This window comes from Indicator indicator, chromosome 3 (genome assembly GCF_027791375.1).
Source record: "Indicator indicator isolate 239-I01 chromosome 3, UM_Iind_1.1, whole genome shotgun sequence".
Classification (NCBI taxonomy): domain Eukaryota; kingdom Metazoa; phylum Chordata; class Aves; order Piciformes; family Indicatoridae; genus Indicator; species Indicator indicator.
In genome coordinates, this window is record NC_072012.1 from 48,745,765 (window position 1) to 48,809,561 (window position 63,797).

The 63,797-nt window shown below is 46.5% G+C and overlaps 2 protein-coding genes across 2 annotated transcripts; both read left to right on the forward strand.

The window, feature by feature from the left end:
• Positions 1-7,140: 7,140 nt before the first annotated feature.
• NUP107 (nucleoporin 107) lies at positions 7,141-52,169 on the forward strand. The gene is made up of 28 exons (XM_054400003.1): positions 7,141-7,148; positions 8,072-8,157; positions 8,667-8,756; positions 9,671-9,783; positions 20,204-20,339; positions 21,121-21,224; positions 23,286-23,413; positions 24,049-24,097; positions 25,807-25,878; positions 26,820-26,908; positions 29,003-29,081; positions 29,987-30,100; positions 31,734-31,824; positions 32,700-32,776; positions 35,270-35,329; positions 37,142-37,287; positions 37,393-37,441; positions 39,236-39,305; positions 40,251-40,369; positions 43,052-43,090; positions 43,948-44,098; positions 45,662-45,768; positions 46,437-46,539; positions 47,554-47,714; positions 47,865-47,990; positions 49,083-49,196; positions 49,980-50,147; positions 51,898-52,169. Exons 1-28 carry the CDS (start codon positions 7,141-7,143, stop codon positions 51,997-51,999), a joined length of 2,751 nt encoding a protein of 916 aa, XP_054255978.1. The 3' UTR covers positions 52,000-52,169.
• A 1,389-nt stretch (positions 52,170-53,558) lies between these two features.
• SLC35E3 (solute carrier family 35 member E3) lies at positions 53,559-58,555 on the forward strand. The gene is made up of 5 exons (XM_054399866.1): positions 53,559-53,948; positions 54,115-54,225; positions 56,134-56,292; positions 57,518-57,600; positions 58,369-58,555. The coding sequence occupies exons 1-5, from the start codon at positions 53,559-53,561 to the stop codon at positions 58,553-58,555; spliced, it is 930 nt and encodes a 309-aa protein (XP_054255841.1).
• The last annotated feature ends 5,242 nt before the right edge of the window (positions 58,556-63,797 follow it).

Below are 63,797 nucleotides of genomic sequence, written 5' to 3' on the forward strand. Positions count from 1 at the left end.
CTTGATGGAGGTAATACATTCTCTCATTCTGCAGTCAGATGTAGACTGAAACTCCTTTTCATTTATCACTGGAAACCAAAATGTGTGGTTGATGATCCCCATAAATACCTTTTTGGCATCCTGATTGGTCTTCAGGGTGGATGAGACTGGGCACTGGATGCTCTAGGATTTTTTTTCATTAGCTACTTTCCTCCTTGATGAGCTAATCAGTATTTTTCTTCCCTTCATTTTCAATCTCCACTTATTTAGGTCTTCTAATACTTGTATGTCCCAGTTGTCCTTCGGTTGGTCATCTGCTTAATGTGTTTCTTTTCCAGGCAGCTGTACAAATGCCATTTTGTGGGAGGGAGAGGAAATTCTTTGATAGTATCAGAGAGGGGACCCTGGTCTCAGTGTCCAGCCAAAGAGTGCTGATTATGGGGAACATCAGACTTTGTCCTGAAAGCTCTCTACTGAAGCATTCTTGATTGCTCTGTGGAATAGTGAATGTACAGTTACTCAGCATTAGAGGCAATCAGTTTGAGCAAACCCCAGTGAAGTAAAAATCTTCAGGAACTCTAGGCTTTAGCACCTAAAGACTGTGTTCAAAATTGAAATACATTCTCCCTCCAGCCACCTAAGTTTAGAATTTCAGCCAGGTCTGTAAAGCCAAGGCATCATAACCCAGGTAATACCTAAACCCCAGTGTTTTTCTCCTTGAAAACTTAGGCAAGCCTCAAGGGAGCAGTGCCCTGGTTGTTAAAGGGAAGATGCTGAAGAAATGATGGACGTGATGCTAAAGGAAAAGCACGTGGAAGAGTTTTCTTCTTGTCTTAAGTAACAGCAGCAGAAGAAGCTGTGCCTGCTGAGGAAGTGAACATCCAGTTCCCCACAGGAATTGGAACTATGTAAGCAGTTACCAGTTCTAGAAAAGAATCCTCTCTGCTGAAATGTTTTGAAGGAACTTTTCCCTTTTCTCCAGGACTAACTGCTTTGCGTACCAACGCTTTCAGAAGTGCACACTGAGCCACTTGTACAGAAGCTATAGAACACTTCTCATAAAGCTTTGGATGGAAACATGCATCATGCCTGGGTTTGAACAACCAATGCAGTTTTCCTAATTCTCAGTGTTAATACACAGCTATTACTGCTTGTAAAGTTAGTTTGTGCTTCCCAGTGCACACACAAAAAGGTTGTGACTGCTTTATTTCTACCCTGACCTGAAATTGGTACATGGCAGTATTTAAATGTCTGAGCTCTCAATGATAAAAGTAATGTTTGTGTCCTGAAATATAGAAGTATTTAATGGAATTGCACTCTTCCTAGGAGGACTCTTTCCTCCCAGTATGACTTTCAATTAATACCTTGTTCCTGATGTCCTTTTTCATTCTCAAATTGATCCTGTAAAACAAATGTCTGCTTGCCTAACTTAAAAGAATATTTTGAGATACTGCAGGATGCTTTCAGATGACCAAATGAGATGTCCAAACTGTGAGCTCAAACTACTTTTGCTCTTCTGCATAAGAAAACATAACTTCTGGGGGAAAAAAACCCACAAAACTATTGTACAGTTAGTTATTAAGTTTGTTTCATATAATATGTACTGATAACTGCAATGGTAGACATGAGAGGTGGGAGGAGTTTGGAATTTGGATTAAACTGCATTTTTCTTCTATTGTAAATAGATTTGCTGTTTCTGCATAGGTGAATACTAAAGATGAGGATTTTCTTCTTTCAGAATGCTGTAAACAAACTATGGATGAATCAAATGTGATGATTTTTTTTTTCCCAAAAAAGTTTTCTCATCTTAGCCAGTTTGGGGAATAAGTTAGAGGGGCTAAAAATTACCACAATTATGTGCTAGTTGTAGATACACTTCAGTTTAGACATATAGAAAGTTATTTCTAGATGTGAATGATGAGAAGTAGTCTTTATACAGCAGGCTGTAGCCTGTCATTGTACTGTGAAGATGCATCCACTAAGGCTTTTTGTCCAGTTTTAAACTGCTGCCCCAACAGCAATAGGCTATACTTCAATTCACAGCTTTTATTTTGCCTCTGTATGGGGGAGGAGAATAAAAGCAGAGAATAAGTTGCTCAAATATGTAACAAAAGGCAGGTGTTGGTAGTTCTTTAAGGTAGCATTAGAGAAGCAGAGCTCTTCATCAAATTAGGCTCTTCTTTCTGAGTCTCAAGCATCTTATGCTTTTCTTTTGAAGGTTTACCAACAACATGAAGGTTCTTAAAACCTAATTTATCTTCTCTGGAATGATACTTAACTTTTGTCACAAGCTTTACATTCGTGGTCTGAAACTATAAGCAAAGTTGTTTCCTAGTCTTGATTTAGTTCTTGGGTGTTGCAGTGTCTGGGCTTCAAACAACAGTTAAATGTGGATTTTGCCTTGGGTTTTTTCCTTTTTTTTCCCCCTTCTTTTTTTCCTATGTTGTTTTTTTCCCTTCTTAGTTTTTTGTTTTGTTTTTTTTCTTGGTGTTGGTTGGTTTTGCCTCCCTCCCTCTTTTTTTTTTTTTCCTTGGTGTTTCAAGAGGTTATTTTTTAGGTTTGGGATTTCTTTTTTTTTTAAATATCCTCCAAAACAGTTTTGTTTTGGAGTTTTTGAATCAGCAAGCAGCTGATGTTCTCTAGTGAACATGCAGGAATGTCTTTGTAATTCCACTGTACTTACTTCAGCCTCAAGCAACATTAGTTCTGCTGAACAGCAAGCTTCAAGAGCTTCATCATCTTAGGAAGCTTCACTGCCACCAAGATTTTTTTTTTCTTTGAGGTTTTTCTGGGGTGAACTAAACTACCACATACTCCATTCAAAAGGCATTCTAATTTGGAATCAGTACCTGTAATGTCTTTTGTCTACCATAAACTTGGAGGGAGGGAGCCTCTCTGTAGTCTTGAATAGTGAGTGAACAAGTTATAGTTCCATCTTTTGTTGATGTACTTCACCTTTTCATGCTGTGTGGCATTTTTACCTTATACTTCTAAATCTAACAGGGAGGAGTCAATAACTTCATTCCCCCACTAAGCACCAAAACATTTATGTGAAATCCCAGCTCTCCTAACCTGGGTGTACTGCTTGTAACATGCCCAATAACAACAAAAGACCCTTGGCACTGCTGTCCAGATTTTCAGACAAATAAAATGAGTTATAAATGTGGCTCTTTTTCTTTTTTTTAATAAAAAAGGTTAGCTGAGGAGTAGGCATGGGAATCTTACTTGTTTAGGGTAACAGTGCAGCAAGCATTCATTTGAGAGTCAGTATGGGTATTTTAATACTAAGCATACAGAAACACTTCAGTTTTTCAGTTCAGGAATTCTTGAGATTGGCTTAAGAAATAAGTTTCTTTATCACAGAATTGTCAGGAAGGGACCTCAAGGATCACCTAGTTCCAACCCCCTGACCTGGGCAGGGACACCTTGCACTATATCAGGCTGCCCTGAGCTACATCCAGCCTGGCCTTAAAAACTTCCACGGATGAGGCTTCTGCCACCTTCCTGGGCAACCTGTTCCAGTGTCTCACCACCCTTATGGTGAAGAACTTTTCTAACATCTAATCTAAATCTCCCCTCCTCCAGTGTGGATCCATTCCCCCCCAGTCCTATCATTCCCTGACACCCTAAAAAGTCTCTCCCCAGCTTTCTTGTAGCTCCCTTCAGATACTGGAAGGCCACAAGAAAGTCTCCTTGGAGCATTTTCTTCTCCAAACTGAACAATCCCAACTCTCTCAACCTGTTCTCATAGGAGAGGAGCTCCAGCTCTCTGCTCATCCTCGTGGCCCTTCTCTGGACATTAAACAAGTGAAAATTACACATTTCGAGGAATGCATTTCACCTAAGAAAAGATGATCTGAAGCAGGAGCTTTCCTCCTTGCTGTACAAAAAGGCCAGGTATAAGCAGGGGTTCCGCGATTTTCTTCATAGTGAATGCAGTTGTGCTGCTGTCACACATTGCCTAAGAACTTTGCTGTGCTCTTCCTTTTGATAGTTCTGAATTTAAGACACTAATTTTCTGTGTGCAGGTGCCAGGATGATTAAGGGACTGGAGCATGTGCCCAGTGAGGAGAGACTGAGAGCCATGGGGTGTTTAAGTCTGGAGAAGAGAAGACTGAGAGGGGATTTAATCAATGTTTATAAGTATCTGAGTGTCAAGAGGGAGGGGACAGGCTCTGCTCCATTGCACCCTGTGATAGGACAACAGCACAAGGAGGTTGCACCTCAACATGAGGAGGATCTTTTTCACTCTGAGGGTCACACCAGTGGAACAGGCTGCCCAGGGAGGTTGTGGAGTCTCCTTCTCTGGAGACTTTCCAGCCCCATCTAGATGTGTTCCTGTGTGACCTGTGCTGGATTCTCTCGTCCTGCTCTGGCAGGGGGCACACTTGATGATCTTCAAAGGGCCCTTCCAAACCCTAACATCCTGTAATCCTATGATCATGTATGCAGCTTAGCAATCCACTAGAGTAATTGATTGGATTTGATTTGTGAGCTGTTTATATTAAATATAAACATCTTGTAAAGCATAACTGGAGTTTTGAGTTAGTTGACTTGATTGATCTGGTATATCCTGAACTTAGTTCATCCTATAAACCCTGCTAACTTCACAGAAAGCTAGTAGGGAGCAGAGGAATCTCAGGCATTGGTGATAGATAAGCCATGTTTCTGTGATAGTCATGCTAGCTCCTGAGTTGTTTTCACTTGTCCTGCCTCTAAGCATGGGGTGTTAGTATCCCTTGTGATATTCTGACAACATGGCTGCAGTTGGATCAATGTTGATGCAGTTGGAACAATGTTGATGCAGATACCTGGATTTTTCATTTTTAGCTACAAATTTAATTTCAGAGTCCTTCATATCAGTGAAAAAACCCTGCATTCCCTTCTCCTTTTTGGAAGTGGAAGATGCTTTCTGGGTTTATTTTTTCCTTTTCCCCCTCCTGCCCCAAATTCCCTTCTCCTTAGCATCCCGTTTCATATTTACCTAGTTAACAACCTCCTGTCCTGACAACACATCTCCAGGTTTTTGCCTTGTTCCACCACCTTGCCCCCTTACTGCAGACAACTTGAAGCCTCTAAGGTGCATCCCCAGCCTCCACTTAAAGAAGCCATACGCACTAAGACAAGTTCTTTCTTTCTTTCCTTTACAGGGTTGTTTTGTTTTTACAACATGCATGCATGCATGTGCCCTCTTGATTTCAGCCTTAATTCTTTTGCTTTGTTCTTACCTGTCATTGCTTTGAATAAACTTGAGGCAGCAGGCAAAGGAAGCATTTTCTCTGTCACTATTCCATCATTTGTTTATGCTCCTCTGCTCTGAGGAACACCTCACCTGAGAATGCAAGAGTGAAACAAGATGCTAATGTGTGCATCACTGCATTTCCTCACTGCCCCACAGGGGAAATAATGTTACTACACCTTTGGGAGGATGTGTTGAGAGGTCAATGCTATTAAATATGTAGTGCTGAACTAGGATATAGCAGTTCCTTTAACATTCTTTTTATTGAAGATTGTTACTTTCAATTCTGCTTTCATGATAGTCTACAAGATATGATAACTGTTTGGTTTGGTTTTGTTGTTTTCAGATCCAGAGTTACATTTCCTGAATTGATTACTCCCAAGGGGCCACCTGCTTGCTTCTGTTCTTGCATACCCAACCTTCATCAGGCTTCTCAGCTGCCTTCTTGTGAAGACTTCTGAGGTTATGCTCTCTGGCAGTTTCAATAAGATATCAGGCTTGGGTGCCATGGTAATTTATCAACATAGAATCATAGAATTGTTAGGGTTGGAAGGGACCTCAAGGATCATCTAGTTCCAAATCCCCTGCCATGGACAGGGACTCCTCACACTACATTAGCTTGCCCAGAGCTCCATCCCGCCTGGCTGCAAAAACCTCCAGGGATGAGGCTTCTACCACCTCCCTGGGCAACCTGTGCCAGTGTCTCACCACCCTCATGGGGAAGAATATCTCAACTTCTTAATTTCTTAAGCAAGCTATGGGACTTCAGATGATAACCTGCAGTTATGTTGCCTTTTGCAGCTGTTTTCAGATGTGTCCTTTTGCATGAGGAATTTAAATGCCTAATTTGATCAAAATACACCCTTGTAGCTGTAGCCTCAAATACAGCAGAGCACTTGCAAGTGATTTAGGACTGGGGGGTGTGGAGCAAAAGCAGAAGTGGGTAGATGCAGATTGGATGTTAGGAAGAAATTCCACCAGGGAGGTGGTGGAAGCCTCATCCCTGGAGGTTTTGAAGGCCAGGCTGGATGTGGCTCTGGGCAACCTGATGTAGTGTGAGGTGTCCCTGCCCATGGCAGGGGGGTTGGAACTGGATGATCCTTGAAGTCTCTTCCAGCCCTGACAATTCTGTGATTCCTTGACTGCAGTGAAAATGCCATTTGGCCAGTTTTCCTTATGCTAGAGCACAAGTAGTTATTTTTACTGGTAAGAGAGTAGCAATAGTCAAAAGGTTTGTAACATACACTGTGGGGAGGAAGGGATGAGACATTTCCGTAACTTCGTTAGGACTGAGTGATCCTACGCGCCTGGTACTGTGTTACCTCCTCCAAGTTGGTGGTAGCAGTCTGAGTTACGTTGGGAGAAAAAGAGGAAGAGAAACCGACTCAAGGTTGTAAAGTGGTGAAAATAAGCTCCAGCTTAGCGTGTGTACAAACTCACTGCCCGTCAGGTTAGTCCTCTGTACAAGGCGACTAACTAGATAGCACTGGAAACTTCGGAACTAGGAAGCTTTACTAAGGCTTATCCCGTACCAAGGGATCCCACCGCCCCGGGCACTGACAGAGGACCTCAGCCATCGGCCGGTGGCAGCTGCCGCCGGAGCACAGCGGGACAGCGTTGGCCCGGTCTGCGCGGCGGCCTGACAGGCCTTGGCTGCCCTCAACCGAGCCCAGTGCGGCCCTTCCCGCCCGGCCTGCCCCGAGGCCGCTTGCGGGCGGCGCCTAGCGGGCGGGGGCCATCCCTGCCCAGCCCAGCCCAGCCCAGCCCAGGGCGGTACCAGCAGCGGCGCATGCGCGGCTTGCCGCTCCGCCGCCTCCCCACCCCCGCGGGCGGAAGTTGGTTCTTCTGCTTCCGGGGGGCTCGGCCGGCTCCAGCGGCGGCGGGAACGCTTGAGCCCCGGCTGTGCTGGGCCGGACGCCGCCATGGACAGGTGGGCGGCGCGGCGAGGGCAGCTTGGGGCCGGCGGATCGTTCGGGAAGGGAGTGGGGGGCCCCGCGATACGGTGTGATGTGTGACACATCCCCGTGGAGCGGCCGCGGAGGAGCGGGGAGCGGTGTGCTGACAGTGTGGGGTGGGAAACAGCAGGGCTGGACCGATCGCGGACGGGTATGGAAGGCTTTCCTGATGTCCAAAACGTCTAGATCTCTTTGATTTCTTCTGGAATGTATTTGCAGAATTGTTGGTTGCCCAGGAATAGTTGAGCCAGGCTTTCTCAGGGTGCTCTACAGACAGGTCTTCCTGGACAGTCCCGGCTGCGGCCTTCGCAGTCCACCTGCAGCTTCTCATTTGCATTTTTAGTAGTTTTCAACCGCTTTTTTTTACTAGTAATCTGAGTGATTTTATGTATCTGAAGGAAAAAAAAAAGTGAAATTAGTGAAATGATGTCATTCTTTCAATTTATTTTTTCAGTTGAAATCTTAATTTTATGCTGTTGTATCTTTAAATAGCTCTTTTTTTTAATAAGTAAACACCTCTTGTGGTGTTGGCGTAACAAAGTGTGGGATTGCAGGCAAATGCATTTTCTTGAGCTGTTGAGAGTAGAATCATAGAATAGTTTGGGTTGGAAGAGGCCTTCAAAGGTCATCTAGTCCAGTCCCCCTGATCCATTAGATCAGGTTTCCCAGAGCCCTGTCAAGCCTGACATTGGATATCTCCAGGGATGTGGCCTCAACTACCTGCCTGGGCAATACTAGGGTTCTGTTGAGGAAACTGGATAGCAGTACTAGAACTGAGGATGATTCGACTCGTGTTTAAGTTATTAGTTGTGCATTTACTTGGAGCAGGAAAGACAAAGTCTCTGTTTATCTGCTTGGATTTCCTTGCTTACTTGGTGCCTGTGTTGCTGTTCCCCAGAAATGGTTTTACAGACTTGTCATCCCCCTGTGATGCAGACATGGCTAGACCTGCATGGAAGCCAAGCTCTCAGAAAAAAGTTTCTAGTATCCTTTTTCTTTCAAGACTTCAGTCGTTGCTTGCTGTGTTCACGAGGTGCATGTATTTATCATGGCTTTGATTTTGAGCATGCCAAGAATGGTTTTCAAATATACTGTGAATTACTCTGTAACTTAGTTTTATACCTGTTTAAAGTGCAGATCACAGGATCACAAGATGTTAGGGGTTGAAAGGAACCTCTGGAGGTCTTCAGATCATGTAGCATAAAGCAGCTCCTTATGGGGCAAAAGTATTCTCTTTGATCTAACCAGTTACGAGGAGTGAGAAGCCCCTGACTTGTTGTGCTTATATTTCTGTGCTTTACTTTGCACTATCCCTTTTAGCTCTACAGCCTTATGAACGAGACTTGATGAATGCTTGACTTTTACAGACAAAATGTGTAATCCTCATAACATTTGAGTTACAGCAAAATGTTTTTCCTTTCTAAGCATTCACAGTCATTTGGAATAGAGCCAAAGTTATGTTCAGGAGAATGTTTCTTAACTTACTTAATCAGTTCTTGCATCCCTGGATGACACCTCTGGAAACATGACACCCAGAGGCCGGTTGCTGTCCCAAACTCCTGGTTCACTGCTTCGCCAGCCAGGTAAGACTGCTTGCTTTCTAAGAATTATATGATTAGATTTCATCATTAATTAAATTTCATAAGGAGGAAGGCAGGGACACACCATAGTGGGCCCTGTGGAAGGCTGCATGTTGATGAGGGAATTGGAGTGTCTTACATCTGAGGAGAGGCTGAGAAGGGCCAGGATTGTTTAGCCTGGGAAAGAAGGCTTAAGTGGATTTTAAAGTAGAAATGGGTAGATTCAGATTGAATGTTAGGAAAAAATTCTTCACCATGAGGGTGGTGGTGAGACACTGGCACAGGTTGCCCAGGGAGATGGTAGAAACCTCATCTCTGGAGGTTTTTAAGGCCAGGCTGGATGTGGCTGTGAGCAACCTGCTGTAGTGTGAGGTGTCCCTGCCCATGGCATGGGGATTGGAAGTGGATGATCCTTGAGGTCCCTTCCAACCCTGACAATTCTGTGATTCTATGATCTTGTCAATGTACGTAAATACCTGATGGGACGGAGTAAAAAGACAACCAGGCTCTTCTTGGTAATACCCAGTGAAAAAACAAGAGACACTAGGCACAACGTTATACATATATATATATATATATATATATATATATATGTATCTATGTTCTGTTTAAATGTCAGAAAAAGCTTTTTTACTGTAAGGGTGATTAAACAGTAGAACTCACTGCCCAGATGTTCTGTAGGGTCTCTGTCCTTAGAGGTCCTTAACAACCTTTCCTAGCTGACACTGCTTTGGAGGGGGTGAGGGTAGAGCAGAAAGAAGCAAGTTATGTCTCCATTAGGTTGGTTTGTCTCCTTGTGTGATGGAGCAGAATTTCATAAATACTTTGGTCTCCATTACAGGATTTCCATTGGAGCTCCTTGCTAGAGAAGAGTGGCCTTAAATACTTCTTTTCAGAAAAGTCTCTCTCTCTTTCAGCTACTGCACTAACTCGAAGCTCCATGAAGCCATCAGATATGTCTGCCATCCTGGGAACAGGAGGAAAATCTGTAATTCTATCAAATTCTGGACTTTTCAGCAATATGTCAATGGTAAGATGCTGTTGTTAGACCACCTTTTCCCTCTTCTGTTCCTATAAAACTTACAAGAAATTACATGAACCTCTCTATTCTGCCCTGGTGAGACCACACCTGGAATACTGCATCCAGTTTTGGGCTCCCCAGTTGAAGAGAGACAGAGACCTGCTGGAGAGAGTCCAAGGGAGAGCCAGGAGGATGCTTAGGGGACTTGAGCATCTCCCTGTGAAGAGAGACTGAGAGCCCTGGGGCTGTTTAGTCTGCAGAAGAGAAGGCTGAGAGGGGATCTGATCAATGTCTCTCAATAGCTGAGGGCTGGGGGTCAAGTGGAGGGGGCCAGGCTCTTTTGGGTTGTGCACAGCAATAAGCCAAGGACCAATGGAGACAAACTTGGACATAGAAGATTTCAGCTCAACATGAGGAGAAACTTCTTTACAGTGTGGGTGCCAGAGCACTGGAAGAGGCTGGCCAGGGAGTTTGTGGAGTCTCCTTCTCTGGAGACTTTCAAGGCCCATCTGGATGTGTTGCTGTGTGACCTGTGCTGGATTCTCTGGTCCTGCTCTGGCAGGGGGGTTGGACTGGAAGATCTCCAGAGGTCCCTTCCAACCTCTGATACACTGTGATACATGCTTACAGTGTTTCAATGCTCTTTGCATCAAGGATAAACTCTGGGTGGTAGAAGCTTGCTGGTACCAGTATTACTGCTTGCTACTAGTAGTATTTATTAGTTTTGTTCTTTGGGATGACGCATTAAGAAAATAATAGAAGGTTTTAAGGACCTGGTAACTACACCATGTGAGTTAAGCCAACCCTTGTCTCATCAGCTTGTGAGTGCAAAAATCCTGACTTTGCTTGGTTTCACATTCTTCAAAGACAGTTGCTCTATGTCAGCAAGTTAAATCTTCAGAATTCTTCTTATTTTAGCACTCTTCCAGGAGTAGGCTTCACTTGGATGTTTGGACTTCAAAGAACAAGCACTTCTGATGGCTTTTCAGATGACGTTAATGAACTTCTACTGTAATGCCTTTGGAAAAACACTCATTAGAAAAGCTATCAGTAGGGACATCTGAAGTGTTTTATCTCTGTTTATTTTAAAATTAACTCAAAGCAATTGTCTTCTATGTGCATTTTAATTTCTTCTCCATTCTAGTTGTTTCTCTAGTTTGTTACAGCCAGTTTTTTTTTTTCCCTTTGAATTATCGAGTTCTGGGGCGTGGTTGATCAACAGCTCTTAGCAGTGGCATTTTTCTTCTGATTCCTTCTCCATTGTATTTGTTTCTCTAGCTTGTGACAGCCTGTTTTTTAGCCTTAAATTATCAAGTTTTGGAGCCCTGTTGATTAACAGCTCTTAGCAGTGGCACTTCTCCCCTGATTCAGAGCCTCTTATTCTGAACTAGTGTTCTATGAGTTGAGTGCATTTTAGGTTAGCATTTACTGAATCCAGTTTAGGTTAGCAGGGGGAGGCTTGGAACTGGAAAAAGCTTTCACAGGAAGACATTGGAAAAAAGGACTTAAAATTGTGTCTTATGGAAATTTACTTGCTGATAGATAAGAACACTCCTCAGCCATTTTTGTATTTCCCACAGAGACCTGATAGGATTTTACTGGAACTGAGTTTCTTGTCATTTTTATGCTGCAGTCAGAGTGCATTCTGTGTTCTGGTCAGATAGAGGACAATAATCACAGAACTACAGAATGGTGGGAATTGGAAGGTGTCCTGGTTTGAGGCAAGAGAGATCCTCTGTTGCCCCGAGAGGGACAAAAGAATGACACTCACACAGACAGATTGGAGAGTGATGGAAAGTTTAAATGGAAAAGCAACTGGTGAAACTACAGAAAAACTACAAAGCATAGTGGCAAAGATATCCCAAGGCATAGAGAGTCCCTTACACAACACCCAAAGGCCTCCCAGTTCTTCCCTTCTCCCCACTTGAGGGTATACCCAAAACCCCCAGGGCTCTTTCTTCACCCCCCACTGCTAGGCTGGTCTCAGGCTGGCCAGGTCTGAGACTGCCCCCCCCCCCCACTTTCTCCTCCTGGCATTAGGCCTAGACAGGCGTAGGAGGCCTTGGATACTCCCCCACCATTACCTGATAGAGAGCATCTCCCACGGGGGCAGAGAGGGAGGAAAGAGGAGGAGAGTGACTTTGCAGGTGGATTGATAGGGGGCAGGATTTCTGGGTGGAAATAGACTGATTCCTGTGTTCACCTTACGGGGTTGGACGCTCGGGACACCAGAGGTGTAACTGATGTGGCAGTAACAGGAGGCACCCAGCCTGAACTGCCACAGAAGGGACCTCTGCAGATCATCTAGTCCAGATCAGGTCACACAGGAATGTGCTGAGGTGGTTTTTGAAAGTCTCCCAAACAGGAGACTCCACAAACTCTTTGGGAAGCTTCTCCCAGTGCTCTCTCACTGTCAAAGAAGCTTCCCCTCATGTTCAGATGGAACTTCCTGTGTTCCCGTTTGTGCCTCTTGCCCCTTGTCCTGTCACTGGGCTCCACTGAAAAGAGTCTGGCCCCACCCTCTTGACACCTGCCCTTTAGATATTGATAATCATTGATAAGATCCACTTTCAGTCTTCTCTAGGCTAAAGAGCCACAAATTGCTCAGCCTTTCTGTGTAAGAGAGATGCCCCAGTTGCAGTTATCCAGCTCCTACTTCTTGTTGTAGCCCTTCACTGGACTCTCTCCAGTAGTACCTTGTTTCTCTCAAACTGGGGAGCCTAGCATAATACTCCAGAAGTGGCTTAACTAGGGCAGAGGAGGAGGGATAATGTCCCTCAACCTGCTGGCAACACTCTTCTTAATCCACCCCAGGACACCCTTTGCCTTCTTGGCCACACTGCTAGGTCATGGTTAACTTCTTGTCTTCCAGGACTCTTCAGCTCTTTCTCTGCAAAGCTCCATTCCAGCAGGGCAGCCCCTAGCCTATGTTGGTGTGTGTGGTGTTATTCCTCCCCTGGTGCAGACCTTTGCCTTTGTTGAATGTCATTAGGTTCCTCTCTCCCCAGCTCCCCAGCCTGTCCAGGCCTTGCTGAATGGCAGCACAGCCTTCTGATCTGTCAGACACTCCTCCCAGAGCAGTACCATCAGCTTCTTAACAGCTTTCAGTGCCGACACTGCAAGGTGGAGGCTGAATCACAGTCCTGCCGCTGTGGGTCACCAGCGGATGAGATGCCTCATTTAGAGTGGTGTCTGCTATGGGAGCAGGGCTGGGAAACTATGAGTTCAGAGGAGCCAAGACATGGGGAGGTAGGGGGGTGGGTGGGTAGGTAGGTGGATGGGTAGGTAGGTAGGTGGATGGGTGGGTAGGTGGATGGGTGGGTAGGTAGGTGGATGGGTAGGTAGGTAGGTGGATGGGTAGGTAGGTGGATGGGTGGGTAGGTGGGCGGGCGGGTGGGTAGGTAGGCGGATGGGTAGGTAGGCGGATGGGTAGGTAGGCGGATGGGTAGGTAGGCGGGTGGGTGGGTAGGCAGGCGGATGGGTGGGTAGGCGGATGGGTGGGTAGGTAGGCGGATGGGTGGGTAGGTAGGTGGATGGGTAGGTAGGCGGGTGGGTGGGTGGGTGGGTAGGCGGATGGGTAGGTAGGTAGGTAGGCGGATGGGTAGGTAGGTAGGTGGGTGGGTAGGTAGGCGGATGGGTGGGTGGGTAGGCGGATGGGTAGGTAGGCGGATGGGTGGGTGGGTAGGTAGGCGGGTGGGTGGGTAGGCGGATGGGTGGGTAGGTAGGCGGATGGGTGGGTAGGTAGGTGGATGGGTAGGTAGGCGGGTGGGTGGGTGGGTGGGTAGGCGGATGGGTAGGTAGGTAGGTAGGCGGATGGGTAGGTAGGTAGGTGGGTGGGTAGGTAGGCGGATGGGTGGGTGGGTAGGCGGATGGGTAGGTAGGCGGATGGGTGGGTGGGTAGGTAGGTGGGTGGGTGGGTAGGCGGATGGGTGGGTAGGTAGGCGGATGGGTAGGTAGGCGGATGGGTGGGTAGGTAGGCGGATGGGTGGGTAGGCGGATGGGTGGGTAGGTAGGCGGATGGGTGGGTAGGTAGGTGGATGGGTAGGTAGGCGGATGGGTGGGTAGGTAGGCGGATGGGTGGGTAGGTGGATGGGTAGGTAGGCGGATGGGTGGGTAGGTAGGCGGATGGGTGGGTAGGTAGGTGGATGGGTAGGTAGGCGGATGGGTGGGTGGGTAGGTAGGCGGGTGGGTGGGTAGGCGGATGGGTAGGTAGGTAGGTAGGCGGATGGGTAGGTAGGTAGGTGGGTGGGTAGGTAGGCGGATGGGTGGGTGGGTAGGCGGATGGGTAGGTAGGCGGATGGGTGGGTGGGTAGGTAGGCGGGTGGGTGGGTAGGCGGATGGGTAGGTAGGCGGATGGGTGGGTGGGTAGGCGGATGGGTAGGTAGGTAGGTAGGCGGATGGGTGGGTAGGCGGATGGGTGGGTGGGTAGGTAGGCGGATGGGTAGGTAGGCGGGTGGGTGGGTAGGCGGATGGGTAGGTAGGTAGGCGGATGGGTAGGTAGGCGGATGGGTGGGTAGGTAGGCGGATGGGTGGGTGGGTAGGCGGGTGGGTAGGCAGGCAGATGGGTGGGTAGGTAGGCGGATGGGTGGGTAGGTAGGTGGATGGGTAGGTAGGCGGATGGGTGGGTAGGCGGATGGGTGGGTAGGCGGATGGGTGGGTAGGTAGGCGGATGGGTAGGTAGGCAGATGGGTGGGTAGGCGGATGGGTAGGTAGGTAGGCGGATGGGTAGGTAGGCGGATGGGTGGGTAGGTAGGCGGATGGGTGGGTAGGTAGGCGGATGGGTGGGTAGGTAGGCGGATGGGTGGGTGGGTAGGTAGGCGGGTGGGTGGGTAGGCGGATGGGTAGGTAGGTAGGTAGGCGGATGGGTAGGTAGGTAGGTGGGTGGGTAGGTAGGCGGATGGGTGGGTGGGTAGGCGGATGGGTAGGTAGGCGGATGGGTGGGTGGGTAGGTAGGCGGGTGGGTGGGTAGGCGGATGGGTAGGTAGGCGGATGGGTAGGTAGGTAGGTAGGCGGATGGGTAGGTAGGTAGGTAGGCGGATGGGTGGGTAGGCGGATGGGTAGGTAGGCGGGTGGGTAGGTAGGTAGGCGGATGGGTAGGTAGGCGGATGGGTGGGTAGGTAGGCGGATGGGTGGGTGGGTAGGCGGGTGGGTAGGCAGGCAGATGGGTGGGTAGGTAGGCGGATGGGTGGGTAGGTAGGTGGATGGGTAGGTAGGCGGATGGGTGGGTAGGCGGATGGGTGGGTAGGTAGGCGGATGGGTAGGTAGGCAGATGGGTGGGTAGGTAGGTGGATGGGTAGGTAGGCGGATGGGTGGGTAGGTAGGCGGGTGGGTAGGTAGGCGGATGGGTGGGTAGGTAGGTGGGTGGGTAGGTAGGCGGATGGGTAGGTAGGCGGATGGGTGGGTGGGTAGGCGGATGGGTAGGTAGGCGGATGGGTGGGTGGGTAGGCGGATGGGTAGGTAGGTAGGTAGGCGGATGGGTGGGTAGGCGGATGGGTAGGTAGGCGGGTGGTTGGGTAGGCGGATGGGTAGGTAGGTAGGCGGATGGGTAGGTAGGCGGATGGGTGGGTAGGTAGGCGGATGGGTGGGTGGGTAGGCGGGTGGGTAGGCAGGCAGATGGGTGGGTAGGTAGGCGGATGGGTGGGTAGGTAGGTGGATGGGTAGGTAGGCGGATGGGTGGGTAGGCGGATGGGTGGGTAGGTAGGCGGATGGGTAGGTAGGCGGATGGGTGGGTAGGTAGGCGGATGGGTAGGTAGGCGGATGGGTGGGTAGGTAGGCGGGTGGGTAGGTAGGCGGATGGGTGGGTAGGCGTGGGATGGGTGGGTAGGTAGGCGGGATGGGTGGGTAGGTAGGCGGATGGGTGGGTAGGTAGGTGGATGGGTAGGTAGGCGGATGGGTGGGTGGGTAGGCGGATGGGTGGGTAGGCGGATGGGTGGGTAGGTAGGCGGATGGGTAGGTAGGCGGATGGGTGGGTAGGTAGGCGGATGGGTAGGTAGGCGGGTGGGTAGGTAGGCGGATGGGTGGTGGGTAGGCGGATGGGTGGGTAGGTAGGCGGTGGGTAGGTAGGCGGATGGGTGGGTAGGTAGCGGATGGGTGGGTAGGTAGGGGATGGGTAGGTAGGCGGATGGGTGGGTGGGTAGGTAGGCGGATGGGTGGGTAGGTAGGCGGATGGGTGGGTAGGTAGGCGGATGGGTAGGTAGGCGGATGGGTGGGTAGGTAGGCGGATGGGTGGGTAGGTGGGTAGGTAGGCGGATGGGTGGTAGGTAGGCGGATGGGTAGGTAGGCGGATGGGTGGGTAGGTAGGCGGATGGGTGGGTAGGTAGGCGGATGGGTGGGTAGGTAGGCGGATGGGTAGGTAGGCGGATGGGTGGGTAGGTAGGCGGATGGGTAGGTAGGCGGATGGGTGGGTAGGTAGGCGGATGGGTAGGTAGGCGGATGGGTGGGTAGGTAGGCGGATGGGTGGGTAGGTAGGGGATGGGTAGGTAGGCGGATGGGTGGGTAGGTAGGCGGATGGGTGGGTAGGTAGGCGGATGGGTGGTAGGCGGATGGGTGGGTAGGTAGGCGGATGGGTGGGTAGGTAGGTGGATGGGTAGGTAGGCGGAGGTGGGTGGGTGGGTGGGTAGGCGGATGGGTAGGTAGGGTAGGTAGGCGGATGGGTAGGTAGGTAGGTGGGTGGGTAGGTAGGCGGATGGGTGGGTGGGTAGGCGGATGGGTAGGTAGGCGGATGGGTGGGTGGGTAGGTAGGCGGGTGGGTGGGTAGGCGGATGGGTGGGTAGGTAGGCGGATGGGTGGGTAGGTAGGTGGATGGGTAGGTAGGCGGATGGGTGGGTGGGTAGGCGGATGGGTAGGGTAGGTAGGCGGATGGGTAGGTAGGCGGATGGGTGGGTAGGTAGGCGGATGGGTGGGTAGGTAGGCGGATGGGTGGGTAGGTAGGCGGGTGGGTAGGTAGGCGGATGGGTGGGTAGGTAGGCGGATGGGTGGGTAGGTAGGTGGATGGGTAGGTAGGCGGATGGGTGGTAGGGTAGGTAGGCGGGTGGGTGGGTAGGCGGATGGGTAGGTAGGTAGGTAGGCGGATGGGTAGGTAGGTAGGTGGGTGGGTAGGTAGGCGGATGGGTGGGTGGTAGGCGGATGGGTAGGTAGGCGGATGGGTGGGTGGGTAGGTAGGCGGGTGGGTGGGTAGGCGGATGGGTGGGTAGGTAGGCGGATGGGTAGGTAGGCGGATGGGTGGGTAGGTAGGCGGATGGGTGGGTAGGTAGGTGGGATGGGTAGGTAGGCGGATGGGTGGGTGGGTAGGTAGGCGGGTGGGTGGGTAGGCGGATGGGTGGTAGGTAGGCGGATGGGTAGGTAGGCGGATGGGTGGGTAGGTAGGCGGGTGGGTGGGTAGGCGGATGGGTGGGTAGGTAGGCGGATGGGTGGGTGGGTAGGTAGGCGGGTGGGTAGGTAGGCGGATGGGTGGGTGGGTAGGTAGGCGGATGGGTGGGTAGGTAGGCGGATGGGTGGGTAGGTAGGCGGATGGGTAGGTAGGCGGATGGGTGGGTGGGTAGGTAGGCGGATGGGTGGGTAGGCGGATGGGTGGGTAGGTAGGCGGATGGGTAGGTAGGCGGATGGGTGGGTAGGTAGGCGGAGGGTGGGTAGGTAGGCGGATGGGTAGGTAGGCGGATGGGTGGGTGGGTAGGTAGGCGGATGGGTGGGGTAGGCGGGTGGGTAGGTAGGCGGATGGGTAGGTAGGCGGATGGGTGGGTAGGTAGGCGGATGGGTGGGTAGGGGTGGGTGGGTAGGTAGGCAGATGGGTGGGTAGGTAGGCGGATGGGTGGGTAGGTAGGTGGATGGGTAGGTAGGCGGATGGGTGGGTGGGTAGGTAGGCGGATGGGTGGGTAGGCGGATGGGTGGGTAGGTAGGCGGATGGGTAGGTAGGCAGATGGGTGGGTAGGTAGGCGGATGGGTAGGTAGGCGGATGGGTGGGTAGGTAGGCGGGTGGGTAGGTAGGCGGATGGGTGGGTAGGTAGGTGGGTGGGTAGGTAGGCGGATGGGTAGGTAGGCGGATGGGTGGGTGGGTAGGCGGATGGGTAGGTAGGCGGATGGGTGGGTGGGTAGGCGGATGGGTGGGTGGGTAGGTAGGCGGATGGGTGGGTAGGCGGATGGGTAGGTAGGTAGGTGGATGGGTAGGTAGGCGGATGGGTGGGTAGGCGGATGGGTGGGTGGGTAGGTAGGCGGGTGGGTGGGTAGGCGGATGGGTAGGTGGGTAGGTAGGCGGATGGGTGGGTAGGTAGGTGGATGGGTAGGTAGGCGGATGGGTGGGTGGGTAGGCGGATGGGTGGGTGGGTAGGCGGGTGGGTGGGTAGGCGGATGGGTGGGTAGGCGGATGGGTGGATGGGTGGGTAGGCGGATGGGTAGGTAGGTAGGCGGATGGGTAGGTAGGCGGATGGGTGGGTAGGTAGGCGGGTGGATGGGTAGGTAGGTGGATGGGTAGGTAGGTAGTATTGCATAGCCTTATAACTGTTCCTTGCAACTCAGCCACTTGACCTAACGTCATCAACTTGTGCACACCTTTCTCAGGTGTGGGCTGGGCTCCTGCTGGGTCTCTCTGTGCTTCCTCAGGTGTCTGCCTCAGTCTAGCACTAGGCCCCAGAACTGACCATTGCCACTGCTGAATGTTCCTTGTTGACTTGAGCTGACAGCATAGAGAGATCAAGCAAGAGAAATCCTGTGGGTAGAAACTGGGACATAAAAGGAAGAATGACAGGGGATCTTATAAATGCATGTGTCTAAAGGGTGGAGATGGGGCTGGGCTCTTCTCAGTGATGGCCAATGATAGGTCAAGGAGTAACAAGTACAAACTAGAATATAGTAGGTTTCACTTGAACTTGAGTAGAAACTCCATTTCTTTGAGGGTGACAGAGCACTGGGACAGGCTGCCCAGAGTGTGCAGTTTCCTCCTCTGGACTTTCAAAACCTGCTGTGCCACCTGATCAGGAGGAACCTGTGTTAGCAGAGGGGGTTGGACTAGATGATCTTCAGAGGTCCCTTCCAACCCCTACTATTCTCTGATTCCATATCCACAGTTTTCTGTTATGCTTACCAGAGTGCTACAGCAATGTCATCTACTTCCCTGTTTGCACTTGTTTGGGTGGGACTGTTTGAAGAGTCTGGAAAAAAGAATAAACTAGTGGCACATCTCTAGGTCTTCATGTAGCATTGATTGTTGCTGAGAAAACAATTGCTGTCATGGAAACAGTGCAGTATACATACTGTCTGTCTGGCCATTTTTGCTGCTCAGATATGTTCTCAAGTAGTTGCTCTGAAATCCCCCCCACAATGTACAGGTGTGTCTTTATTTCCTCTCCAACAAATTCTGGTGTTTGCTGTCATTGGAACCATGTGTTGCTTCCTGCAATGGAATGGTTTTGAGCAGTTCACCAAGAGCACTGAAAGACTGGTCAGTGGTTCTGAGTCAAACTTTAACTAATTTGCTTAACTCTCTGCAGGGGCTTTACAACTTAGGTAGTGTTATTCCATTTCTTTTTGGTCTGAAAGACAAAAATATTAAGTAAACATTCATAGAATCATAGAATTGTTTTGTTGAAAAGACCTTCAAGACCATTGAGTCCAACCAACACCACTGTGGCCATTGATCCATGTCCTGAAGTGCCATGGCCATGTATTTCTAGAACACTTCCAGGGATGGTGACTCCATCACCTCCCTGGGCAGCCTGTTCCAATACCTGACCACACTTTCTGGCAAGAAATCCGTCCTAATATCCAACCTAAACCTCCCCTGGCACAATTTCAGGCCATTTCCTCCGGTTCTGTCACCTGATATTAGGGAGAAGAGACCAACACCCACCCCACTCCAACCTCCTTTCAGGGAGTTGTAGGGAACCAGAAGGTGTCCCCTCAGTCTCCTTTTGTCCAGACTAAACAATCCCAGGTGATGGAATATAAAACTTTAAAGTGCTTTCTTTGTTTCAAGATGAAAATTCCTATATGTTTTTTAAAAGGTTTTAAACTTTTGTTAGATTTGTTTCTATTTTTAGTTATTTCCTGAAATAAAAATCACAGGCTCACAGGATGTTAGGGGTTGGAAGGGACCTCTGGAGATCTTCAGGTCCACCCCCCCTGCCAGAGCAGGACCAGAGAATCCAGCACAGGGCACACAGGAACACATCCAGACAGGGCTGGAAAGGCTCCAATTAATCATTTCTTTTTCCTTTTTTTTTTTTTTTAACTTCAAATTAAAATTTATCTTTTAGGAACTGTTTCTTAAAGGCATTGTTGTGCCTGATCTAAAGGCAATTATTTCACTATAATTTTTTTTTTTTTACTTTTTAAGGATTGCTCTGTCTATACGCAAAAGGGGAAAAACCCATGGAGCTAGGTCTCTACTAGCCTGAGGATGCTATTTAATGTCCTTTTGTTCTTGTTATGCTTTTAGCTGGATGAAAGTAACTGGACAATGTCCCTCTCACCTCAGCAGACAGGAATGTTTGGGAATCTAGACACTTTAAATATGACAGAAGATGTCACTATGAGTGCTGTACTGCTGCGTGAGGATGATCCTGGGGAAGCTGGTGAGACAGTCTGAAGTATTCATAATAAGTGACCACACTTTCTCTTTGTGGTATTTAAGTATATGTGTTCTTTTGGGGGGGCTTGGTTGGTTTTGTTGTTTGATGTTGGGTTGTTGTTTTTATTTTTTTCTGTATTATTTTGCTGATAATTCTTTGGCAAAACCAATCTACTTCACAGAATCACAGAATTGTCAGGGTTGGAAGGGACCTCAGGGATCATCCAGTTCCAACCCCCCTGCTATGGGCAGGGACACCTCACACTACAGCAGGTTGCTCACAGCCACATCCAGCCTGGCTGCAAAAACCTCCAGGGATGAGGATTCCACCACCTCCCTGGGCAACCTGTGCCAGTGTCTCACCACCCTCATGCAGAAGAACTTCTTCCTAACATCCAATCTGAATCTCCCCACTTCTAGTTTTGTTCCATTCCCCCCAGTCCTATCACTCCCTGACACCCTCAAAAGTCCCTCCCCAGCTTTCTTGTAGCCCCCTTCAGATCCTGGAAGGCCACAAGAAGGTCTCCTTGGAGCCTTCTCCTCGCCAGACTGAACAACCCTAACTCTCTCAGTCTGTCTCCACAGGAGAGGTGCTCCAGGCCTCTGATCATCCTCATGGCCCTTCTCTGGACACCTTCCAGATAGAAGTAGTTCATATTATCAGTGATCTCGTTTAGACTTACGAAAGATGAGATATTTCATCATCAGAAGGATTCTTCTTGTGGACTGTTGGCCTTTTTTACCTTTTTGACTAATATGTGTGTTTCTTCTTAAATCTGTTCTAGCTACTATGAGCATGTACTCAGATTTCCTGCATTCCTTTCTGAAGCATACATCAACTACCATTTTTGATCTTGTGGATGAGTATGAGGGTATTTGTAACAGTCAGGTAAGTCATTTCTTTGGCTTTTTACTTCCTCTGTAGTCCCTCCTGAAAGTAATACTGCTGTTTTCCTTCAAGCTGAGAAGTCACAGGGCTTAACATAGATACTTTAATTCTTCCAGCTGGTTGCAGCCTTATGAGTCACTGAACACCAGACTGAATAGCATCTCTTTCCTCATACACTATACTTTGGCACAGGAATACCCATTGTGTAGCTTCCTGCATGCTAAAAATATCATCTGGCTGCTGTGTCACTGCGAGTGTCAAGTGACAATAAACATGAGCAGATGTAGAGTTTTTTTGTGGTTCATGATATTAAGATGGATTAAAATGTTCTTATTTTTCTCTGGTATAAGTAAATAAAATTGTGTTAAGGGTTTACTGCTACATGACTAACAAGCTGGCAGCAGTGATCTCAATATTAGATTTAAGGTTCTAGAGAGTTTGGGTTTTTTTTTTTTTTTACTTGGCTGTCGACTGACAGTTCAGAATCAGCAGGGACTGACAGTTTGAAAGGAAGAAATTATGATGCTTCCATCAATAAGATCATGAGATAGGTGGGCAGATTATTTTTAGTAGCAGACTTCACACCTATGTCTGTGTTAAGAAAATGCCTTTGTAGTAGAAGGTTGCCAGCTCTGTTTTGTGCAGATTTATCATTGGGGCTGAGTTGGAGAATGCTGAGATCTTTAATGAGGCATGAACCACAGTTGTGTTCCCAAGTGGGAAGCAGACAAAAGAAAGAAAATAAATGTGAACTTGGTTATTTTGTGAGATGGTGGAATTTCTGAGCTGAAATGGAACAGACAGTCTCTTCCCTTCTGTTTGAGAATATGGATACCATCTACAAGGTCATGGAACATGGAGTGGTTATTTTAAGACACGTGGAATTTAGTAGAGCTGACTGTATGTTGCCAAGGACTCTACAAAAGTAGAGGGAAGGATGCCCCTCCAAGCATTGGCTCCAATGTTGCTGACAGGGCTTGGGAATGGGGGCAGGGGACAGCCCTGAGTTCTCATTCTGTCCTTCAGTGTACGCTGAAATCCTGTACCCAGTGGCTCCTAGCAACCCTGAACTCTTCTCATATTTTCTGGGAGGTAATAAAAGGTAACAAAAGGTTGTGCTCTTGCACCATGATGGTACATCTCATTCTTTTCTCCAAATCTGTTGTTCACCTCCCACTTGAAAACTGGTTAATATTTTGATGCCAGACAAATTGTGTACTGTTTGGGGCTGTTCTCAGAAGTAGTAGGAGCTGTGGAACAAGCTACTGATGGGGAAGACTTTATTGTCCCAAGCTTTCTTCATAATAAATAAAGGGAGAAAAAAACCCCAGAATTTCCTTTTGGTAATACTATAAATTGTGGTAACCAACAATTTTGAGTTTCCTTATTTAATAAAGCTAGGAAAGGAAAGGTACTTTGCAGACACTGCTAAACGCATAAATGCTGTCACAGCTACCAGTAGGACTGACTTAATGTTTGATATTGATGTATATGGAAAGGAAGTTGAGGATTTTGGTGCTTTGGTTCTGATTTGGTGTTGTGGGGGTTTTGTTTGTTTGTTTGGTGTTTTTTGTTTGTTTGGGGGTTTTTGTTTGGTGTTTTTTGTTGGGGGTCTTTGGTGTTTTTTGTTTGGTGGGGGTTTTTTGTTTGGGGGTTTTTGTTTGTTTGGTGTTTTTTTGTTTGTTTGGGGCTTTGGGTTGTTTTGGGGGGGGGGGTAATTGATTTTTATTTGGTTTTATTTTTATTTTCCATCCCCCAGTGGTTGCCTTCTCTCCCTCCAGGTCTTTCAGTGCTTTTTAATTGATCAACATAAGCTGCTTTTACCCTGAGTTTGTACAATGTGTTGTGAAACAAATCTACTCCCTTAGCGCATGAACTCTAGGCTCTGTTAATAATTAATTTTTAGTGATAAGTATTGGTGCAGAATTATCATCTCTTCAAAACAGGTAGATGATAATCAGACTTGGTTGTTGAAAGCATTCAAGATAATGGAAATGTTAGGGAGGAAAAAAAAGTATCATGACAGGCAGTATTAACTCTGTGTAAATGAATTTGTTGCAGGTGAATATATTAGGGAAAATAGTTTATCGGGCAACTCCTGGGCAGCAAAAGTTTTCCAAAACTGCCAGTGTCCTGTGGCTTCTCAAGCAGGAGATGGTAACTTGGAGACTCTTGTCCTCACTTTACAGGTAATTCCTTTGAAAAGTACATTATGTTTTTGTACTAAGCTGGCTTTCTCGTATATGTGTGTATATATATGGAGTGAAGCAGTTAAGTACCTGGTAATGATCTCTTCAAGGAACTAGGTGCTGATATGTATATCATAGAATGGTTTGGGCTGGAAGGGACCTTGGAAGGTCATCCAGTCCAACCCCCTCTGCAGTCAGCAGGGGCATCCTCAGCTAGATCAGGTTGCTCAGAGCCCTGTTGAGTCTCACCGTGAATATCTCTGGGGATGGGGCCTCAACCACCTCCCTGGGCAACCTGTTCCAGTGTTCCACCACCCTCATGGTGCAAAACTTGTTCCTAACATCCACTCTAAATCTGCTCTTCTGTAGTTTGAAGCCATTGCCCCTCGTCCTGTCACCACAGGCCTTTGTAAACTGTCTCTTTCCATCCTTCTTGTAGACCCCCTTCAGTCTGTTTATTCTCTTTGTACTGAAATTGAAGTTGTAAAGAGGCCTGTTCTTATTCTTACCTTGGTTACTTCTAGTGTTTTTGAAAAAGAACATTATTATAAAGGCATTTTAAGCACTTTCACTTATGCATTCTGCTGAATTTTCTTAGCTTTTTGATCATTAACACTTTGCACTTTCGTTTCTAGGGACAGAATACAGTCTGCACTGGAAGATGAAAATGCATTTGATGTCACAGTAAGCTTGGAATTTATGGGGCTGGGTTTGTTTTAAACAATATAATAAGCTAAATACAAACTAAATGCTTGCATTTTATTTTTACAAGCTCAGTATTGCAGCCACTGAAAATTTAAGGGTGAAAGAATGTAAACAAAAAATGAAGCAAATGCTATATTTATATATATAGTGAAAAGTGAATTTAAATACTGAGTTTTAAGAGAAAATGCTAGTGTAAAAATATTCTAAACTATATTTTATGTTTTGGTTTTTTATGTATTCCACATACACTTGAAAGATCCACTAGAAATCATTAACTGTTTTTAAAAGTTGCATCAGTAGCTGTAACATTTCCATAGAGCAGAGATAATTTTGCTTTACCCAAAAGAACATTTGGTCTCAAGCTGTCTAGCCTGTGCAATCCTGATTCCAATTTACCTCAAGAGAAATCCAAAATTTTCAGCCTTCTTGTTTCAGCTGTAGCCCTCTTGTCTATATCAATACAGTGATTCCAGCCTTTGCTGCCAGAATATGCTTAGAAAGACAAAACAATAAGTAATGAGACTCTGCCTTTGTCAAATTTATGATCAGAGTTGCTTTTTCAAACAGTCATAAAATACTTTCTGGAATTCCTGCTGCTAAAATGTCACTATTAATTTAAGTTCAGTTGTGCCAAAAAACAACCTCCTTATGCCTGTGTTTTATAGGAAAATGGATTTTCTCTTTTTCTTGCAAGTCTAATGAGAGCTAAATTAATGCAGGACTAGGGAGGTGGTTCTCTCCCTCTGCTCTGCCCTGGTTAGACCACACCTGCAATACTGTGTCCAGTTTTGGGTTCCCCAGTTCAAGAGAGACAGAGACCTGCTGGAGAGAATCCAATGGAGAGCCAGGAGGATGCTTAGGGGACTTGAGCATCTCCCCTGTGAAGAGAGCCTGAGAGCCCTGGGGCTGTTTAGTGTGGAGAAGAGAAGGCTGAGAGGGGATCTGATCAATGTCTCTCAAGAGCTGAGGGGTGGGTATCAAGTGGAGGGGGCCAGGCTCTCTTCAGTGGTGTGCAGTAATAACACAAGGACCAATGGAGACAAACTTGAACAGAGAAGGTTTCACTTCAACATGAGGAGAAACTTCTTTGCAGTGGTGGTGACAGAGCCCTGGAGCAGGCTGCCCAGGGCGGTTGTGGAGTCTCCTCTGGAGACTTTCAACCCCACTTGGATGCATTCCTGTGTGGACTCCCCTGGGTGATCCTGCTTTGACAGATGGGTTGGACCTGATGATCTTTCAAGGTCCCTTCCAACCTCTAACCTTCTGTGATTCTGTGATTGAAAGATGAAGGTTCTGGGCTTGAATATTTTAAGGGGAGTTTTGTTTTGTTTGGTTAATTGTTTTTTTACTTGTCCATGATAAGTGTCCCTATTGTCTTGGGAAATGTCATCTTTTTCATGTATACAGTAATTGAATGGGTATAATGGGATAATATGAGTGCAGTCAGTGGAATCAGTGGATCTACTATGTAGAATCTTTCTGTGGTCAGTTTTAGTGTAACTGGATGTAAAAGTTCACCCAATAAAACAAATGTATAGTGTCATCCTTTTGTGAAAAAAGGGGTGGGGGAGAGTTAGCATGCTGAACTTGGAGAAAGGTTTGAGTTAGTGTGTGTTCAGTTTGGTGTTTGTGGTTTTGTTGACAAGTTGGCTTTTCCATGAAGTAATCATCAGCTTTTTCTTAAACAGGTTTTAACTGCCAGTGAAAAAACACACGTAGACAACTTGTTTCAGAAAGACTCACTTGTTCGACAGAGCCAGGTAGGATTTCAAGTTTTTGAGATGAGAATGGAAGTAGATAGATCAGTAGACACTTAAATGTTTATGATGATGATGAAGAAGGATTGAAGCACTGCCTGATGAGGAAAGGCTGAGAGACCTGGGGCTGCTTAGTGTGGAAAGGAGAAGAGTGAGAGGGGATCTGATCAGTGACTATAAATATCTGAGGGCTGGGGGTCAAGAGGGAGGGGCAGGCTCTGCTCACTTGTGCCTGTGATAGGACAGGGTCCTATGGATATCAAGTACCTCACAGGAAGTTCCACCTCAACGTGAGGAAAAACTTCTTTACTGTAAGGGTCACAGAGCTGGAAGAGGTTCCCCAGGGAGATTGTGGAGTCTTCTTCTCTGGAGACTTTCCAGCCCTGTCTGGATGTGGTCCTGTGCGACCTCCACTAGATTCTGGGGTCCTGCTCTGTCAGGGGGGTTGGACTCAAAGATCTCCAGAGGTCTCTTCCAACCCCTGACATCCTGTGGTCCTGTAACAGTAATGCTCTGTTTACTTTTAAAACTGTTTCTCATACTTTTAATCATTATTATTTATTTGTTTATATTCACTGAAGTGGGTTACTCTTTGTATGCATAAAAATAATGCATAAGTGCAAGATCAGAGAAGTTTTTCAGGCTAGCTTGAAGAGGATGGAAGGCTGAGAGCTGTTCCCATTTGGAGCATCTGTTGCTGATGATGGTGACTAATAAACTATTAAGTAGCACTGTATTTACTGCAGCATCTCTTGAGAAATAGGGATGAAGTGCCTGGACAACATTCATACTTGGTACTTAAAATGAAAGTGGAATAGTCTACAGGATGTGTAATGCCTTTGGTTACCATGTAGATAACGAGTAGATCCAGAAATGAGAGGAAGAGAGATAAAACATTTTTTGTTGCATGTTTGTTTATAAAATGCAATTTAATTTTATTCCAGCTGGTGGTAGATTGGCTGGAGAGCATTGCTAAGGATGAAATTGGTGACTTCTCTGACAATATTGAATTTTATGCCAAATCTGTATACTGGTGAGTACAGACTTTCTCTAATTACACTTGATGGGAGCCTGTATGCAGAGTTCACAGAATTTTTAAATGTTGTTCAGTACATTCACTTCTTTTCTTTAAATTCTTGTATAGAATCATTGAATTGTCAGGGTGGGAAGCGACCTCAAGGATCATCTAGTTCCAAGCCCCCTGCCATGGGCAGGGACACCTCACACTAGATCAGGTTGCTCACAGCCACATCCAGCCTGGCCTTAAAGACTTCCAGGGATGAGGCTTCCCTGCGCAACCTGTTCCAGTGTCTCGCCACCCTCATGCTGAAGAACTTCTTCCTTACATCCAATATGATTCTACCCACTTCTAGTTCTGCTCCATTCCTCCTAGCCCTATCACTCCCTGACACCCTCAAAAGTCCCTCCCCAGCTTTCTTGTAGGTCCCCTTAAGAACAGGATTTTGTTTTGGGAGGAAAGGATGCAAGGAAGAGAAACCACCAAACAATTTACTTAATCTTAACTTGGATGCAGATTGGGTGCTTCATAATAAGGCACAACAAGAGAGACTCACATGCTGATCAGCCTGTTGTTTATTCTGCATAAAACCATTTTTATGATGTATATCTCAGATGGTCACTTCTTTGGCTTTAATTTTGCCTCTTTCAGCTTTTGTTGTCTCTTTGTGTCATTGACTCTTCACCTGAAGCTGTTACTGTCGTCTTCATTACCAATGGTGGGGTTTACAGTAGAGAAGACCAAAGACTACCTGTCACAGTAGAGGTCTAGAACAAACCTCCTTTTCATGGCCAGTGAATACAGGCTGTTGGAATCAGGTTTTCATCCTAAATTAACTTTCTATGCTAGACTGAGTTTATAGTGAGCACTAAGAGGAAATTTTGCTCCTGCATCAATCCATTAAATACACAAATAATTGAAATATTGGATGGTTTTGGAAGAAATCAAAGATACCTGAATCCAAAGAGTGGTGGTCAATGGAGTTAAGTCCAGCTGGTGTCCAGTCACAAGTGGTGTTCCTCAGGACTCAGTGTTAGCACCACTTCTGTCTAACATCTTTATTGATGTTGGTGAAGACAGAGTGTGTCAGCAGGAAGTTCACAGATGATACCAACTTAGGTGGCAGTGTTGATCTGCACCAGGGTAGGAAGGCTCTACAGAGGGACCTGGATAGATGGGATCCATGGCCAGTGTTAACAGCAGGAGCTTCAACAAGGCCAAGTGCCAGGGACTGCACTTGGGTCACAACAACCCCAAGCAATGTTACAGGCTTGGGGCAGTGGCTGGAAAGCTGCTGGCAGAAAGGGATCTGGGGGTGCTGATGGACAAGCAGCTGAAGAGGAGCCAGCAGTGTGCCCAGGTGGCCAAGAAAGCCAAAGGCATCCTGGCTGGGATCAGCAATGCTGTGTCCAGCAGGAGCAGGGAGGAGATTGTCCCCTGGGACTCAGCTCTGGGGAGGCCACACCTGGAGTGTTGTGTCCAGTTTGGGGCACCTGAATGCAAGAGAGATGTGGAGGTGCTGGAGCCAGTGCAGAGGAGGGCAAGGAAGCTGTGAAGGGCCTGGAGGCTGAGGGGAGACCTCCTGGCTCTCTACAACTACCTGAAAGGAGTTTATGGAGAAGTTGGTGCTGGTCTCTTCTCCCAGGTAATTAGTGATGGAATAAGAGAGAATGGCCTCAAGCTGCCACTGGGTAGGTTTAGACTGGACAGTAGGAAAGATTTTTTTCATGGCAAGAGTGGTGAGGGACTGGAATGTGCTGGGCAGGGAGGTGGTGGAGTGCCCAAGCCTGGCTGTATTTGAAGGTGGTTTGGCTGTGGTGCTTGGGGCTGTGGTTTAGGGGTGAGCCTTGCAGAGTAGGGTTATTGGTTGGCCTTGGTGCTTCTGAGGATCTTTTCCAACCTGAATGTTTCTGTGATTCTGGTATTTAACTTGTGAAGTGCTGCACTTCCACAACAGTAACACAGTCCATTGATTAAACCAACCCAACTCAGTGTCTCTTGTCTCTAACCACATTTCATGTAACAAAAAAGATCTTCAACATTTGTGTCTTATGAAAAGATAGTTTAAAAAAAATCCCCTTTTTCTGAAAAACATTTCACTGCCCTCAGGGAGAACACACTCCATATCCTGAAGCAACGACAGCTAAACACCTACATGGGAAGTTGTAGAGCCCTAGTAACAGAGTTGGTAAGTGTTCTTTAAACATAAGGTTTGGTTTCAGAATGGTTTGGAGAGAGCAGATGTACTATTTTCACAGCCTTCCACTGAGTTTTAGATAGTTGTACTACCCAAAAGTAGTTGCACTACCTAAAAATGAGAACAGAAATTGTGAGGCAGGGCATCACTGAAGTTCTTTTTGGGATGTGTGAGCTTCTCTTTTCTTTCACTTTCATACCCCCATCACAAATACCCATGTGGTGAAGTAAATGGCTTTGTTAGCACTTTCTATGTCTGAAGCAAACTCATGTTCCTAACCAGAAAAGCTCATAAAACTCATTGGAAGTCCTTGCAGATAAGGGTTTACTGTCTTCATACAGTAACTAGTACAATGAAACCAAGCCCTGATGGGATTCTGTGAGAACTACTACAGTAAAATGTAATAGGAGGGAAGTTAAGGAAAGAAAGGACTGTCCAGCAGGAGGTAATGAACAGTCATAGAAGATTAATTCAATTTGAGAGGGATCCAAGATACCTATTGGCTTGAGAGCATCTGCTTGGATTAAACAGAAGCAAGTACAGCTGTTCTGAAAAGCCTTCTCAAACAGTGGAGGTAGAGAGGCAGAAGGGGAAAGGATGTTTGAAGGTGAAGAGAGCTGGAAGATGAGAAGCTTAGGGTGAAAACCAAAGTGATGAAGTAAATACATTGCAACGACTCCTTCTAATAGGAACAGTGGCAGAAGAGGAATGAAAGAAATGAGAGAGGAAAGACAGGGAAGTATCATGTTAGGTATGACATGGGTTGTACAGATTGTTGTGCCAAGATGAAACAGTGACTCCAAATTATGAAGCAGGGCAGGAAATCATCACAAGAGATGTGTAGGTATTGTGGGGATGGATGGATGGATGGATGGATGTGACTTTCTTCCTTACAGGATCCAGATGCTCCTATAAGACAGAAACTGCCACTTGATGATTTGGACCAAGAAGACGATGTGAGGTTATTGAAGTATCTCTTCACTCTCATCAGAGCAGGAATGACAGATGAGGTGAGCTGCAGAAAGTTATCCTATCTTCTTGGCTAACTACTGTAACTGATTTAAATCTTCTTATTAGAGATAATGAAAAGCTGCTTACTAAAATGTCTGTTTGAATTTGGTTTATAGTGATTTAATTTTCAATTTATTACCAGTACTGACAGTGATGGACTAGTAAATTAGTATTTTAACAAAATCTTGAATTTAGTCACGTAATTTTGGGTGTGGAATAGATACTATGGGGAAAAATAGATACTATGGGGCTTATTTTGGTGGTGTTTAAAGGCCTGAGCTGGAAACCAATTCTTTTATATTAGGCCCTATGATTGTATAATGACATCTGAGTAATGGGGGTGGGGAGAAAAAGAAACTTAGACTTAGGAATATGAATCACAGAACGTTAGGGATTGGAAGGGACCTTGGAAGATCATCCAGTCCAATCCCCCTGCAGGAGCAGGAGCACCTAGAGCAGATCACACAGGAACACATCCAGACAGGTTTGGAATATCTCCAGAGGAGACTCCACAACCCCCCTGGGCAGCCTGTTCCAGTGTTCTGGCATCCTCACAGGGAAAACGTTTTTCCTCCTGTTTCCATGCAACTTCCTATGCCTTAACAACTTCCACCATTGCCCCCTGTGCTGTCATTGGGCATCACCCAGCAGAGCCTGGCTCCAGCCTCTTGGCACTCACTTTGAAGGAAACCTATTTGTGTTAGTGCATAGGCTGTTGAGTGTCATTATGGGAAAGGGGATTGCTATTTTTAGAAGTGCATGAGGGGTTTGGAAGTCCAAATCAACTGAAAAATCCAGGAAAGATATAGACATGCTGGAGCTTGTCCAGAGAAGGGCCACAAAGATGGTCAGAGGGCTGAAGCTCCTCTCCTATGAGGACAGGCTGAGAGAGTTGGGATTGTTCAGTTTGGAGAAGAGAAAGCTCCAAGGAGACCTTCTTGTGGCCTTCCAGTATCTGAAGGGGGCTACAAGAAAGCTGGGGAGGGACTTTAGGGTGTCAGGGAGTGATAGGACTGGGAGAATGGAGCAAAATTAGAAGTGGGTAGATTCAGATTGGATGTCAGGAAGAAGCTCTTCACTGTGAGGGTGGTGAGACACTGGAACAGGTTGCCCAGGGAGGTGGTGGAAGCCTCAATCCTGGAAGTTTTTAAGGCCAGGCTGGATGTGGCACTGAGCAACCTGCTGTAGTGTGAGGTGTCCCTGCCCATGGCAGGGGGCTTGGAACTGGATGAGCCTTGAGGTCCCTTCCAACCCTGACAATTCTATGATTCTGAGGAAAAACAGATGACTTGCTTAAAGGGATGGATTATACATCCAAGCAACGAGACAATACTTAAACTAAACTTACCAGAAGTATGCATGACAGCTGTATGAGACTGTAGCACATTTCTGACATTGCTATAAATGCTGACTGAAAACCTAAGATGTTTAGTGGAAAAAAAAAATCACCAGTATTTTACTTTCTTAGAAATCTTTCAGGTTGTTTTGAGTTGAAGATTCTTTGTGCCTATTTTTTGCACAGTAGAATCTCTACCAGAATTAACTATTTTAATACTGTTCAAGTTTTTAAAGGAGAAGCTGGGGATTTTCCTGTCTTGGAATCTGTTGCTGTGAAAATCCCTTGTTTTTCAGGCCCAGCGCTTGTGCAAACGATGTGGTCAGGCCTGGAGGGCTGCAACTTTGGAAGGATGGAAACTGTACCATGATCCTAACAGAAGTGGAGGTATCTACTTGTGTGGTTCTTCTGACTATTAATCAAGCCAGCCCCACGCCGGGCACCAAAAAATTGTCGTGGGTTGGATTTGTTACCCAACAAATTGGAAATTTACCCCTCCAGTGTAAATTTTCCACACTTGCTCAAAATTCGGAAGTAAAATGGAATTGTATTTACAAAAGTAGACTAAATACAGAAGTATGAAAGGCAATAAACATACACAAAATATATTTATAGTTCAACAACAGCACAATACCCTCTTGTAGAATAATTCAGTTCTCTCCATCACCCATCTGGACACAAAGCCTAGAGGGCTGTACACAGCCAGCCTCAGTTATCTCTCCCCTCCCTGTACCTTGTAAGCCAAAACAGAGGACAGTCAGCCGGCATGCAGGGTCAGAAGGCAGAGACAGAGCAGCCAGAAGGAAAAGCAGGAGGCCGCCCAGAGAGAGAAAAACAAGTTTGTGCTGCAAAACATAAGATATTCAGCAGTCCAATGGAATGAGAGAAACTTACCTTGCATTATTCTGTGTCCAGCCTCTAAAGGCTGTCCATCCCTAGACTTGAATTCTCTGGAAAGCCTTATTTAAAAGCTAAGCATAGCCCTACACTGTAACACTACTTCAAAGTGCATTTGACAGAGGTAGAAATAAGCTAAGCTTTCAAATAACTGTAACTGTAAGATATGCATTTACCAAACTTTACCTAACTTCCCCTGTGGTCTAGTTGAAAGCATTGGAGTATTTTCGAAAGAGTTCCATAGGGGTCAACACTGGGTTGCTAACAGAAAATAGGCTTTTTTCCTGTTACTGATGTCTCTCTTTTTTTTTTTTTTTAATACTTAGTTAGTTAATTTGTTTGTTTTAATTGTCCTTGGTATGTAGGAAGTGACCTGCAGCCTGTTCAAGGAAATCCATACAGGTGCATCTGGAAAATGTGTTGTTGGCGTATGGCTGAAGAGGTAAGATAATGCTCATTTGCTTGCTGTTTGTCTTGGGTTGAGCAGACAGAAAGATATGGTACCCCAAAGGAGTAAAACAAAAACACACAGAACTGGAGGTTAAATATGAATACTATTTACAGATACATATATAGATATATAGATATGTATATACATATATAGATATGTGTATACATATATAAATACAAAAGGTTTTCAGGGAAAAAGGGAATATATACACAAACAGAATCAGTTCAGGCCTAGCTTCCCGGCTGAACCCAACCAAGCCTCACTGCTAGGCCAAAACCTCCCCCCCACACTAAGCCACAGTAGTCCCAGGTGAGGCCCAACTGCCCCCCACCAAGAAAGGCCTGCCAAGCCTCAATGCCCCCCACTAGGCCTCACTGCCCCCCACCAAGAAAGGCTACCAAGCCTCAATGTCCCCACTAGGCCTCACTGCCCCCCCACCAAGAAAGGCTACCAAGCCTCAATGCCCCCCACTAGGCCTCACTGCCCCCCCACCAAGAAAGGCTACCAAGCCTCAATGCCCCCACTAGGCCTCACTGCCCCCCTCACCCCCAAGAAAGGCTACCAAGCCTCAATGCCCCCACTAGGCCTCACTGCCCCCCACCAAGAAAGGCTACCAAGCCTCAATGCCTCCACTAGGCCTCACTGACCCCCCACCAAGAAAGGCTACCAAGCCTCAATGCCCCCACTAGGCCTCACTGCTCCCCCACCAAGAAAGGCTACCAAGCCTCAATGCCTCCACTAGGCCTCACTGACCCCCACCAAGAAAGGCTACCAAGCCTCAATACCCCCACTAGGCCTCACTGCTCCCCCACCAAGAAAGGCTACCAAGCCTCAATACCCCCACTAGGCCTCACTGCTCCCCCACCAAGAAAGGCTACCAAGCCTCAATGCCCCCACTAGGCCTCACTGACCACCCCCCCCAAGAAAGGCTACCAAGCCTCAATGCCCCCCACTAGGCCTCACTGCCCCCCTCACCCCCAAGAAAGGCTACCAAGCCTCAATGCCCCCACTAGGCCTCACTGCTCCCCCACCAAGAAAGGCTGCCAAGCCTCAATGCCCCCCACTAGGCCTCACTGCTCCCCCACCAAGAAAGGCTACCAAGCCTCAGTGCCCCCCTAGGCCTCACTGCTCCCCCACCAAGAAAGGCTACCAAGCCTCAATGCCCCCACTAGGCCTCACTGCCCCCCCACCAAGAAAGGCTACCAAGCCTCAATGCCCCCACTAGACCTCACTGCCCCCCCGCCAAGAAAGGCTACCAAGCCTCAATGCCCCCACTAGGCCTCACTGCCCCCCCACCAAGAAAGGCTACCAAGCCTCAATGCCCCCCACTAGGCCTCACTGCCCCCCTCACCGCCAAGAAAGGCTACCAAGCCTCAATGTCCCCACTAGGCCTCACTGCTCCCCCACCAAGAAAGGCTGCCAAGCCTCAATGCCCCCCACTAGGCCTCACTGCTCCCCCACCAAGAAAGGCTACCAAGCCTCAGTGCCCCCCTAGGCCTCACTGCTCCCCCACCAAGAAAGGCTACCAAGCCTCAATGCCCCCACTAGGCCTCACTGCCCCCCCACCAAGAAAGGCTACCAAGCCTCAATGCCCCCACTAGGCCTCACTGCCCCCCCGCCAAGAAAGGCTACCGAGCCTCAATGCCCCCACTAGGCCTCACTGCCTCCACTCTAGACCCAACTGCACAGCAAGCAATCATATTTGCCAAGAAGGCTGCAGAATGCTGCAAACTCCCCCACAAACCCAGAGAGGTAACAACCACTGCATGCCAGGAGCAGAGAGAAGAGAGAAAGAGGGAGCACTGGCTGTGGACTCTTCCTTTCACAGGGAGATGCAGGGTTATGGGATAGAATAACACAGTTTCCTGTTTCCCCTCCTTGGAGATGGACCATTTGGCCCCTTGTACTCTCTGGTGCTTGTGGAAGAATTTCTCTATGGTCTTCAACCTGTAACAGTATCAATATGTAAATCTGAATTTTTCTTAACTCTATAACATGATTTTAAGTAAATCTACCCCACCTGCGTTTGCTGTTTATGGGATCTGCAATTAATGTTTCAAAGAGGACTTCTGAAATAATCTATTTAATGACAAATCTACATAATCAGCACTAGTTTACAGGCTTTGGAAATTTTTTTTTCCTCTTTGGTTGAAAGTGAAACTCCTGACACTAACTCTGACTTTCATCTTGCCTTAATTGCATGGAAAAGGCAAAATGTTGCTTTCTTTCCAGGTCATTTATAAATTTTTCAGGTAAGTTGCAAAGGGATGCCAAGTGGAGGGGAAGTCACTTAGTCACTTGCAGTTCTAATTTTGGCTCCTGATGTGTCCTGTGATTTTCCATCTTTTCTTGGAAGCTGTTAGATAGAACATTTTGTAATGGATTAGTCTCTAGTAGATTGTAAAGTGACTAGAAAATGTTCGTGCTTTGGAATTAAAAGTCTGTTGGTTTGTTTGTTGCTTTTTTTATTTCTGCTTATTTTAGGAGCAGTTTAATAGATATGAAAGAGCAATCTATGCTGCACTGAGTGGAAACCTCAAACAGGTATGTCAATCCTCCTTCTTCATGAAGAAATACTGCAGTTACTAATTATTGTACTTTTAAAGGTCTAGAAAGCAGGAGAATGGCAAACATTGCTGCTTTAGTAGACAGGCTCACAGGCTCCCAGGATGTTAGAGGTTGGAAGGGACCTCTGGAGATCTTTCCGTCCAATGCCCCTGCCAGGGCAGGACCACAGAATCCAGCACAGGTCACACAGGAACACATCCAGACAGGGCTGGGAAGTCTCCCCAACCTCTCTGGGCAGCCTGTTCCAGTGCTCTGGGACCCTCACAGTCAAGAAGTTCCTCCTCATGTTGAGGTGGAACCTCTTGTGCTGTAGTTGACATCCATTGCTCTTTGTCGTATCCCAGGGTGCAGCTGAGCAGAGGCTGTCCCTGTCCCTTCCTTCCTGACCCCCAGCCCTCAGATATTGATAGACATTGATCAGATCCCAGTCTTCTCTTCTCCAGACTAACCAGCCCCAGGGCTCTCAGCCTTAGTGTTATTCCTGCTGAGAAGCAGTACAGACAGTTCTAGTGGTGTTGGTTTAGTTCTTTTCTAGTTTAGTATTATTTAAGAGCTCATATAGTCACTTTCCTGCTCAGGTAGAGTATTCTTCTAGACAAGTTGGTGTATCCTAAGATTATTCTGTATCCAAATTTCACTATCAATAGGTTTTACACACTGTATGATGCTCACTGTTATCTTTAAATAGTTCTCTCTTTGTATTAGTTTTAATGCTCCAGATGTTTTTGTGCTCTCCTAACTGGTGAAGTTTTAACTTTACTCTGTTTTTGAAGAACAATGAGGAACATTGCAGATCATAAAAATTTCCTTGCTGTTATAGTAATCAGTGGTAAGCTTCTAGCAGAGGAGCTTAATTTCCCACCCCCCATCTTGATACGATGTAGTAGAAATAAAGACAATTCTAAAAGTAAAAGAAAGGGGAGTAGGGGATATTTTCAACTTTTACTAAGTGAAGTGAAAAAAACGTTCTTCCACAGGGAAACAGGCATTGTAAAATTGCACAGATTTATAGAACAGAAGATCCCTTCTTATGACAGAGCAAAAAGACAGTTAATGAAATTAAATTTCAGTGACTTCAGTGAAGTTTAGTAACTTCCATTTCTTTTTTTTTCTTTTTAATTACTCCAAGAGAGAAGTCTTTCATGAAATGCAGTGTTTTCTCTGGCACTTGGCCCAGGGTTCCACTGCTGAAAGAGCCTGGCAAGATGGAGGGAAGAACTGGATATAAAACTCATTATAATATCACCACAGCAGTGGTACTCCCTTCCTCCTACCCTAACTACTGCACTGAGAGCCTGGCAAGATAGAGGGAAGAACTGGATATAAAATTCATTATATCACCACAGCAGTGGTACTCCCTTCTTCCTACCCTAACTACTGCACTGAGACTTGTGCAAACATGACCTAAACCAGTAAGGCCAAGTGATCCTGCTGAGAAATGATGAGTTAGAAAAGTGGATAGTCTTTGTCTTTCTGAGGTGGTACACAAGATGGGGAATGGTGTAAGAGTGGTGCTGCCTCTGGGAAGGAGGAGAAGACAATTTCTGTTGGCTACCTTTGATATAAAATGATGAGGGTGCTAGAGCATTATGCAGTGGAAAGACATTTTGTATCTTATTATGATGAAGTAAAGGCTGCTGTTCAAGATGGTTATTAGTCTCCTTTGGTGCCTGGAAATCTGATCCTAAATTTTATAGTTGCTGTGTTCAGATTCTGATAGTTGACCACTTCTTGATAATCTTTGCTCTGTGTTTGTTTGTTTGTTTGTTTGTTTGTTTTAATATGTAGCTTCTTCCAGTCTGTGACACCTGGGAAGATACAGTTTGGGCTTATTTCAGGGTCATGGTGGACACTCTTGTTGAGCAGGAAATACGAACCTCAGTAGTAACTGCAGAGGAGATGGAAGAGCTCCCTAGAGATTATTTAGAAACAAAGTAAGTTTTAAGTACAGTTATGCTCCTAGCCTGAAAAAAGGATCCTGTATGATATGTTTGGAATATTCAGGGTAATATTTTTTTTGCATTTTTTCTCCTTTGAAGCTGGACTTCAGAAAAAGTTTTTGAAGAACTTCAGGCAACAGACAAAAAGGTAGATATCACCAAAAGTGGTTTGCCATTTTTAACTATTCACTAGGTTCTACTCTTACTACACTATTTTAAGGAAGTGCTCAAATATGCACAGTGACTTACATATTTAGGTTTTCTACCTCTGTAATGTGTAATTTCTGAATTTAAATAGATTTTTCTGCATGCTGCCATCTTTTAATGATGAAAATACAGGTTTTGTCATGTCCCCTATCTGCCAAACTAGCTGGGTGTCCTGAGTAAACAGATGACTGTCAGGTGATGTCAGACATACAAAGCAGGCATAGTAAATCAACTACTTAACACTGATAAAGTGTACAAAGATTGGTTACCTGCTGGTTTCTTTACAGGAGGCTGCAGTTTTCTTTATAGGAGGTTTGTGTATTTCAAAACAGGCCTTGCAAACTTTAAAAGCATATTTAGAAGTGTCAGGGTTGCAAGAAACCTCAAGGATCATCCAATTCCAACCCCCCTGCATGGGCAGGAACACCTCACAATATATCAGGTTGCTCAAAGCCTGGCCTTGAAATGCTCCAGGGATGAGGTTTCTACCACCTCCCTGGACAACCTCTTCCAGTGTCTCACCACCCTCATGCTGAAGCACTTCTTCCTGACATCCAATCTGAATCTACTCAATTCTAGTTTTGCTCCGTTCCCCCTAGTCCTGTCACTACCCAACACCCTCAAAAGTCCCTCCCCAGCTTTCTTGTAGCCCCCTTCAGATCCTGGAAGGCCACAAGAAGGTCTCCTTGGAGCCTTCTCCTCTCGGACTGAAGAGCTCCAACTCTCTCAGTCTGTCTCCATAGGAGAGGAGCTCCAGCCCTCTGATCATCCTCGTGGCCCTTCCAGCACCTCCATATCCCTCTTGTAGTAGAGGCTCCAGAACTGGACACAGTGCTCCAGGTGGGGTCTCACCAGAGTGGTGTAGAGGGGCAGAATCACCTCCCTCACCCTGCTGCTCACACTTCTCTTGCTGCAGCCCAGGCTCTGCTTAGGTTTCTGGGCTGCAAGTTCACCCTGGTGGCTCATACTGAGCTTCTCATCCACCAGCATCCCCAAGTCCTTTTCTTCAGGGCTGCTCTCAAGCAGGCAGCTTCAACAGGCTCTGTTTCTTTGTTACTTTTAACACTCAGGTCACTTAATTTCATTCAAGATGAAATATATAACTTGTGTATTAATTTAGTACAGATTAAATTGAAATTACGCTTACTTGTATTTGATGGAATGGAAACAGAGCATTTAATCATATTGCTAAGACATAAACATGTTGAAATGCAGCTTACAGATTGCTGAAGTCAGCCACATATGTAGTCAGCTGCTTTTGCCTTTCTCATGCAATCCTCACCATATAGCAACTTCACAGGTGCATTGAATTGTATTTCATGCATTAATTCCTCTCCTGGAAAAAAAAAATAAAATCTCAAGTAAATTGTGCAGGCCTTTCCTTTAAGGAGTTACACAGGTTGTTGCTTCTCCTGTGACTTTGTAGAACCTGTTCTCTGTAACATCCTTATTTATTCTTCTCTTGGGAGCAAGAAGCCCTTAGTCTTGGATCTCTTCCAGGAGAGTATTAACCCCACAGATCTATATTCTGATTCTTTCTTTCAGTTTGTCAATATCCTTATAATTTGGCACTAAGACAGCAAGTGCCTTTCCTCCTGCTTTTTATGCAGAGTACCCTTTGAAACAGGATAGCTTTTTCCCTCAGGAACCTTTGCTCTATTTATAAGTTTGCTTTCTTTATACATTATGCTATGAGATTTTATTCAAAGCTTGAACTTTCTTTTTCACTCCCTAGAGGGTTATAGAGGAGAACCAAGAACACTATCATGTGATTCAGAAATTCATTATCCTGGGAGATGTGGATGGTGAGTTTTCCTTTAAGTGATTTGTAAATGTCAACTGACTATTTCTAATGACCTTTCCAGAAACATTTATGTGAATGAATTTTAAAAGCACACAGTAGGTGAATTCCACCTAGAAGCTAAGCTGCTTCTTTAATCAAGAACTGCAGGGACTTTCTGGGGTTGACATAGAGGGTAAGTTGTCAAAGAAGACATGAAATGTAAATGCCAGCAATATTCTAGAATTTTCTCTGAGAAATGGCAAAATACATACCTCAGATTCATAAATTCATAGAATGGTTTGGGTTGGAAGGGAAGATCATCCAGTTCCAACTCCCCTGCTATGGGCAGGGACACCTCACACTACATCAGGTTGCTCACAGCCACATCCAGCCTGGCCTTGAACGCCTCCAGGCAGGGGGCATCCACAACCTTCCTGGGCAACCTGTGCCAGTGTCTCACCACCCTCACTGAAGAATTTCTTCCTAATCTCCAGTCTAAATCTACCCTCCTCAAGCTTAAAGCCATTCCCTCTTGTTCTATCACTACAAGCCCTTGTAAAAAGTCCATTCCTGGCTTTCTTGTAGGCCCCCTTCAGGTACTGGAAGGTTACTCTAAGGTCTCCCCAGAGCCTTTTTTTCTCCAGGCTGAGCAGCCCCAACTCTTGTAGCCTGTCTGCATCAGAGAGATGCTTCAGCCCTCTGATCATCTTTGTGGCCCTCCTCTGGGCCCACTCTAACTCTTCAACATCCTCCTTAAGCTGGGGGCACCAGAACTGGCCATTGGCCTTTTCTTACCTGAAGCAAAAGAGCTAAATCTTTCCAAAACTGTTGCTGTTCTGTCTCGTTGGCCTTTGGAAGTTCAGGTACACTTGCTGAATAAATGCATGGGTTTGAAATATTTCTTAGGTGGTTTGTTTTTTATTTCACCGTGATATTGTTAATACTAATGTTCCCCTGGTGGCTATAGGTTTGATGGAAGAGTTTAGCAGATGGCTTTCCAAAGACAGAAGTGTGCTCCCAGGACACCTCCTTCGTTTCATGACGCATCTGATTTTGTTTTTCCGCACTTTGGGCCTCCAGACGAAGGTGAGCTCACTTGTATTTGATTTGTTGTCATAGCAATGCTTAGCCTTTGAAATAGAAATGCTTGTGTATAAATATATATAAAATACATACAAGGATAGCAAATTACAACCAGGCCATTCGGGTAAAATTCAGCAACCAGGACCTGCATGCTAAAATAGTGTATTTGTTGATCTTAGAGCCTAAATACAGCAGTTAAAATTGAAACAGAGCATCCTCCTCCCATCCAGTTCAGCTTGAAAAATTATTTTTTGAGATCAGTGCATTCTACTCTGGTCCAGAGGGCCACAATAGTGCTCAGGAGCACCTGCTATGAGGACAGGCTGAAGGAGCCGGAGGTGTTCAGCCTGGAGAAGAGGAGGCTCCAGGGAGACCTAATAGCAGCCTGCCAGTACCTGAAGGGGGCTACAGGAAGGCTGGAGAGAGACTGTTTGCAAAGGCCTGCAGGGACAGGATGAGGGGCAATGGCTTCAGACTAGAGCAGAGCAGATTGAGATTGGATGTTAGGAACAAGTTCTCTACTATGAGGGTGGTGGAACACTGGAACAGGTTGCCCAGGGAGGTGGTTGGGTCTCCATCCCTGGAGATCTTCAAGGTGAGGCTGGACAGGGCTCTGGGCAACCTGATCTGGTTGAGGATGTCCCTGCTGACTGCAGAGGATGTTGGACTAGATGACCTTTGGAGGTCCCTTCCAACCCAGACCATTCTATGATTCTACTTGTAAGCCTTTTACTGAGGAGGGCCTGACTTCAAGCTTCAGTGTCAGGCTTATTCCTAGCAGCCAAAATGCTTTGAATATGATTTTGGAATTGTATCTATTGCTGTATGCTCATAAGTGTGTTTGTTTTGTTTTTTGACTTGAAGTAATTGGTACTAACCAATATTCCATAGTTTCTCAAAATCCATAGGAAGTATAGGCTCCTAGCTGCTTAGCCTGTACATGCTAAGTGTGCAGATAGGTCACATAGCTATAATATATATATTGTGGGGCAGTCACAAGTGCTCAGAACCTCTCCTTTTTTACTGTTTTAAAATTCAGAAGTGCTTATGTATCAAATAAGTTTCTGAATAGTAGCAGGATCCCAGGATGTTAGGGGTTGGAAGGGACCTCTGGAAATCTTTGAGTCCAGTCCCCCTGCCAGAGCAGGACCACAGAATCCAGCACAGGTCACACAGGAACACATCCAGACAGCGCTGAAATGTCTCCAGAGAAGGAAATTCCACAGCCTCTCTGGGCAGCCTGTTCCAGTGCTCTGGGACTCTTACAGTCAAGAAGTTCTTCCTCCTGTTGAGGTGGAACTTTCTGTGCTGTAGTTTCCATCCATTGCCCCTTGTCCTATCCCAGGGCACAAGTGAGCAGAGGCTGTCCCTGTCCCTTCCTTCCTGACCCCCAGCCCTCAGCTATTGATAGACATTGATCAGATCCCCTCTCAGTCTTCTCCTCTCCACACTAACCAGCCCCAGGGCTCTCAGCCTCTCCTCCCCAGGCAGTGCTCCAGTCCCTTCAGCATCCTTGCAGCCCTCCCTTGGACTCTCTCCAGCAGATCCCTGTCCCTCTTGAACTGGGGAGCCCAGAACTGGGTGCAGTTTTGCAGGTGGGGCTGTTCTGGCTAAAGATAATTGTGTGTTGCCATTAGATGATTTAAATACAGCTCTTGAGTTACTGTGCTTTTTCGTACCTCTTAATCATTGCTTCCTTCCCTTGCTGAAATTTATTTTGAAGTCAGTTAACATTTAGCTAATTGAAAGGAACTTTTTGAGTGTGTGTATCTATGTCTGCACAGTTCCTACCAGATTTAAAATTTGTTGGAGTAGGTCTTTAAGCTGAAATGTGGTAGAACTACTCATTAGCAGACATTCAACAGAAGGGGTAAATAAAGTGCAATCTCCTACATAAGTTCCATTGTGGGGTTGTGAGCAATTGTTGGCTACTGCCTTTACAATTTTGGAGTATGTGAATTTACTGGAAGGTAACTCAATCAACCCTCAGCAGATCTCAGAGGCAAGGTTTGTTCAAGTGTTTATAATGTTCCTTATTTGATGTTTGAGTACAGTTCCTATAGGTTTATGCTAAGATGAAGATCTCTTATTTACATACATGAAACTGAAATGATTATTTTTCACAGTACCAAACACTTGAGTTTCAGCTAAAGCAGTCTCAGGTGCTTGGACTACACCTTGGTTGCTTAGTATAGCTTATTACAGCTGAAACAGGTGACATTTAAACTCTGTATGTAGGAATATTGACATTTTCTATAACACAGCAGTGCATGGAGCACACTACAGTGGTCATCTGTTCACCTGGCATTTTATTTATTAATTAAAAAAATTGCTTAACTGGAAAAATTTGGAAAATAATTTTTAAAGTAACTTTCCAGTTAGACCAAAAACTATATTACCCAGTTGCTGAAAAAGAGAATCCATGGAAAACTAAGTCTTTGAACCAAAAGACACATTTTTTTATCACTCTCCAAGAGAAAGAGTTCTTCCAGCTGTTTGAATGTGTAAATTACTGAATCATGGATAAGCAAATAACCTTTTATCTGTGTGATGGTAGTAGATACTGCAAAGGGGTTGTTGTTGTTGTTGTTGTTGGGTTTTTGGTGGTGTGTTTTTGGGTTTTGTGGGGTTTTTTTTGGCCACACTATCTGATTTTAAATTAAATTTACATCTCTCTGCATTAAGGAGGAGGTTTCTGTTGAAGTCCTCAAGACCTACATTCAGGTAAGCTTTCAGAATGGCAGTTTGCTTTTTCTAATGCAATTTAAATGTTAGGGAGACTTAAGAATACAGGATGGAAAAGAGCTATGACACAGTTAGTGCTTTTCTCAAGAGGTACATGGAAGCTTGCCTAACACACAGAGTTTCTGTCAGCAGTGCTTAAATGAGAGTTTTATTGATCCTTGTTTGGAAGCTGAGAAGGGGAATATTCCTGTATCAGAACAAAATAACCAGAAATTTGTTGCACATTTATCACAGCATCACAGAAACATTCAGGTTGGAAAAGCCCCTCAGGATCACCAAGGCCAACCCAGAACACTACTCTACAAGGCTCACCCCTAAACCACAGCCCCAAGCACCACAGCCAAACCACCTTCAAACACAGCCAGGCTTGGGGACTCCACCACCTCCCTGCCCAGCACATTCCAATCCCTCACCACTCTTGCCCTGAAAAAATCTTTCCTAATGTCCAGTCTAAACCTACCCAGTGGCAGCTTGAGGCCATTCCCTCTTCTTCTATCACTAATGACCTGGGAGAAGAGACCAGCACCAACCTCTCCACAACCTCCTTTCAGGGAGTTGTAGAGAGCCAGGAGGTCTCCCCTCAGCCTCCTCTCTTTCACACTAACCATCCCCAGCTCCTTCAGTCTCTCTTCATCAGATTTCTTCTCCAGGCCCTTCCCAGCTTCCTTGCCCTCCTCTGCCCTGGCTCCAGCACCTCCACATCTTTCTTGGACTGAGGTGCCCAAAACTGAAGGCAATATTTGAGGTGTAGTGTTTTCACATAAGCATAACCACACTGAAGTGTTTACAGAGAGGAATGCGTATGTTTTTCTAAACATTTGCTCCTTGCTCTGCAGAGGCTGATGTCTGAGAAGCACACAGACTTGATAGCATTTTATGTTAGCCACCTGCCCCCCGAGCTGGCCGTTGCTCAGTACGCTTTGTTCCTGGAAGATGTCACTGACAGTGAGCAGCGCCACCACTGCCTTGCATTAGCAAAAGATGCAGGTGAGAGGTGCTGATATTCCAGATATCTAAATATCCTGGGTTATTTTCTCTTTCAGTAGTTTTTCCTGCCAGATCGAGCTTTGAAGATGATGCTGTTTTCTTCCTGTGCCTTCGTTTTTCAATTGAATGTAATTTACTGCTTAATTCTCAAGTAGGATTTTTTTTTTTTTAACTAACTTGGAATTGTCATTCTTTTTCTGAATTGAACTGAATATCACTTTTACTTCTGGGTTATGTCCAAACACAGTAAAAAGTAAATGCCAGATGCCTGTCTCAAATATGTGCTTGAAGCTTAACATCACAGGATGTTAGGCGTTGGAAGGGACCTTTGGAGATCTTCCAGTCCAATCCTCCCTACCAGAGCAGGACCATAGAGTCCAGCACAGGTCACACAGGAACACATCCAGACAGGGCTGGAAAGGCTCCACAGAAGGAGACTCCACAACCTCTCTGGGCAGCCTGTTCCAGTGCTCTGGGACTCTTACAGTAAAGAAGTTCCTCCTCATGTTGAGGTGGAACCTCCTGTGCTGGAGTTTCCATCCATTGCCCCTTATCCTATGACAGGGCACAAGTGAGAAGAGGCTGTCCCTTCCTTCCTGACACCCAGCCCTCATTTATTAGATCCCCTCTCAGTCTTCTCCTCTTCAGACTAAACAGCCCCAGGGCTCTCAGCTCTCCTCACCAGGCAGTGCTTCAGTCCCTGCAGCATCCTTGTAGCCCTCTATTGGACTCTCTCCAGCAGATCCCTGTCCCTCTTGAACTGGGGAGCCCAGAACTGGATGCAATATTCCAGGTGAGGTCTCACCAGCACAAAGTAGAGGGGGAGGAGAACCTCCCTGGATCTGCTGGACACACTCCTCTGAATGCACCCCAGGACCCCATTGGCCTTCTTGGCCACAAGGGCACATTGCTGTCCCATGCAGAACTTGTTGTCCACCAGCACTCCCAGGTCCTTCTCCACAGGGCTTCTCTCCAGCAGATCACCTCCTAACCTGTCCTGGTGCAGTTTATTCTTCCTTCCTTCCCAGGTGCAGGACTCCAAACCTATCCTTGTTAAATCTCATTAGGTTCCTCTCTACCCAGCTCTCAGTCTGTGGCACACAGCCTTCAGGTGTCTCAGCCAAGCCTCCCAGTTTAGTATTGTCAGCAAACTTGCTGAGCAGACTCTGTGCCATCATCAGTGTCACTGATGAAGACGTTGAACAGGACCAGACCAGATACATTCCGAATCTTGTCAGGATTATAGGAGTCAGTGGTCTTAGCTGACTCTATACTGGTCTATATGCTATATTTATATGCTGGTCTGCAGCACAGACTGAAAGATTTTCTGCTTGTCTTATTCTTTTTCCCATAGTCTCTGTTATCTCAAACATCATTCTTCCAAAATACCTGCAATTGAATTATGTATCTCAAAAGCTTATAATGAGTCTGACAATGTGAGCATGAACAGATGGGTAGGAATTGCTAGCAGAAAAGAGTAAGATCAACAGCTGGAGTCTGAAATTCATTTGGTGGCAAGTTTGAATGTCTTGATCACTCTCACATAGTTCTTTCTTCATCCAGGTCTGGATGTTGCCACCATAACAAAAACTGTTGTTGAAAACATCCGCAAGAAGGACGCTGGTGAGTTCAGTCACCATGACCAGGTGTTAGATACAGGCACCACAGAGGTGAGTGTCCTTGTGATGGTTTGAAACTGTCTTTTTAATTTTTCCTTGCAAAGTTCAGAACAGAGAAAGTGAAAGAGTGTAAATAAGTCACTATTGGGTGTAAGAAAGCAAAATAACGATTGTTCTAAACACTTCCATTGGATAGATAGAAATGTTTAAGAACTATTACCCAAAACAAAGTAGGCACTCTGCACATTCTGCGTTCGGCACTGGGGGCAGTTGCTGGGCTGTCTGGCTGCTGTTTCTTCTTCTCTTCTGGCTGAAGATAACACACTGACCTTGGCAGCTAAGTTAACAACTTTCTGCTTAACTAACTCTGCTTTCTGTCCAAGGGGGGTCTGGGGGGAAGCTCCTGGGAGAGAGGCCCCTTTGGGAGGGTCCCCTTGGGGGGAAGCAAAGGGAGCTTGGTTGTGCTTTTCTGTTGATTGTATATATTTGTAAATGTTGTGAATTTTGTATATTTGTACATATTCATTGCATTTTGTCGTAGATTGTAGATTCTGCTTTGTAAATACAGCTTTCATTTGCTTCCAGACTGGGCTAGCCTGGTTATTGTTGGTGGGGGGGGAATTTCAGCTCACACTGACACAGTCCTTCTCAGGGTAGATACTCCACTTCACAGTCAACTACAGAGTCTCTTTTGAGCTACAGAATCTTGGTTCTTGCAGGTAGATCGGCTGAAAATAGACGTGATCGACTGGCTCGTGTATGATCCTGCACAAAGGGCAGAAGCACTGAAGCAGAGCAATGCAATCATGAGGAAGTTCTTGGGTACTGAATTTCACAACTGTTGCAGACTTTTGAAATGTCAGCTTTGTTCTCCTTAGCTCTTGGCACTACATTTGATACAGTTTTGCATCTAGGCTGGTCAAAAGAAGATAGAGGTTGCCCAGGGCCTTGTCAAGCCTCACCTTGAATATCTCCAGGGAAGGGGCCTCAGCCACCTCCCTTGGGCAACCTGTTCCAGTGTTCCACCACCCTCATAGTGAAGAACTTCTTCCTGATACCCTGATACCGAGTTTGTATGAGGTTGAACAAGGCTGGGTGCAGGCTCCTACACCTTGGCCACAATGAGCCCAAGCTGCACTACAGGCTGGGGGATGAGTGGCTGGAGAGCAGCCTGGCACAGAGGGTCCTGGCAGTGCTAGGTGACAACAGCTGAACAGGAGCCAGCAGTGTGCCCAGCAGGCACAGAAGGCCAAGGGCATCTTTGCTTGGATCAGGAATAGTGTGGCCAGCAGCACCAGGGATGGAATTCTGCCCTGTCCTGGACACTGGGGAGGCTCAGGGCACTCACTGCAAGAGAGATCTTGAGGGGCTGGAGCAGGTCCAGAGGAGAGCAATGAGAGTGGGGAAGGGACTGGAGGGAAAGGCTGATGAGGAGAGGCTGAGGGAGCTGGGGGTGTTCAGCCTGGAGAAGAGGAGACTCAGGGGGGACCTTAGCACACTCTACAAGTACCTGAAGGGAAGATGTAGTCAGGTGAGGTCAGGCTCTTCTGACAGGCAACTTGTGACAGGACAAGAGGACTTGGCCTAAAGCTGTGCCAGGGGAGGTTTATGTGGGATGTTAAGAAGCACTTCCTGCTGGAAAGGGGAATTAGAGACTGGGATGGACTGCCCAGGGAGGTGGTGGAGTCACCATCCCTGGAGGTGTTTAAGGCAAGATTGGATGTGGCACTTAGTGCCATGGTCTGGTGGTGTGGTGGTGTTAGGTCATAGGCTGGACCTGATGATCTCAGAGGTCTGTTCCAACCTCCATAACTCTGTGATTCTGTATCCTCATAGCGTCCAAGAAACACGAAGCTGCAAAGGATGTGTTTGTGAAGATTCCCCAAGACTCTATAGCAGAAATATATAACCAGTGGGAAGAACAGGGAATGGACACTCCCCTCCCGGCCGAGGACGACAACGCCATCCGGGAACATTTGTGTATTCGGGCGTATTTGGTGAGTGCAGAGATGCTGCGGTGAAACTTTCAGCTTTGTCCATTTGATTTGATTTCTGATTCCTGGATGCACTGCAACTGAGCATTTAATAACAGTCTTGTAATGTGATGAGTCAAAAATGCCTAATCACGCTTTCTAATACTATTCTAGGAAGCCCACGAAACCTTTAATGAGTGGTTTAAGCACATGAACTCAGCTCCACAGAAGCCTTCTTTGTTGCCACAAGCAAGTTTCACTGAAAAAGTAGCTCATGAACACAAAGAAAAGAAGTTTGAGGTAAGCAAAAGTTCCAAGTTATTTACTAAAAATGTTTATGTTCTTGCACAGGAGGCAGTCTTAGCTGAATGAAACAGATAGAAGGTTGCTAATTTGTGTTAAGAACTCTATTAGAAATTATTCTATTTTTATGTTGAGAGAGTGTGAGACAGTAGAATAATAATGCCACAATGAATTCTTAGGTACTTTTCTTACATGACTCAGCTTTACTTATAATACTGTAACAGGTGCCCAGTGAGGAAAGGCTGAGAGCCCTGGGGCTGTTTAGTCTGGAGAGGAGAAGACTGAGAGGGGATCTGATCAATGTCTATCAATAGCTGAAGGCTGGGGGTCAGGAAGGAAAGGACAGGCTCTGCTCACTTGTGCCCTGGGACAGGACAAGGGGCAATGGATGTAAATTACAGCACAGGAGGTTCCACCTCAACTTGTGGAGGAACTTCTTGACTGTAAGGGTCCCAGAGCCCTGGAACAGGCTCCCCAGAGAGGTTGTGGAGTCTCCTTCTCTGGAGCCTTTCCAGCCCCATCTGGATGTGTTCCTATGTAACCTGCACTTGATTCTCTGGTCCTGCTCTGGCAGGGGGGTTGGAACTGGAAGATCTCCAGAGGTCCCTTCCAACCCCTAACATCCTGGGATCCTGTGATAACAGTGAATAATGTGTTGATTGTCAGTGTCATTAATCTGGAACTGATTTTGCTATTAACTCTTCCTTATTCTTGTATTTGTCACATTTTCTTTTCTAGAAGATGCTGCTGTTTTGTTTGTTTTGCCCAAAGTTCTTTTTGCTTGTCTGGCCAGTATAAAACACGTGTATTCAGTTATTTATTTTACAAGCATGGCAGAATAAGTTATTTAAAATTAGCTTCCTCCAGTAGCTTTGCTTATGAAAAACCTCTTTGACTCTCCGGACAGGGATTTGAAGCAAGGATATAAATAGCTGTTAGCAGCAGGCCTTTAAGTTTTAGCTGCTGGCTGAAGATTCTAATTTGAATTGGAGCTGCAGTGGCTGTTGCATGATAGGTGAAGAGTCTGTGTTAAAATAGCTTTGGAAGTTATTCTCTTCTGCAGTTCTTTATTTTCTGTTTCTTTGCCAGGTGGATTATGGTATTTGGAAAGGCCTCTTGGATGCTCTTACAGCCGACGTGAAAGAGAAGATGTACAATGTGTTGCTGTTCGTTGATGGAGGATGGATGGTTGATGTTAGAGAGGTAAAATCACAGAATCAACCAGGTTGGAAGAGACCTCCAAGATCACCAACTCCAACTGATCACGCAACCCTAGCTAATCAATCAGACCATGGCACTGAGTGCCTCATCCAGGCTTTGCTTAAACACCTCCAGGGACCCCACCACCTCCCTGGGCAGCACATTCCCATGGCCAATCTCTCTCTTGCTGGGAAGAACTTCTTTCTAAGATCAAGCCTAAACTTCCCCCTGCACAGCTTGAGACTATGTCCTCTTGTTCTGGTGCTGGCTGCCTGGGAGAAGAGCCCAACCCCCACCTGGCTCCAACCTCCCTTCAGGTAGTTGTAGAGAGCAATGAGGTCTGCCCTGAGCCTCCTCTTCTCCAGGCTAAACACCCCCAGGTCCCTCAGCCTCTCCTCACAGGGCTGTGCTCCAGACCCCTCCCCAGCTTTGCTGCCCTTCTCTGGACACCTTCCAACATCTGATCATCTTTTTTGAATTTGAGGGCCCCAGAACTGGACACAGTACTGAGGATGTGGCCTAACCAGTGCTGAGTAGAGGGGCAAAATGAATCTTTAGATCACAGCACAGACTGTACATGTATTGTCGTTGGTTTGATGTGCTTCTGTGTAATCCACTCTGGCCTCCAATTACAGATTGCTTCCCCTTCAGTTACCTATAAACGTGTCCAGCCTCAGCTGGTCAGTCTGGATGCTTGCTTCTGACGCTGCTACTGACATGGCCATGCAGGGCTGCCTTTTAAGGGTGGTTGTTCATGATCCTAATGCCTCGTTTTGCTGTGGTTAGGATGCTGAGGATGACCCTGAGCGGGCACACCAGATGATGCTGCTGCGGAAGCTGTGCCTGCCCATGATGTGCTTCCTGCTGCACACAGTGCTGCACAGCACCGGGCAGTACCAGGAGTGCCTGCGCCTGGCTGACATGGTGGCGTCTGAGCGACACAAGCTTTACACGGTGAGATACTGAGCTCCAGGCAGCTTAGCTGCCCTTTAACAGCTCAGGGAGGTCATTGCAGAAAAAGCTTCTAAAAAGCTCCTAAAGCTTCACATATGTTCCTTAATGTGTTCAGTCTCATTCCCTCTTCCCATTCACTGCAGGAGTTTCACAGAATCACAGAATTGTCAGGGTTGGAAGGGACCTCAAAGAGCATCTAATTCCAACCCCCCTGCCATGGACAGGGACACCTCACACTACAGCAGGTTGCTCACAGCCACATCCAGCCTGGCTGCAAAAACCTCCAGGGATGAGGCTTCCACCACCTCCCTGGGCAACCTGTGCCAGTGTCTCACTGCCCTCATGGGGAAGAATTTCTTCCTAACATCTAATCTAAATCTGCCCTACTCTAGCTTGGATCCATTCCCCCAGTCCTATCACTACCTGACACTCTGAAAAGTCCCTCCTCAGCTTTCCCGTAGGCCGCCTTCAGATCTTGGAAGGCCACAAGAAGGTGTCCTCAGTGCCTTCTCCTCTCCAAACTGAACAACCCCAACTCTCTCAGTCTGTCCTCACAGGAGAGGAGCTCCAGCCCTCTGATCATCCTCCTGGCCCTTCTCTAGAGTCAGAGGAATCGGAGATTTGACTTAGAAAGACAAGATGATGCCAGTATTCTGACAAGCAGTTTTTCTGAGCAGTACAGCTACTAATTTGTATATGGGGGCTCTTGAATTGAACTAAGTTTAACAGTTGGATGAGCATAAAGATCATTTGCAAGTTAAATGAGCCTGTGATTCCAAGTTGAACTGTTAATATGATCAGCCATTTCTTTTTTCATTTCCATTATATTTCAGAACATTGTATAAGCAGGTTTTGGGTTGGAGCCCTTTGTTTACCTCACCTTTCCCTCCAAAAGCCTGAAAAACAACCCCCCAAAAAAATCTATTCTATAACAGAAAACACAACCAACCAACCAAAACCCCAACCCAACCACCTAACCAACACCCCAAGCCACAACCGACACCCCACCCTGCCACCAAAACCCCAACCCAACCAACCAACCAAAACCCCAACCCAAGCACCTAACCAACACCCCAAGCCACAACCGACACCCCACCCCGCCACCAAAACCCCAACCCAACCAACCACCCAAAACTCAACCCAACCAACCAAAACCCCAACCCAACCACCTAACCAACACCCTAAGCCACAACCGACACCCCACCCTGCCACCAAAACCCCAACCCAACCAACCACCCATACCCCAACCCAACCAAGCAAACAACCAAAACCCTAACCCAACCCCTAACCAACACCCCAAAGCCACAACCGACACCCCACCCTGCCACCAAAACCCCAACCCAACCAAACAACCAAAACCCAACCCTAACCCAACCCTAACCAAAACCCAACCAAACAACCAAAAGCCAACCAACCATCCAAAGCCCAACCCAACCAACCACCCAAAACCCAAACCATAAGGCTCCTCCCTCCCCCAAAGGAAAAAATAAAGCAAATCCCCAAAGATTAGAAATCTAAGACAAATTTTGTGACACATTTGCCTGAATTGGCTTTAGGAACTCTGCCAGCAATAACAGGAAACTTGAACTTGGCTGTTCACCAATAACTTCTAGTAGTTAAGAGATGGAGCTGTGCTGCTGACACTGGCTTAACTTTTTATATTTCTCTAGTTAATTAACCACCCTTTGCTGCAAATAAATACAACTTCATTATGGTTTTTGTTTTGTTTTGTTCTGTTTTCAATTCTTAGGTATTTTCAAAAGAAGAACTCCGAAAGCTTCTGCAGAAGCTGAGGGAATCTTCTCTGATGCTTCTAGACCAGGATCTTGATCCTTTAGGCTATGAAACTTAGTGATAAGTTTTGGCAAGTATCTACATGAAATCTGTCAGTGTGGACATTCTGCTTGTAAGAAAACCATGACTCAGACAAACTGTTCTGATTTTTTTGGTGGGGAAAAACCTGAATCCTGAGCTTTCACTTTTAGTTTGAAAAACTCTGACCACCTTCAGAGAAGATATTTGTTATATGACCTTTTTCATGCCTTTTTTTTGTTTTCTAATAAAAGTGCTTCAAACCCAGAAAATGTTCATTTATAGAAATAGGGTCGTTGTATGAACCTCCTTAATCTCTTTGCTGCATGCTGAAGAGCTGCCAGGGGGTTGTTTGGGGTGGGCTTTGTTGTTGTTATTAAGAGAATTGTTTTTTCACCCTTCCTCCTCTGGAGAAGGGAGAGTGTTTGCGCCCTGGACACTTTCTGCACTAGAAAGATGCTTTGAGGAGAATTAACTCCAGCTCAGCCCAAACCTAATACACTGATGTGGTAAGGCTCTGATCGACTCTTACATGAATGACTATTATTTATTTAATTTGGTAGCGGGATCTGTGTCTTTGTGAACCAGATTTCTGTACATTCATTGCCTATGCTGAGATGAGAGGGGCATGTGCAAGAGGAAAAACATCTTGTGGTGTCTGTCCCACTTCCTCCTCGAGGAGTCTGTCAGTTAATTTACCTCCTTATTACTGTTTCTGTTCAGAGGGCATCTGAACAGCAGGGGAAATCTGACAAACACTCAGCAGAGGACTGTGCAAGATTACAGTGAAGTGAGGTTGCAGGAAAGTGGATATGGAAAGCCGGCACCGGGAACATCAAAGGGAAAGTGAAATTGAATGGCTACCGCCCATTCTCACCACTATAGTCGCTATGTAACCCTGGAGGAAAATGTAATCTAGATCATTCCAAGCGCCTCTTAAGCTTGGCGTCTTGTAAGTTACTTAGAAACCTTGCTCTCGCCCTGTTGGCCTGTGTAAGCACATGGTTAGCTGCTTTGCCCTTCAGTGAACAGCGCAGAGGACACAGCGCTAGCGGAGTGAGTGCTCCAGTCAGTGTCTTCTGGCATTCGAAAAAGAACGGAATTTTTGTGCACATTTTTTTGCGTGTGTGTGAGCTCAGAAATCCCCACTCCGCTCGCCGAGCGGTAGCTGTACCTTGGGGTGGGTTTCTGCCCATCCCTGGCTTGTGGGACAGCGGCCCGGCAGGGCTGTAGTGCCTGTGTGGGCGCACTCGGGCCGGGGCCAGAGAGGGAGGCCCTGCACCTCCGGGGCCGCAGGGCGCGTTCCCTGCTGCGCCTTCTCCATCTGCCCCTTGTGCTGGCGTACACCGGAGCGCAGGCGGACGCGGCTCCCCGCTTCGGGCGCGCAGAGCCGCTGGGCGCCGCAGCTCCGCCCGCGGGGCTGTGCCGGGCCGGGCGGGGCCACCGGAAGGCGCGCGCCCACGTGTCCCGGCAGGGGCGGGCGCGGAGGAGGCGGCGGCGGCGGCCCGGCCGGTGCGCTGGCGGCCGGCGGGCAGCCTCCTATGCTGCCGCCCCTGTTGCTGCTGCCCTTGCCGCTGCTGCCCGGCTCTGCCGGCCGCAATGGGCTGGATGCCGACCCAGGGTCGGCTGGTGGCGGGGCTGCTGGTGAACCTGGCCGCCTCCATCTGCATCGTCTTCCTGAACAAGTGGCTGTACGTGCGGCTGGGCTTCCCCAACCTCAGCCTCACCCTGGTGCACTTCGCCATCACCTGGCTCGGCCTTTACCTGTGCCAGGCGTTCGGCGCCTTCTCTCCTAAGAGCCTGCAGCCCTCCCAGGTGCTGCCCTTGGCCCTCAGCTTCTGCGGCTTCGTCGTCTTCACCAACCTGTCCCTGCAGAGCAACACCATCGGTACCTACCAGCTAGCCAAGGCTATGACCACGCCGGTCATCGTGGTCATCCAGAGCCTGGCGTACGGAAAGACCTTCCCTCTCCGCATCAAACTTACCCTGGTGAGGAAGCGGTGGGGCTGAGGGGAGCGCGGAGGGGCAGCCCTTAAGGCGTAGCCTCAGGGCGATGTGGGCCGGGGAGCGGAGGGAGTGTGGAATCCTCCACCCGCCAGCCCTGAGACGGTGCTGGGGGCAGCGGCCCACCTGAAACTCGGGTCCACCTCCGCAGGTCCCCATCACGTTGGGCGTTTTCCTTAACTCCTACTACGACGTGAAGTTCAGCATCCTCGGGATGGTGTTCGCCACCTTGGGCGTCTTGGTGACCTCTCTCTACCAAGTGGTGGGTAATGAGGGGCAGGAGGATGGAGGGCGGGAGTGTTACGGTGTCAAGCTGCAGTCCTGTGGTTAGATCGCCCTTATAGAGCAGCCTGCCTTCCAGCAAACCCTCCATACTCTGTTATTTTTCATATAATAATTTTAAATTTTTAATAATCCACCACAACCCTGGTAAATTGTTTCAGGAATTCATCATCCTTGCTGCTAAAATCGGGGTGTTACTCTGCCGTAGTCATAAGGCTGTTTTCAAGGGGGGGAGAATGCTTCATCAGTAACCCTCTCTGTTTCTTAAAGAGCTCATATTTTCTCCTTGCTGAAGCAAGTGCCTTGCATTGGAGCCTCTCCGTGGAAAGGACATTTTCCAGGCCTTCAGTTAACCCCATAGTTTGTCCTTGAGCCATTTACATTTTATGAGCATCCTTCTTCAGTTTCCACTATGCATAGTCTAAGGTGTTTTTGTAGAGGGTACATTAATCCACAGTATAACCTTCCTGGCTGATTGTGGTTGAAAAAACAGATACCACCAAGGACTGCCTCAGCCCTTTCTGCTGTAATCTTGTACTAAAAGCTCAGGACCAGTTCATTTTTGACCATGGTGCCAAAGCCTCCCAAATGAAGACTTCCCTGTCTACCTATTGATGTGGTAGTTCTCAGAGATTCAGGCATTAGTTTCTTTGTAAAAGGTCCTGTGTGCCTCCAAAAGCAGGGAGGCTCTGTGACCTGTAGTGTGCACGATGATAAATAGTGATCTCCTATCCTGCTTTGGGGCAGAAGGAAGAGAGAGATGCTGCATGAAAACTTGGAAGTGCTGATGTGTGTACTGGAGAAGGGAGAGTGCCTGAGTGTAATATTGAAAGCAGCTTAGCAATTGTATGTGCTGTAATCCATGTCACCAATTAATGTGATTGATGAAGTATTAAATGTGCAATATGAAGAATCATCTCCTTGGCTATTAATCTGCATAAGCATAGGTAACTAGGATGCTACAGTGAAAATCTTAAGTTGCAGTCAGTTATAGTCAATACTGAAACAAAATTCAGTAAATACAGAATCAGTGGGCAGAAGAAAGCCAAACATTTACTGGATTTGTTAGCTTGTGTGTGGAGAAAAAATGAGAACAAAAGCAGAGCTGTGTTTAGGCAAAAATGCTCACTTCCATTATAGACAGGATCTGGAATTTGTCTGGAGAATAAAAGGGAGCTGGCATTTTCTTCCCAGGTCTGCTACCTTTGTTCTTCCTTGAGTGTAAAGCTTTACCCCCAGACTGTGGAGAAAGGAAGGTTTATGACCTTAAGTTTTTGCCACTCCCATGGCTTGCATGCTCACAAGAGACAAACACATGGGTTCCAGTTTGGTGAAGGTAGAAGATGATGCTCAAGAATCTGTTTATCACAGAATGTTAAGGGTTGGAAGAGACCTCGAAAGTTCATCCAGTCCAAGTCCCCTGCCAGAGCAGGAGCACCTACAGCAGATCACACAGGAACACATCCAGGCAGCTTTGGAATATCTCCAGAGAGGGAGACTCCACAGCCTGTTCCAGTGTTCTGGCACCCTCACAGGGGAAACATCTTTCCTCATGTTCCCATTGAACTTTCTATGCCTCAACTTCCACCACTGCCCCTTTTGCTGTCATTGGGCAGAGCCTGGCTCCATCCTCTTGGCACTCACCCTGCACATCTTTATAAACATGAATGAGGTCACCTCTCAGTCTCCTCTCCAAGCCAAAGAGCCTCAGCTCTCTCAGTCTCTCAAGGAAGATGTTCCACTCCATCATTTTTGTGGCTCTGTTTATGCAGTGTTGTCCATGTGAGACTCTCTGTGTTTGTAGCCATTTTGCTTTTGCTCAGATTTTCAATTTATGGTTTGGGGTGTTTTTCTGCTCCTGTTTAACAGCTTTCTCTTTTGGTTTCAGTGGGTGGGAGCTAAGCAGCATGAGTTGCAGGTAAACTCCATGCAGTTGCTGTACTATCAGGCACCAATGTCCTCAGCTATGTTGTTGTTCATCATACCCTTCTTTGAGCCAGTCTTTGGAGAAGGAGGAATTTTTGGTCCCTGGACTCTTTCTGCTGTGGTAAGGCTTTTATTGACTTTAAATAAATCATAATCATTCATGTTAAATTTGGTAGCAGGATCTGTGTCTTTGTGAAGCAGATTTTTGTGTAGTCATTGCCTATGATGAGATGAGAGGGGCAGGTGCAAGAGGGAAAACTTCTTCTCCTAGAGGAGTCTGTCAGTTGATTGACCTCCTTATTCTTGTTTCTGTTCAGAGGGCATCTGACAAAGTCCAGCAGCTTTTCCTAGTGTATGAAATGAAAAGTCTGTAAGTGCCCTTGTTCCAGCTCTCACTGTCCACCTAGTAAAGAGATGAGCTTGCTCACTTTTGACACTCTCAGATCCCTGCCTGTGGAAAGAGGCCAGCATTGATCACTCTCTAGAATTGCTAGTTTATGGTCACCAAGGTTAGAATTTCTCTCTTTATCCTTCTGCTCAAAAAAGAGCCATCAGTACCTCCTTGGCACTGCTGCTTGTGCTGCTCAGCCATGGGTCATTTCTTGGAGCAGAAGTCAGATGTTTTTCCACAGTAGTTTTTATCATGACCTTTGTCTGGAAGGTAAAGAATATAACCTCTGTGTCTAGGAGCAGCCAGGTTTTCCAAGTCACTAAACAACCATATCTGTACCCTGAAAGGATCACAGGGTGTTACGGGTTGGAAGGGACCTCTGGAGATCTTCCAGTCCTACCCCCCTCACCAGAGCAGGACCAGAGAATCCACCACAGGTCACAGAGAAGGAGACTCCACAACCTCTCTGGGGAGCCTGTTCCAGTGCTCTGTCTGTGACCCTTACAGTCAAAAAGTTCTTCCTCCTGTTGAGGTGGAACTTCCTGTGTTGTAGTTTCCATCCACTGCCCATTGTCCTATCCCAGGGCACAAGTGAGCAGAGCCTGTCCCTTCCTTCCTGACCACTGCCCTCAGCTATTGATAGACATTGATCAGATCCCCTCTCAGTCTTCTCCTCTCCAGACTAACCAGCCCCAGGGCTCTCAGCCTCTCCTCATAAGGCACATGGTTCTAGCAATCTATATTTATGGACATCATACCATGAGCTGCTTAAGCAGATCCCCAGTGCCTGCACTGATTTGATGCTGTTTCTATTTTTGTTCTCCGTATGTGTTGGGTTTTTTTTTCCTGATACTTAATTTTCCTTTGCTTTTCAAATGCAAAATAATAAGCTGGAATGTATCTACCAATGGCCAAAAGCCTGGGAGATGATTGACTTGTGTCTATTAATCCACAGATAATGGTACTGCTGTCTGGAATCATAGCCTTTATGGTAAACTTGTCCATTTACTGGATCATTGGAAATACATCACCTGTCACGTATCCTTAGTTGTTTCTCCTCTTTTCCAATGATTTATTTTAGCATTCATTTGGCCTGACTTGCTGGGGGAAAAGTGGTTGGTAGCCTGCCTGCTTTATCATAAGTGATGAAGCTGGAAAAGCCTTTTCATGTTTAAATGTGTTTTGTTTCTTTGGTTGGGACTTCCATAGATGATGGTGGTTAACTCAGTGACCTGACCTTCATACCATGGAACAGGCTGCCCGGGGGAGTTGTGGAGTCTCCTTCTCTGGAGGCTTTCCAAACCCACCTGGATGCATTCCTGTGTGGACTCCCCTAAGTGATGCTGCTCTGGCAGGGGGGTTGGACCTGATGATCTCTTGAGGTCCCTTCCAACCTCTGATATACTGTGATACCCACAAAGAATATTTACCCACACTTTGGCTACATTAAGGAAGTGTTGCATTGTCAGTCTGTAGTTTGCTGTGGGTGAAAAGCTTTAGGTGGAGGTTAATTCCCATATCTGCAGAGAGGCAGGAAAGTTGCATGAGTAGAAGTCAGTGACACAATCACAGAATGTTAGAGGTTGAAAGGGACCTCTAGAGATCATCCAGTCGAAATCCCCTGCCAAAGGAGGATCACCCAGGGTAGTCCACACAGGAATGCATCCAGGTGGGTTTGGAAAGTCTCTAGAGAAGGAGACTCCACATATACCATTCCACGCTTTGAATGTCATTAATGAAGATCTGAAGTCTTTCTATAAAAAAAAAAATACTGAGAACTTGCTATGATCCTTAACAGATGCTCAGGTACAACATGTTTGGACATTTCAAGTTCTGCATCACCCTTCTGGGAGGGTGCCTCTTGTTTAAGGATCCTCTGTCTTTTAATCAAGGCCTTGGGATTCTGTGCACATTGTTGGGCATCTTAGCTTACACCCACTTCAAGCTCAGCGAGCAGGAAAGCAATAAGAGCAAATTGGTTCAGCGTCCCTAGAACAGGAGTTGCTGGAGATGAACAATGTTGTGAAGGGAAAAGCAAGTGTTTAAATATGCATGGATTGCAGGATGCACCAAATGGCCTCCTTCATTCAAAGCTGTACTTCTGGGTCGAGTGCCAAGATCATCGTTCTGTAACTAAACCAAACAGACTGAAGTATGTGGAGTGCTGGGGGGTTGACACCTCAGCCCCTCCTGGCATTTTCATTGCATTGAAATGGTGACTTACAAGAGAAGGCACACTTCAAGTCACCCTGGAAATTGTACTCCAGGAATTAGATGATTTGTTTTTTTGCATACCAAATGAGATCCTGATGGCTACAGTTAAGGCACAAAGAGAAAGCAAAGGAATCCTCTCTTTGTGATCATTGCCCTTCTGAAGAATCTTGGAGGCACTTCTCCATGCAGATGTCCTGTTGTGTAGTGATGTTTCCTCCTTTTGGTCTGATGAACAATGAAGAGGAAGCATATTTTGTTCAGTGCTTTAAGGGTCACCAAGCTCCTTCCTGTTTCTTATATATGTTTGGCTTCAACACATAGATAGATTCTGGCTGACGAGAGGAGTAGATAAAATTACAGGTGGAGAGGGACTAGAGGAGCTATTGGAAAGCTTGAAGCCGCAGGCCAGGCTATAGGAGAATAGGAACTCAGTTCATCAGTTTCTTGGTTTGGTCCATCAGGGCATTAATTCATTCATGTTCTAGAAAATTCCGTTACTGCTATGCCAGAGCCAAGGGCTTTATATGAGCTCTTGGAAATACTCATGAGCCTAATAAAATCTCTGATTTTGTGGTAATAAACAAATATTTTTGCAGCCCTTGTGTGCAGACATCCATGCTAAAAATATTTTTGGAGAAATCTTTGTGAAGGTCACCATCTGTAACAGACATGAAGGGTTGCCTGGTTCCCCCTCCTGCATTCAGCCTCACCTCCCTCCCTCCTGCACCTTCCCCCAGGAGTTACCTTCAGAGGGCTCTGCAGGGGTTGTCTGGGCAGTGCTGGGCAGGCAGCATTTCCTCAGCAGCCAGTCCCTGGACATGTATCAGTGACTGAAGAGTGTGAGGCTGGACCTGCTTCTGCTCTAATTCAGGAATGCTTTGGACGTTATTTTGTGCCAGTATCGAGCACCGATTTTTTTGACAGCGTGGAAGGAGGAAGCCGAGTGCTGTTCTGTTTTAAAAAAAGAGAAAAAAATATCTGCTTTCAGGAAATCTGGTGAGAACATATGTTCACTAGATTGGCAGGGTTAGAATTTATTTGCAGTATCTTAATCCTTACAGTTAGGGGTTCAATTTTATCTTCATCTACCTCTAGCAGATTCCAAGAGGGGAATTATGTGAATGAACCCAGGTATGTTTTACAACCACCCACAGAACTGATATTTAGTTCCTCTTCCTTTTTACCAATCTAGGCAGCAAGCCTTTGTGTAGGGAACAATGCAGATCTTCTCAAGCTTGTAAATTATTTAGTCTGTCTTCACTTCAGAAAAGTTCTTTCTCTCTGTAACCTTTAAGTTTACACTGCAATGCTCTACATCATTTCAGAGTCAGAAACACCTGAACAATTTTACATCTTTACCAACTGTGTCATAGACATTGTACTGGTCCAAGGATAATTGTGAGGAGGTTGTATACTTTTTTTTTAATATATAATTCTGCATAGTTAGTTTAAAAATACAGCCTGGACTACTGGAAGTTCAGACAGCCAATCTCTGGATGCATATCCTTCAGTACCTGCACTTTGAAAGCCGTTTGCATTGATTTGTGCTGTGCACAAGTTCTCATGAAATGTTGATAGCCCACAAAAGAGTCTCACAGTTAGAAAACAAGGGATTTAGAACAGTATTTGGGATGAGACAGTGTATAGGAAGTGGCAGGATGAACAAAACAACCCTGTCTGAAAGTGCAGAAAGACTGAAGTGGTAGAATGAACAAACCAACCATGTCTGAAAACGGAGAAAGACTTAAGTGGTAGAATGAACCAAACAACCATGACTGAAAATGGAAAAGGACTCATGTGGCAGAATGAACAAATCAACCATGTCTGAAAAGGCAGAAGGCTGAAGTGGTAGAATGAACAAATCAACCATGTCTGAAAATGCAAAAGACTAAAGTGGTAGAAATGAACAAAACAACCCTGTCTGAAAGTGCAGAAAGACTGAAGTGGTAGAATTGAACAAAACAATCCTGTCTAAATGTGCAAAAGGACTAAAGTGGTAGAATGAACCAACCAACCATGTCTGAAAGTGCAAAAATACGTAAGTGGTAGAATTGAACAAAACAACCATGTCTGAAAGGGCAAAAACACTCCTTAAGGAGAGGGGCAAATCTGCAAGAGCAAGTAAAGAGCATCATTAAAACAGTCCTGTTCTAGACACAGTCTGTTGCTGGAATGTGCAAGTCATGGAGGTCACTAAAGTGATGTCATCCTTTACATGTGTTCCAAGAGTTGCCCTTCTAAGATTTACCTGTTGTACTGAACAAATAAAAGTATCTTGAACTTTTTGTGACATGGGTCAAAACATTAAACCCAGGAGGCTTGTAGAATTGTGGGACAAACAGATCGTTGTATGTATTATCTCTTTGGGTACCATGTGTAGGGTGGGAATAAATTTTTACTCAGTTGGCATCTGCTTGTTGCTGCAGGGAACAGTTGTCTTTTTCTCATCTGCTTGAATTGCCTACACTTTGGGGAGGGGGTGTCTAGATGTGCTAAGACAAAACAGTGCCACTTGAATTGCTGTCCATATAAATATCTGCATGCTTCAGGGCTGAACTCATGATACAAATGAGGGAACTTTCTAAATCCTGAGGTAAAAATTGGAGTCTTATAAAACTTACTGATCCTTACCTGGTGTGAAACTTGCTTATTCTAGTTTTTACTGCTCACTTCAATATGTTTTCCTGCTAATTGGGTGGAGTTCTTTCACTTTTGGCTTTCCTGAAAGAGAAATCAGAGGCTTGGTATCTTTAACATGATGTAGTCATCACTGTCTTTGTGCTGTCACTGTTGGAGCCACACTGCACAAACCTTGCTGTTTGCTTTCTGCTCTTCATTTTACTTCATAGTCTACATATGACTAAGCCATGGTAACTAGAGGGACCTTGGTCCTGTTCTGCCATTGAGTGGTTTGCTGCTTTTAGGAGGATTTTTTTTCTTTTCAAAACTACCATTTATTAGCATTCTTCTCTTTTCAAAGCTGCCATTGATGCAGTTCTAGTGGAAAAAAGCTAGCATAGATACCACAGTGGCATTTAGAAGTGACAGATCCAGGTTATTCTGATTAAAATATAAGTGAGTGGCAGTAAGTTAACTTTGCCAGCCTTGTCTCTGAAAACACTACAGAACAATATGCACAAGGTTTCTTCATTTTCCCCAAAGGAATAGGAAGTATGCCTTAATGGATACTCAGTTCAAAGCTTTGTCTTACCTTTAACTTTGCTAACTTGGCACTGTGGTTTTCACAGAATGTTAGGGGCTAGAAGGGACCTCCAAAGCTCATCCAGTCCAACCCCCCTGCCAGAGCAGGAGCACCTACAGCAGATCACACAGGAACACAGCCAGGCAGGTTTGGAATATCTCCAGAGAGGGAGACTCCACAACCCCCCTGGGCAGCCTCTTCCAGTGCTCTGTCACCCTCACAGGGAAAAACAACTCTCCTCCTGTTTCCATGGAACTTCCTATGCCTCAACTTCCACCCATGGCCCCTTGTGCTGTCCTTGGGCATCACCCAGCAGAGCCTGGCTCCAGCCTCTGGGCACTCCCCCTGCACATCTTGATCACCAGCAATGAGGTCACCTCTCAGGCTCCTCCTCTCCAAGCTACAGAGCCCTCAGCTCCCTCAGGCTCTCCTCATAAGGAAGATGTTCCACTGCCTGCAGCATTTTTGTGGCTCTGTGCTGGACTCTTTCAAGCAGTTCCCTGAGGTCCTTCTTGAACTGGGGGGCCCAGAACCCGACACAATATTCCAGGCTTCCTAAGTTCTTGCAGGCTCTGGGGGCACTGTGCCAGAGTTTTCCTGTTGGTAGATGAGCAGCTGCTCTCTCAGGCTTGAGGTTGAAGGAGAGTGGTTTGCTGCTGTTATAGGTATGAAAAGGAGGTTTGTGTACCTTCAAGACAGAGCTGCAATTCAGCAGGAATGTGTCCCCTCTCTGTCTCATTTTGTGACATGATTGATGGCCCAAGGCTAAAGGAACTTTAAAGCCTTGTTTGGGATGTCTATATTTTTTTATTAAACTTTAAAAAAAATACCTAGTGGTGGAGTCAGTGTTGGTTAAGGTTTAAGGTAAAAATGTCATTTTTGTAATAGGAGCTTCAGCAGAGTCATTTATAATGTTTTGGAGTACAGCTAATGGCTAACCCATGTCCAGTTTGTCACATCTGCAGTTTCTATCAAAAGGTAATGGATTTTGTAACTGGATTTGTATATTTATGCAATTGGGCTGCTGGGGATGGGGGGGTGGGGCTTGTTCTTGGGCAATGCTGTGCAACTAAACACTGGCAGAGTCTTAAGCTGTTGAGAAACATCTAGCCTGGAATTCACCCACATGCTTAGGAAAGGAGAAGAGGACTCACTCTGATGGATGAGAGAGCTTTGTCTGGCTTTTCACAACAAACATGAGGAATTCAGAGAACAGCCCAGTCAAATCACCTGGCATAACACAGTTTTTCTCTGCAGATGCCTCTTTTGCTCCTAGGTACATAGGTGTTTTCTTACCTGCATTTAAAAGCAGCAGAGTTTGGATTGCAGACTGAACAGGTGAAGAATTTCACTCATCTGAGGTAAAGGTGCAGCTCTTTCTGCTTGTTTCTCCACAATTACAATCAGGCAGATGCACAAAAGCTTTCTGCTCCATACAAATTCAATTTCTTCCTGCTGCTGCACTCGCTCTGATCACAGCCTCAGCCAAGAGAAGTGTGGCCAGCAGGGCCAGGGAGGGGATTCTCCCCCCTTCTCCACTCTGGTGAGACCCTGCCTGGAGCACTGTGTCCAGTTCTGGAGCCTCTGTTACAAGAAGGATATGGAAGTGCTGGAAGGTGTCCAAAAAAGGGCCATGAGGATGATCAGAGGGCTGGAGCTGCTCTGCTGTGAGGACAGACTGAGAGAGTTGAGGTTGTTCAGTCTGGAAAAGACTCAGGAGACCTTCTTGTGGCCTTTCAGTACCTGAAGGGGGCTACAAGAAAGCTGGGGAGGGACTTTTGAGGGTGTCAGGGAGTGATAGGACTAGAGGGGAATGGAG

Bases quoted from the DNA above. Each gene is read 5' to 3' on its own strand.
- NUP107 (XM_054400003.1), top strand. The intron at 35,330-37,141 runs GTATGTCAATCC...TTTAATATGTAG, and splicing joins TGAGTGGAAACCTCAAACAG to CTTCTTCCAGTCTGTGACAC. The intron at 49,197-49,979 runs GTAAAATCACAG...TGCTGTGGTTAG, and splicing joins GGATGGTTGATGTTAGAGAG to GATGCTGAGGATGACCCTGA.
- SLC35E3 (XM_054399866.1), top strand. From the start codon at position 53,559: ATGGGCTGGATGCCGACCCAGGGTCGGCTGGTGGCGGGGCTGCTGGTG. The intron at 54,226-56,133 runs GTGGGTAATGAG...TTTTGGTTTCAG, and splicing joins TGACCTCTCTCTACCAAGTG to TGGGTGGGAGCTAAGCAGCA. The intron at 57,601-58,368 runs GTATCCTTAGTT...ACAGATGCTCAG, and splicing joins GGAAATACATCACCTGTCAC to GTACAACATGTTTGGACATT.